The sequence below is a fragment of the Phoenix dactylifera genome, chromosome 12 (genome assembly GCF_009389715.1).
Source record: "Phoenix dactylifera cultivar Barhee BC4 chromosome 12, palm_55x_up_171113_PBpolish2nd_filt_p, whole genome shotgun sequence".
Lineage (NCBI taxonomy): Eukaryota > Viridiplantae > Streptophyta > Magnoliopsida > Arecales > Arecaceae > Phoenix > Phoenix dactylifera.
The window spans coordinates 5257930-5328573 of record NC_052403.1 but is presented as its reverse complement, the minus strand read 5'-3'; the positions used below and the strand labels follow the sequence as shown (position 1 = coordinate 5328573).

Genomic DNA, 70644 nt, shown 5'->3' with positions numbered 1-70644 from the left:
GACTTGACAGGATGATGAAGATGTGTTCTTTGTTTTGATCCCATCAAAAGTTCGCTACTTCTTAATAAACTTAACAGTGGAAAAAATAATATTAGAGATTGAAAAAAAAAAGGATGCAGAGGATGACAAAAATAGTCCAGCAATGTGTCTCCAACAAAAAGCTGTGTTCTACTTATCATTTCCAATGCAAAGAGAATTCCACTTGTTTAGAAGCTCAATGAATTATTTTCACATGGTTTAATCGCCATAGCCTGGCAGACATTTCCACTAACCAAACAGAAAGTAATACAAGTTTTATCTGCCACCACTAGTTGTCATTCCCTTGTAACAAAAGAATGAATATAGAGATGCTAGACATTGTGTGCAAGATCATGGCCACACTATATTGATGGCGTGAAACTTTGTAACTGATATAAGCATCTCGTGACAGCCATCCTACATAAAACTTGTATTGCTTTCAAACCCATTATTGTAACATCAACCATCGGGTCACCAAACTTGTTCAGACAGAAGTCAATATCTAGAAAACAGCAACATTATTTGTTAAAATAATATATGATGGATATGGTTGTACAACCTCAAAACCATTTGGCTGATCGGCTAAGGACTTATCTCTAAATAAGACCCTTCTCTGACATTTATATTCTCCAAAGGCTGAATATATTGCTAGGCATCCTAAAGATCGACCTGTTTATCTAGAGCATTCCATCCATGAATGCCGGGCTATTTAGAGTCTACCTTTAAGCAGCCAGAGCTTAATATCATGTTACCATGCCCAGGCAAAACAATGCAACACCCCTCCTAAGGGTACACTTTCAAGCAAGTTGATTTATAGGTCTTCAGTCGATACGAGACACCCAGTGCAATGCAGAGTCTTGCTATGCTTGCTGAACATAAATTGTTCCAACCACTTAGAAACTCTTTCACAATGTAAGGAAATGTTTCCCATTCTTTTCCAACAGCTCAAATTTTAAAGCCAAAAATGAACACATATAAATAGAAATTTTGCCCAGAATTGCCAAGACAATGTATCATATATTTAGATAGTGTTCATTAAGAGCAACGCGATGATCCAAAACAACATAGTAACACGGATTTGTTTGATGAGTCAAATAAGTGTTCTAAAAATTTAGACATGTTTAGTTTTCATAATTTAGCTAGATGTTTTATGTTATTACATAAATATTTGGTTTCCTTAATTCATCTTCATGTAGTTCAGCATAACTGTTGACAAAATTGTGTTATCATTTTGTGCCTAGATGTTCAGTACAAACCACATGGTATGTTGTGGTTGACATTGGCTAACTCATGGTACTTCAAGTATTAAGTTAGAATATGTAGTTAAGCTCTGTGCATTTATTTTGTACCCAAAAAGGGTAATGCATGTGTTGCCATTCATGGCTGACAACCACTCCCAGTTTGTGCATAAGGTTCACACAAAACAGAAAAAGGCCATTCAGTTTGACAAGTTATATGGATTAGCAAGTTCACCAAGAGGATGATGTTAAGGCAGTACAATCTTCTGTCTCATCAGATCCACAAGCACTTTGCTCATTCAGGAAGCTCAACAAATACTATGATAGATGTAAGCATATATCAATCATCTTAAAATGAATCTAAGATCAATTTCACAGCTTGGTTGAAATGGATGGCTGCACTGTTTTTTAAAAACTATCTTATGTACTATCTAATGAATGTAGAAAAGGGATGAGAAAAAAAAATGATTACTTGAATTTTCCTTTTTGAAAATTCTTCCATTCCATAATATTGCTAAAAATCAGGGTTGTTTTCGAGTGAGCTCCAAGAACTAACCTTAAGCAGCAAATTTTCAGCACCAGATTCTGATGGATCGGGTATAGTTCCTCTCTCAGTTTCCATGTATGACTGGGCAGTATGATCCCTTGCTTGCAGTGGGTTGATTTGTTCAGTTCTCAGCATATCCAGTTGGCAACGAAGCTCTTCATTCTGCTTCAGACAGTCTTTCACCTGTGATTTCCATGATATTAAGAACACGGCATTGTACAGGAACGCATTGTCAAAATAACAGCGAAAAGATTTCCAAGAAAAGATACTACGATAAGAACACACCAAGTCAATTTCTTCCCCATTCTAGGTAATCTAAGTTGCCAAGGGAGGATGAATAAAAGACCATATATGTAAAATTGTCAAAATCTATTGTAAAATTGAAAAAGGATAATGTATGAATCATGAATTAGTGGAATCATAGGAGTTGAAATAATCGTGGCCAACTTGGTGAAGTGAATAAAATGGTACAGGCTCGCACGGCGATAACCTAAAGCAACGTCAATAGTAAGATTGGTATGGATATGTGCCAAAGGCATGACATAAGATAATGTGGAAGAAGGTAGCGCAAAAGGATTTAAAATAAAATAAAAAAAAATGTTACGATGGGATTCAGCCCAGCAGGCATAGAACTCACAGAGCCAATCCACAGCTAGAATAATGGATTCTAAGCTGATAACAATTAAATACTACATGGTCGGCATGGTTGTATAGTATTAGTGTCCAAATTTGATTTAAAATGTAAGAACTGCGTACTATGATGATGATTTTAAAAATCACCATTTATTAAAATAGGACATATAATATACCTGGTTCTCCCACTGCCCTGCAACTCCTAATGCATCTTGATAAGCAGCAGACAAATTAGAGTTCTCTTCAAATAACCTTTCTAACTCTGAAGATTGTGAATCAATCTGCCAAAATATAATAGATACACTAAGCTGCCATATAGGAAAATTATCCTATGTAATCAAAATAACAGAAAAATGGGTACCTCCATTAATAGTTTCTGTCGACTGTTTTCAAGCCTCTCTACCATTATTGCCATATCATGCAGCTGTTTTTCAAGTTTCTCCTTCTCTTTCTGTCAAAGACCATATACCAGTCCATAAAAAAGGCCATCAGATGATAGGGAATATACAACAGCTAAGCAACGAAGTTTTTAACAGATTGCCATTATGCTTTTAAGGAAGGCATAAGTATAATAATAAAAGTCAGCAGAATTATGGGATGTCTCGGTTTTCTTCATGATTTAATGCATAAGTGTTTGCTTTATAGAACCAAGGACTACAACTAAAGCAGCTATACAATGAAAATCCAGTCGGCAAACTGTGAAAGTTTTATGATGATATATAATGGACTTTTGCATGAGTGTGTCACAGAACCAAAGTACTGCACCATAGCCTTACAACAAAAGCAGCATAACAACACAAAATATCCCAGACTACAAAACACAATGAGAAAGACAAAAGCACAACAGGTCAACAGTGAGAAGCTTGTTTCCATGAAAAAAATCAGCCAATCCCGATATTCAAAAATTTCTGGTGCGCCTTCATGGCGCCCAGGATCATTGAAGTTCCTGACAACATATTTTACTTTTATTATAATTATGAGAATCAATCCTACTCCTAGTCCTGTGGTTTCCACACTCGAAGGAATAAACCCAAATAACTGTAAGAAATGTAATGGATCACAAACTTAGCAAGGGGGAATCATGCCTTTGTAATTGGTCACAAGAGTTCCAACAAATGTCACAAAGGCATTGCCTCCATGAAAGGAGTCCTAACAAGGTACTTTCTACAATACACACTTGTATATATATGAACAGAAACAAGCCTTCCTCGTTCCAGTTTCATTCATTTATACCAATGATATCCATGCTAAAGATTCGGGCCCTCTTTCTTTTTCAAATGCATGCATATATACATGCATCCATAAAAGAAATAAGCTATGTCCTTTTCTATTTCTGTGGAGAAATAGGTCATATTCTAATGACATAAATATAAGTAAATCATTCCGAAGCATCAATTACTGCAAGGAGTGAAAATGAATTTCATACTGTATTATGCTGCAGACATGGTAGTGAAAAACGAACCAATGTGCACATGTTAACCACATCACCCATAATCAAGAGCACTAAAAAATAGCAAACGTGAAGTAAGCAATGAAACATGCAATAGAGAAAGATAATTGAAAAACATGGATTTATTACATGCTCTAAAATCTAACTTGGCCAAATAATTCAGTTTGAAATAAAAAATCATGAGGTATCAGATTTTGCAATTTACCACAGAGAATCCCTTGTGAGCAGCTAAATCTGAAGCATCTTCTGCATCACAAAGAAGACAACTACAATGAAATCAATCATCTGGAAGAAAGATATCTGAACATCATAAATTCTCAAAGACATCTAAACTGATGCCTCCTCTCTGTTTTTCTTTTTTTTTCCTGGTGAAATAAAAAAACATAGAAGAAAACAAATTTTGCAGTTTTGTGCACAAGGGGAAGAGACGATATTCAAGACTATATCCAAGTAAGTGAACCAAGTTGCAATTATGCTCTTATATCCTTCATAAATAAACTGCACGAATGAAGTCTATGTAGATTACACCTGAAATCTTTTTGGTCAAAGCTGCAAGTCTATCTTCCAGCTCCTGCTTTTTCAGACATGAGGAAGAAGTTCGAAGCTGCTCTTTAGCTAGTTTTTGTTGCTCTTGTTGCCTCAACAGTGACTCATGCTGTACTTCACATCAACACATGATAGAGATAAAATGAAAAGCCATCAACAACATACCAGAATAGTGTAACAAGAAAAGAATAAAAATACATAACTTTACCTGTAACTCAGACTTCAAATCCATTATTTCCTTTTCCATGCCAAGAGTTTTCTCTGTTGAGTCACTTAAAGGGATGCTACTAAAAGAATTCCCCATTCCTTGTTGCTGTAATGAATTTAATTCTGCTCTTAAAGCTGCAGCATCCTCTTCAGCCTATTGACAATAGCAGCATCAAGATTCCGAAATAACTTAATAACTTAGTCAATGAAATGAGCCACATACTCTGTATTGCTCCTCTTCTGCCTCCTTCAACCGTTTCTTCATGGTCCGAAGTTGGGACAAAGCATCCTCCTATATAATATTATCAGAAGCTCCATAAAATAATGCTTTGTACTGATGAGCATGAAAATTACTATTTGAAAATGGAAGTGAAATTGTTACCCTGGCAACAACTGCTGCATCCTTTTCTATAAAAACATCCTTGAGAGATTTCCTCAAGGAAGGCAAAGTATTTTTTTCCTGCAATGCATTCAAAATAGGAAAGCAAAAAAAAACTAAAAAGAAGAACCTAATTTTTGTTGCCAATAAGAAGGTATGCAAACCCAAAACGTTTATTTTACCAGATCATTTAAACGCTTCATCAGTGAATCATTTTCAACTTCCTCTTCTTCAAGCTGTAAGCAAGATATAGTAGTTTTTCAGAAACAAAATAACCAACATGCGTGATTTTCAATTGGCAGAGCACCTAATGGTGAGATGGCCAACAACATACACATGCAATACCTTTGACAGCAGCCTCCGATTTTCTCTTTCCAATTCTGTATTTTTATTCTCAAGTTCTTTAACTAATGCATAAGAATCTCTCTGCAGAAAAAAAAAAAGCTCTTCTTGTTATAAAATAAAAACTCTTTTTGGCAGGGCATTAAAATATTCCTGAAAATAAATCAACATGAAAGTATTGCAATATACTTATATGCTTATTGAGGTAGCATAAGTTAACTATTTATCCTGCCAACGGGGCTTGGGTCCACCAATTTACATAGCTCTTCCTCAAGAACATGTGCTAGGCAGAGGTTCCGGATTGAACTGGAAGAAGGCATGACCACCATATTTTTGGGTACTTCTAAAGTTAACCATATAGAACAATCAGATGTTTATTAGAAAAGGGAAACGATCCACAGGCAAATTCAAAGAAGATTTTCTTTTCTATCAGCTAATGGCGAGAATCCTTTTAATTACCTCAGTTTGTCATTGGATACTTCTAAATTGAAGATAAGACATTAGAATTTCTGATGAAAATGGTTAAAAAGGAAAAAAAAAATGGTCTTTGGCGCACTTGGCTTTTATCCTGCAGGCCGTACTTGTGCTATTGCATTCTATCTTATGATCATATATATCCCACACCAGGATGCTTAAAATTGTTAAAAAGAAAATCAAGAAAGAAATAAGACTAGTGATGAATTATTAATTCAACTTCTCTATTGATTGTTGGTGAATATTAATTTCATTGATCAATTGTATGAAAAAAATAAATCTTGGCACGTGAAAGAAGAAATAGACACCAAAAGCAATGTGGCGAACGGAGATCCAACAGTCAAGCAGACAAAATAAAAAATTAACTTAATTCGGAAATTCATAAGACCTGAAGCTGCAAATAAGAAGAGATCAGAAGAAACCCTAACCTCTGCTGTCTGATTTCCGCCCTCCGGTCTCCGAGTCCCTGTGAAAAAGGTAAGCCAAAAATTGGGTTAATCAAAGACCAAGAATGGATTGAAAGGGCGAAAGAGCTAAAAAAAACGAACGCACCATATGGATCGGAGGATTCCAAATCGGATCCGGACGAGGCTCTGTGTAATCTTTCGGCAGCTCTCTTTTGGCGGATCTCTTCCAACTGGGAGAAAAAGTAGGGCAAATTACGCAAAACAAAATTAGGCAAGATTGGATCGAGAGGAAGAGGTGGAGACGGGCGTGGAGGGGGCGGAGAAGGGATCTCTACCGTTCGTCGTCCTAGGGACGCGTGGCGAGCGTCCATCGCCGCCGGCGGAGGGCGGCCAGAGGAGAGGCGAGAAGCGGCCACGGTTTTTTAACGGGAGGTGGGCTCGTCGGAAAGGGGTTACAAAATTAAAACTGCCCCCTAAGATATGAATAATGGTTGGACCTAGAAGTAATTTATAGTCCACTGGGGGCATACGGATATAATTTTTCCTGCAGATTCCTTATGGTGACTATAAAGCAATTTCTTTACATGGAAATATGGAATGCCCGAGTAAAGAGTTGTTGAGAGCTCCCTAGTTAGATCTTGTATTATTTCTAGATCCCTTACACATTTTGTTGTCGAGAATGGCTGGACCAAGAAAAGTATTGCTCTAAGTAAGGGACTCCGGATGACTTTTCCTTTCAACAAGAATTCCATATTGAAGAAACAAATTTAGCAGTCCCTGTCAAGAACCGAATACGTTGATAATTTGTGAAGTCCTCAACTTTTACCTCGTGCGTAGATCCTGTTGGGGGGAACAAGATTTTTTCCCCAAATAACGCAAATGCCCCTAAGAAGCTGCACAACCTCCGACCCTAGACGGCCGAAGTCGGCGTCCGACCTCGGAACGCTCCGACCTCAAGACGACCGACCTCGAGACCTCCGATCTGAGAAAAACCCCGATGTTCGAGGTCTACTCTTGTCAACCACCTGCTACGGCCGTGCACCTCTGAGGTCGGCCGAGGACCATATCCTGACGCCCCTCTGGCATTTATTGCGCATGGCCGCTATAACCCTCCAGCTCACTCAACAATTAATGCGGATCTCCGGCTTACTCCACAATTAATGCGGATCTCCGGCTTACTCCACAATAAATGCGGATCTCCGGCTTACTCCACAATAAATGCGGATCTCCGGCTTACTCCACAATTAATGCGCATGGCTCCTGTCATCTACGGACCCTCAGCTCTCCACGGCAAATTAGCCCCAGCAGAGTCTAGTCGACTATGATAAGTCTCTGATCTCGGCCATACCTCCGACATCAATGCAATAATTCGCCTGGTAGCGTGCTAGTTCGGGTTGTACGACGCCCTCACCGCCGACATCAATGCAATAATTCGCCTGGTAGCGTGCTAGTTCGGGTTGTACGACGCCCTCACCGCCGACATCAGTGCAATGATTCGCCTGACCGTGCGCCGACCTGAACGACATGCCGAACCGTACTACGGCTTCGCCCTGTTACATCGCAGGTAAACCGACCCCCGCCTATAAAAGGGAGCCTTGGCCTCTCAGGAGGGGGTTGGAAGATGGATACACTCTACGGACACTGTTTATCTCTCTTTTCACACTATTTGCCCCCTCCCTGACTTTGAGCGTCGGAGGGCCGGCGCCGGAAAACCCGGCCACCAGTTCGGTGCAGGCACCCAGACGGAGGACGCCACCAGCTGACGGATCGCCGCCTCACCACGAGGACCAGCTGCTCCTTCTCTCCGACCACACCAGACGGAGGACGCCGCCCGCCGACCGGTCGCCGCCCCGCCGTGCGTGACTCGCCGCCTCCCTCTCCCTCGACCGAAGATTGCCCCCGGGTCCAATTTCCAGCAACAGTTGGCGCTAGAGGAAGGGCCCGAGTAGCAGTCATGAAGTTGAGAAGTAAGGGAGCCTCTAACATCTCCCGGCGTCCCCCGCAAAGCCCTGGACACTCTGTCCAGAATTCTCCAACTCCGGCTGACCCAGCTCCTCAGATCCAGCCGGAACAGTTCGACGCCCTGGGTACAGCAAGTCCAGGCCCTGGCCGCCGCCGTTCAGGGTCTGCGGCGCAAGGAAGCCATTACCTACGCTCCCCCCACGGGCCCAGGCCCCGCCGGAGTGTCTCTCCCAACGGCCCGGTTTTTCCCAAGCCAAAACTTGCACGGCTCCTCCAGAGCCAACAACGGAGAAACGAGCTTCTCCCTGGAGGGAGTTACCGGGAGAAGGTTCTCGACCGGAGGCCCCAACTTTCTGAGGCGGAGTCAGCCCCAGACCACCGTGAGCCGGCGCAAACCACAGCGACAATCCCACGGATGGGGAGCTCGACCGGAAAGTTGAGTATCTGGAGCGCCAGATTGCGGCGGCTCCACAGCAAGAAGGCAAGACAAGAGGGAGACTTTGAGTTCACTACCAAGTCCCCCTTTTCCCTCCAGATCGAGGATGAGCCGGTTCCCGCGAGGTTCAAAATGCCTCAAGTGGAACCCTACAGCGGGACGACTGACCCTCTCGACCACCTGGAGAGCTATCGGGCCCTCATGGCCCTACAAGGGTCCTCGGAGGCCATACTCTGCAAGGCCTTCCCAGCAACCCTCCGAGGGACCGCTCGGCTTTGGTTTTCGGGACTGAAGCCGAATACGGTGTCCTCTTTTGAGCAACTCGGCAGGCAGTTCGCTACCAACTTCGCTGCCAGCCGGCGCCAGCGACGGACGTCAGACTCCCTCCTCGACATCAAACAGAAAGAGGGGGAGTCCCTCAAGGAGTACCTGGATCGCTTCACCGCCGCTACGTGGAGGTTCGCGAGCTAGACCAGTCGATAGCCATGTCGGCCCTGAAGACTGGGGTTCGCTCCTACCGATTCCTCTTCTCCATAGAGAAGAGCTTCCCGGCCGACTTCACCGAAATGTTGGCGGCCCGAGCCCGGAAGTATGCCAAGGCCGAGGAGGCAGTCGCCTCCAGGCGGGGAGCCAATCGAGCCCGCCTCGAAGAAGCGGAAGACAAGCGCCGCGAGGAGCGCGGCCGGCAAAGGAGCCGGTCTCCCCGCCGAGAGAAGAGTCTCCCCAGACTGAGAAGTCCGCCTCGACAGCAGAGGCGACCTCAGCAGAGGACCCCTCCTCGACTGAGGTCCCCACCACGGCCTCGGGACGTACCCGGGGAAGTACGAGAAACTATACACCCCGTCAACGCTCTCCGGGCTGAAATCCTGGTGGAAATTGAGGGTCGGGACTTCTTCCGACCCCCGCCCCCCATGCGAGACACGGGATTCCCCCGAAATCCCAGGAAGTATTGCCGCTTCCACCGGGATCGCGGGCACGACACGGAGGACTGCTTCCAACTCCGGGACGAGATAGAAGCGCTCATCCGACGGGAAGTACTCAACCGGTTCGTGAGGAACCGACATGAGGAAAGGGAGGCCGGCGGAGAATGTCGCACCAACCGAAAATCCGGGCGACAACAGGCCCATCGCCGGGTACCATCAACATGATTGGGCGGGCCTCGACAGGAACAGCCGCCCAGGGAGCACCCCCGAAGCGCCCACGTACTGATGAAGTCATCTCGTTCTCGGACGAGGACTTAGAAGGAGTCGAAACCCCTCATGATGACGCTGTGGTCATCTCTATGATTGTAAACAGGTTTGATGTAAAGCGTGTCCTAGTTGACAATGGAAGCTCAGCCAACATTTTGTATTATCATGCCTACCAAAAAATGGGAAGTGACAGAAGGGTATTTCCGGAGAGTCAATGCCCCGTTGGTTGGTTTACCGGAGATGCCGGTCCCGGTTGAAGGTGAGGCTAGCTTCCTTGTCACAGTCGGCCTCGCCCCCCGGGAGAAGCACCGTGAGGATGGACTTCCTGGTGGTCCGTCTGCCCTCGGTCTATAACGCCATCCTTCGGCGCCCTGGGCTAAACGCCCTTCGAGCCGTGGTTTCAACTCGCCATTTGCTCGTGCGGTTCTCCACCGGCCAAGGAGTAGGCGAGGTCCGCAGAGACCAGCTGATCGCCAAGCAATGCCTACATGGCAGCCCACACAGCAAAGCAACCGACCGAGGCGCCGGACCACCCGATGGGCCCTTCGCTGCCCATAGAAACCCTCGATGCGAGGGACACCCTCTGGAAGAAGCAAGTAGAGCCCGGTGAGCTCCTTATTCAAATCCCACTACAAGAAAATTTTCTCGAGCTAACCGTGCAGGTCGGCTCCGGCCTCGGTGCCCACGAGAGGGATCGCCTCGTCAGCTTCCTGCGGGACAACGCTGACGTCTTCGCCTGGTCGCCCGCGGACGTGCCAGGAATTGACCCTGAGGTCATGGTCCACCGACTCCAGGTGAGACCAACCAGCAGGCCTGTAAAGCAGAAGAAAAGAGGCTCCGCCCCGGAACGACAACGAGCTGCGGCTGAGGAGGTGGACAAACTCCTCGGGGCCGGCTTCATCCGGGAGGTCTCCTATCCGGATTGGCTCGCCAACGTAGTCCTCGTAAAGAAGGCCAACGGGAAGTGGCGTATGTGCGTGGACTACACCGACCTAAACAAGGCCTGCCCGAAAGACAGCTTCCCCCTCCGAGCATCGACCAGCTCGTCGACTCCACTTCAGGACACCAGCTGCTAACTTTTATGGACGCCTTTTCAGGGTACAATCAAATTCGAATGGTGCCAGAAGACGAGGAAAAGACGGCCTTCATCACCGACAAGGGCACCTACTGCTACAAGGTGATGCCCTTTGGCCTGAAAAATGCTGGGGCCACCTATCAGAGACTGGTCAGCCAAATTTTTAAAAACCAGATCGGCCGGAACATGGAAGTCTATGTGGACGACATGCTGGTGAAGAGCCCGAGCGGCGGAACACCACATAGCCGATCTCAACGAAACATTCGCCAAGCTCAGGAGATACCAAATGAAGCTTAACCCGGCGAAGTGCGCGTTCGGGGTCACCTCGGGCAAGTTCCTGGGTTTCATAGTGACCCAGCGCGGAATTGAAGCCCAACCCGGAGAAAATCCGGGGCACTGCAAGAGATGTCGCCTCCAAAGACAGTTAAGGAGGTGCAACGGCTCGCGGGGCGGGTTGCCGCCCTGGGAAGGTTCGTCTCTCGGTCAGCCGAGCGCTGCCTCCCCTTCTTCAAGAGCCTCAAACGGCCGAAAGACTTCCGGTGGACAGAAGAATGCCAGCAGGCCTTTGAAGAGCTTCGGAGCCTTCTGGCCTCTCCCCCACTGCTCACCAAGCCCCAGAAAGGCGAGATCCTTTACTTATATTTGGCCGTCTCCCCAGCTGCAGTGAGCTCAGTCCTCGTCCGGGAAGAGGACAAGCTCCAAAAGCCGGTCTATTACACCAGCCGGGTTCTCAGGGATGCTGAGACCCGATATTCTAAACTTGAGAAGACATCTTCGCTCTCATCATCTCGGCTCGGAGACTCAGGCCTTACTTCCAAGCCCAACGATAGCTATATTGACCGACCAGCCTATGAAACAAATATTGCAGAGGTCAGATCGTGCGGGAGGATCGCCACATGGGGCGATCGAGCTCGGGGAATTCGACCTCGAATATCGGCCCAGGCCGGCTATCAAAGGCTCAGATACTCGCCGACTTCATCGTGGAGTGCACCCTTCCGGACGACCCCGAGCGGCCACCCGGAATCCGTGGAAGGAGGCCCCAAGGCAGCCATGGGTCCTGCACTCGGACGGGTCTTCGACCTCGGGAGGGCAGCGGGCCGGACTTATCCTCACCAGTCCAGACGGAGGTGGTGGCCGAGCAAGCTTTGCGGCCTCGAATTTCCGGCCTCGAACAATGAGGGCCGAGTAATGAGGCTCTTCATCGCCGGGCTCAAGCTGGCGAAAGAACTAAAAGTGGAAGACCTGACGGGCCTTCAGCGACTCCCAGCTGGTAGTGACCAGATCCAAGGAGATTTCGGAGCTAAAGAGCCATCCATGCAAAAGTATCCTCCAAAAGGTGCGGGAGCTCATATCTGCCCTGAATTCTTTCAATATTCAGTACATTCCCAGAGCGGAGAACCTCAGGGCAGACCCAGCTATCCAAATTGGCAACCTCCCGCATGAGCGAGCTTCCCAAGGGAACAGCGCCTCGAGTATCTTCGGATCCCCAGCACGGGAGGAACCCGAGGCCCACCATGTGCATCGACTCCGAGCCAAGCTGGATCGATGGGCTCGTCTGCTACCATTCAGGACGGGACCCTACCTCACGACGAGACGGAGGCTCGCCGAATCAAGCGCCAGGCCCCCGGTATATCTTATACGAGAATAGACTCTATCGGCGATCATTTACTTCTCCCCCTTTCTCAGATGCCTCCGCCCCTCCGAGGCGGACTATTGCCCTCCGAGAGGTCCATGAAGGGATCTGCGGAAATCACCTGGGGGGTCGGGCATTAGCCCATAAGGTCCTGCCGACAAGGATATTATTGGCCCACACTCCAGAAGGATGCAACGGATTTCGTCCGGAAGTGCGATCGGTGCCAACGAAACGCCAATATTCAGGCGCCGCCCTTCAGCTTTGCTGACCTCCATCATCGCCCCCCTGGCCGTTTGTCCCAATGGGGGGATCGACATCCTGGGGCCCTTTCCCCTGGCCACCGGACCAGAGAAAGTTCCTGGTCGTCTCCATCGATTACTTCACCAAATGGGTCGAGGCCGAATCCGTCGCCCGGATCACCGGTGGCAAAGATGCGGGACTTCGTGTGGAAGTCCATAATCTGCAGGATTCGGACTACCCGTATCCTTATATCTGACAATGGTCGACAATTTGACAAATGTTCATTTCAGGGAATTTTGCTCTGAGCTCGGCATTGATCACCGCTTCACCTCGGTCGCTCACCCCCAGACAAACGGAGAAACTGAGGTGACTAACCGCACTATTTTGCAGGACTCAAGGCTAGGCCTTGATCGGTCCAAAGGACAGTGGGTCGAGGACTTGTACAATGTCCTTTGGGCATATCGGACCACGTTCCGACTGCCCACGGGAGAGACCCCCTTCAACCTAGCATACGGCACTGAGGCCGTCATCCCGTTGGAGATCGGCCTGCCTTCTCCAAGGGTGGAGTATTACAACCCCGACACCAATTCTTCCCAGCTCAGGAGTAACTTGGACCTCGTCGAAAAGACAAGAGAGGTCGCCCGGGTCCGCATGGCGAGGTACCAACAGCGAACAGCCCAATACTATAACTCCAGAGTCAAGCCCAAGCTCTTCAAAGTGGGGGACCTCGTCCTCAGGAGAGCCGAGGCTTCTCGACCGACCGAGCAAGGAAAGCTCGCCCCAAATTGGGAAGGGCCGTATCAGATCGCCCGGGTGCAACGACTAGGGCGTACAAATTGAAGTCCCTAGAGGGGACCCTGATCCCGCGAAGCTGGAACTCCGAGAATCTACGAATGTACTACCAGTGAAACCCCTAGGGGTTCAAAACAATCAGGACAATGGACTCAGTTCCTTTTTTACAAATAATTCTCTCATCTTTGATGGCTGTAACTCTCTTCTAACGTCTAGGTCGTCTGTGATCCTCAGATTCTCCCGGCCAAAATCGGGATGCCTCGAGGCTCGACCGTAGAGTCCCAAACTCCCCCGATCTCGAGAAGTATCGCAGGACGATGAAACATCGGCTTGACGCAAGAATCCCTCGACCAAGGTCGGGATGCCCCGAGGGTCGACCGTAGAGAACCAGACTACCCTCGACCTCGGGAAGAAGCCGTGAGGGGTGGAAAGGGTGGCTCCACCCGGGGCGCCACAAAGTGGACCCCGGGAGCGGTCGACGATCCCCGATCCCCGAAGCGAGCTGTTCCCTCGACTAAGGTCGGGATACCCCGAGGGTGACCGTAAGAGAACCTTAGACTCCCCTCGACCTCGAGAACAAGAAGCAGTGAGGGGTGGGGAAATGGCGCTGGTTCCACCCGGGGCGCCACAAGTGGACCCCCCAGCGGAGCGGTCGGGACGATCCCCGCGATCCCTGACGAACGATTTCCCGACTAAGGTCGGGATGCCCGAGTGTCGACCGTAGAGTCCCAGACTCCCTCGACCTCGGGAAGCGTCGCAGGTCGGTAGAGCGTGCCCAGACCCACCGACCTGACGAATGATCCCTCGACTAAGGTCGGATGCCCGAGGGTCGACCGTAGAGAACCAGACTCCCTCGACCTCGGAAAGAAGCCGTGAGGGGTGGAAGGGTGGTTCCACCCGGGGCGCCACAAAGTGGACCCCCGGAGCGGTCGACGATCTCCGATCCCCTGACGAACGATTCCCCGACTAAGGTCGGGATGCCCCGAGTGTCGACCGTAGAGTCCCAGACTCCCTCGACCTCGGGAAGCGTCGCAGGTCGGTAGAGCGTGCCAGACCACCGACCTGACGAATGATCCCTCACTAAGGTCGGGATGCCCCGAGGGTCGACCGGTAGAGAACCAGACTCCCTCGACCTCGGGAAAGAAGCCGTGAGGGGTGGAAAGGGTGGTTCCACCTGGGGCGCCACAAAGTGGACCCCCGGGAGCGGTCGACGATCCCCGATCCCTGACGAACGATTCCTCGACTAAGGTCGGGATGCCCCGAGTGTCGACCGTAGAGAACCAGACTCCCTCGACCTCGAAAAGCGTCGCAGGTCGATAGAGCGTGCCCAGACCCACCGACCTGACAAATGATCCCTCGATTAAGGTCGGGAGGCCCCGAGAACGACCGAAGAGTCCCAAACTCCCTCGATCTCGGGATGCATCACAGGTCAGCAAAGCGTCTCCAAGCCCGCCGACCTGACACAAGGCTCCTCACCAAGGTTGGGACGCCCCGAGGTCCGACCATAGGTCTCAACCTCCCTTGACCTCGCAAAGAGCTACAAATCAATAAAGCCTCCCCAAATCCTCTCACCTCGACGGGCGCCGTTGGGTCCGTGAGAAGCCCAGCCCCCCCTTAAAGTCAAGAATGACTCCGGAGGTCGACGAGGAAGGGAGGCAACCTACTCCACCATGCGAGCATAACTCGAGAATGCAAGAGGTACATCTAACTAGACGCCCTCTTTGTCAAATTTTATCTACATATGCTGAGCGGAATCTCATCCAACGTGGGAGTCTTATCTCGCCCCAAAGCCGGGCTTCTCCAATAGGTCGGCTTAAAGACCGACCTCCTAACTACATTATGCGTGCTCCGTCCGTCAAGTCTCCACAATTTGTACAAAGTCTCCATAAATTAGGGCCCACTCGCTCCCCTACGTAAGCTCCGATGTCAGTGAGAACTGGTCCCGCCACGAGTCACCAGCCAAACAAATACCAAGGCAACTCTGAAAATCCCAGCCTTGCTTACAGAAATCTCGGCGGAGGTCCGAGAAACGATAACTATGAAACATTCGGCAATAACTTGTTTATTAGCCCGCGCTCCCTACGAGGGGTTCGGAGTTGAGTTCGGAAATCCGACCAAACTCCCCGAATAGCAGCATGCACAGACCTAGTCCGGTCTTATTTGAAGGGCTAAGGCCCGACCTCAATGCCTTGGATTTCTCCGAAGGCCGAACGCGACGACTTTCGCGATTCAAAGATCCGAGTTATGGACTTAGAGAAATTTGCTAGAAACCCAAGCTCGGGCCCCCTCTGGTCGAATGACTGAAATCCGAGAAGGCCAAGGCACAACTCAGAAAGAAGGAGCACCTTCGTTAAACAGCCCGAAAATCAAAAATACGGAGTCAGAGGTCGTCGAGCGATTAGCTAAGGCTCTAGCCACATTCACGACAAGAAAGGGTGGAACGAGCACAGAATGACAAAAGTATTTTTTCATTGACAAAAGGCCGGAAGGCCGATTACAAAATTGGAGGTCGACCATTTAAAAGCCGACCCCGGATACAATGAAAAAGAAAAAAAATACGCTAAGTCCTAAGCGACGGAGGCAGCGTCCGGGGGGTCGTCTGGCACGTTGATGATCTCGGGATCTTCAGCCGGCACAGGCTCGGGGTCGGGGGCGGGGCTCAGGTACCGCTTCCGGGACGGCGTCCGTCCGGCCGCCGGAGCCGCTCCATGACGCCGTCCGCCTCGGCCACCCCCGTCGAAGGCTCGGCGGGGTCTTGTTCGTATATTCCCGCCTCGGATGTCAAAATGGCAGGAAGGCCTTCTGTGTCGGACCCCCAGCCCAGGTCCTCCCTCGGACGGACCGTCGAAAGGTCGTACTGAGGGCAGTACCGGCGCATCTGCAGCCGGAAGTTCTCGAAGCCCCGGAGGAACCCGTCCACCGTCTCCTCCTCCAACATGTCGCGGAACTCTTGCGACTCCTTGAAGAGTTCCACGGCATGTTCAGCTCGCTCGAGTGCCCTCCTCTCTCGGGCCTCAAGTGCTCGATTCGGAGGCGGAAACCCCGTCCTCATATTGAGGGCCGCGACCTCGGCCTGGACCTCCCCCAAGCGCGCCTCCGTACCGCGCATGGCCGACCTGGTCAGGGCGTGAGCAGCCCTTTCCTCTTCAAGCGCCCCCGCCATAGCAAGGCGCTCGGCCTCGGTGGCCGCCCTTTGAGCCTCGGCCCGGCCAACGCCGCCTCCAGCTCGGCGACTCTTTTCTTGGCCGGCTCCAGCTGCTGGCCGAGCTGTCGGACTTCTTCCCGACACCCATGGGCGATGAACGCCAAGGTGTCGAGCTCGTGAATATGCTGAAAAGAAAGAAACGAAGCTATTGTGAGTTGAAAGCACATAAGTTCGCTAGTAACTCAAGGAAATTAAGAAGGAAGCTTACCCGGGCGGTGTTGCAGTAAGCACTGCCAACGACCTCCTCCAGCGAAATGTTCCGGAACTCGGCCCGGTCCGCTGGAAGCATCGCGCGCCGCAACACGGAGCGTGCGACCTCGGCATCATAGATGGCCGAGCTCCCCTCGGGAATAGGGGAGCCGGCTCGGCTGACTCCTCGGAAGACCCGGGAAGGCCCGGCATGCCGAGCCCGAGGTCCCGGAGCCGCTCGCTTCGGGGCCCGAGTCGGCTCGGGCCCTGGGCGCTGCGCCGGATCGCAGACGGCCCCCCCGCTGGGCAAGGGGCGGGACAAGGAGGGGCCGCCGATGGACCCGCCACAATGGCGACCCGCGCCCGCCTCGGGACAGCTGTGGAGGCCCCCGCCTCGGGGCCACTCGTCCCGGCCGACGAAGAAGCGCCGTCCGTCCTCGCCCTCTTCCGAGGCTGGGGCAGGCTCCCCCGGCCTCGGCCTCTCGCCTTCTCAGGCGAGAAAAAAGTGATGTGTTGCTGGTCGGCATATGGGGAATATCTGAAATCGAAAATTTCGTTAAGTGTTAGGCCAGTGGCAATAAAAGCAAAGAACGAGAAAAAGTAACGTAACCACCCTTACCCTCGGGGCGCGCCGAGCTCAGACCCACGCTTGCTAGGGCGTCCTCCCGCAGGAGCTCGGTCAGGTCGTTGCCCCTCCCGAGGGCTCGCACAGAGTCCAGGGTCCTCAGCTCCCTCCTTGAGGGCTCGGAGAGCTTGTTGAGGGCCTTCAACCGAGGGTGCCCCCATCGGGTCAACCCCCAAGGCGCCTCGGACGCCAGGAAGAAAAACTTCCCCTTCCACTCATGAATCGAGGAAGGGGCGCCCTGAAAGAGTGACATACCGCCCCGAAAGGCGAAGTATAGCCACCCTGCGTCCGCCGGGTTCTTCTTTAACAAAAAACACCGGCGGAAAGGCCTACCGAGATCGGGATCCCATGCCCGAGGCACAGGGACAAGAACCCGATTATGGTCCTCCACGAGTTCGGAGCCAACTGCGCCGGGACGAGCTGGTACTCGGCCAGCAGGTCGCTCACAACTCGTGGGCGGAAAACGCAGGCCAGCCCAGAGCGTCTCGCGGTAGACCGCGATCCGACCTGGGGGCGGCTGCGTCACCCTGTCCCCGGCCCCGCAGTTTCAAGGCGAAACCCGGGCTGGAAGAAGAACCGGGAGCGGATCAACTCCAACTCCTCCCCCGACAGGCTCGACCCACTTCCTCGGACCCAAACCCATTCCCACAGAAGAGCAAATAAAAATTAAAAGCAGAGATGAAAACTGGGGAGAAGAAGGAAAAGGAACCCTAGCAATCACAGGTAGGGACCTACTGGACATCGCCGGAAATCGCTCCGGGCACCAACGACGGTTCGGTGAGGAAGAAAGCAAGGGAGGAAGACAACGAAAATGAGAGGCAGCCAAAAGACCTTTAGGGCAGATCATGGGGTTTATATAGACCCCCCTGACGGCCCAGATCAACAGGGTCGGTCCCCATCCCCCGACGGGTTGCGCCACGTGTCGACCTCGGAAGCCGAGGCACCGTATTCACTCCGAATTAATAAATCGGGTACGAAATCGAAGCGTTGTCCCATCGGATCTCGGGGCCTCATCATGGGTCCGCAGAATCAAATCGTCTTGAGGAACGAGCGGCGCCGCCCCGCTCCCCTCATTTAATAAGATCTGGGACACGTGGAGCCCGATGTGGCCTCCACCTCCCGGAATTATGATCCAGTAACACGAAATCGGAAGCGTCCGACCTTGGTCGTGCCGCGTGTCCGCTTTAGACCCTGTAACGGCACACTCATTGATGAGCAAGGGGTCTCGATTACGGGATCGAGACACCGCCTCGACGAGCTCGAGGACCCCCATCATTAATCCGCCGCAAAGCAATCTGGCGATTCAAGAGACGCCACCCCGCTTCAAGAAGCGTAACGATACGAGCTTCATCATAAGCTCGCTGAATAAAGCAACCTCAGGGCGCCAAAGGGCGCAGGTTTCGCCATGAAAACTCCGAGAAGCGCAAGGGCGCGGACGAAATGCGCCCCCCTAACTTTAATAATGACTTTACTTCCTACGTCCGAGCCCACAAGCCGCTCGAACTCGGAAGTCGGGGGTAGTGTTGGGGGGAATAAGATTTTTTCCCAAATGACGCAAATGCCCCTAAGAAGCTGCACAACTCCGACCCTGGACGGCCGAAGTCGGCGTCCGACTCGGAACGCCCGACCTCAAGACGACCGACCTCGAGACCTCCGATCTGAGAAAAACCCCGATGTTCGAGGTCTACTCTTGTCAACCACCTGCTACGGCCGTGCACCTCTGAGGTCCGGCCGAGGACCATATCCTGACGCCCCTCTGGCATTTATTGCGCATGGCCGCTATAACCCTCCGGCTTACTCACAATTAATGCGGATCTCCGGCTTACTCCACAATAAATGCGGATCTCCGGCTTACTCCACAATAATGCGGATCTCCGGCTTACTCCACAATAAATGCGGATCTCCGGCTTACTCCACAATAAATGCGGATCTCCGGCTTACTCCACAATAAATGCGGATCTCCGGCTTACTCCACAATTAATGCGCATGGCTCCTGTCATCTACGGACCCTCAGCTCTCCACGGCAAATTAGCCCAGCAGAGTCTAGTCGACTATGATAAGTCTCTGATCTCGGCCATACCTCCGACACAATGCAATAATTCGCCTGGTAGCGTGCTAGTTCGGGTTGTACGACGCCCTCACCGCCGACATCAATGCAATAATTCGCCTGGTAGCGTGCTAGTTCGGGTTGTACGACGCCCTCACCGCCGACATCAGTGCAATGATTCGCCTGACCGTGCGCCGACCTGAACGACATGCCGAGCCGTACTACGGCTTCGCCCTGTTACATCGCAGGTAAACCGACCCCCGCCTATAAAAGGGAGCCTTGGCCTCTCAGGAGGGGGTTGGAAGATGGATACACTCTACAGACACTGTTTATCTCTCTTTTCACACTATTTGCCCCCTCCCTGACTTGAGCGTCGGAGGGCCGGCGCCGGAAAACCCGGCCACCGGTTCGTGTGCAGGCACCCAGACGGAGGACGCCACCAGCTGACGGATCGCCGCCTCACCACGAGGACCAGCTGCTCCTTCTCTCCGACCACACCAGACGGAGGACGCCGCCCGCCGACCGGTCGCCGCCCCGCCGGGTGACTCGCCGCTCCCTCTCCCTCGACCGAAGATTGCCCCCGGGTCCAATTTCCAGCAACAGATCCATTGCATAGTAGTTGGGTTTCCAAGATAGCGGGATCTGAAAATAATTTAAGGTCCGGTCGGGACCTATAAACATTTTCCTTCCATAGGCTGCAAAAAATATGTAGTCTGCATAGGGAACTCCCCTTAAATCAATTGCATATCAATATATCTTCAACTTTCAAATTTGAACATTGTTACATAAATGAATAAGCATGTGCATTAAATGTCCATGTGAATCACTAGAAATAATTTAATTTAGGCATGATAGTTAAACCGATAATTTTGTATGGTTAATAAATATTTAACATTTTGATGGAACTAGATGATTTTTTATTTATTTTTTAAATTAAGATGAAACAATTATATAACCATCATCCACAGCATTTCTTAACATGGCCAAAGTTTTCTTTTTTTTTAAAAAACGGATTATTCATATAGTTATAGTACGAATACATCCTATAGAATTATAAAATAAGTTTCGAAATAACTGGCACATACGAAGCCACCTAGTCCGCAGTCCCGTTAGCCTCTGTAAATACATACTTGGCCTGAAAGGCCACATCGCTTCTGATCAAGCTAAGTTGCATTACATTAAAAGATAGCAAAACAAAATAAGGTAAATCTCCATCCTCTCCATGGACCCTTCCATGGTCGGCAAGCTAATTTGTTACTATTTTTGCCTCCCAAAAAAAATCAGAACATTATATTCTTCAATAGCTGTTAGAAGTATGAAAATATCCTCAACTAAAATTAAATCATCCAAGAAAATCTATTCTCCTAATTTAAGATAGAAACTAAGTTGAGGTTAGGAATCACTAATAGATGATCGAACATTAAACGTCATGTACAAACAATGCTTACACGACTTCAGACTTCCATGGCAGCTAGCTCAAACATTTGCTATAAAAAAAATTAAAAAAAAAAAGCTGATGCCAGATACTATAGTATTATTGATAATTTATTTTTTTTGGTAATATAGCATTTTTTTTTAATTTTTATTTCTGCATAATATCTTATAAACAAAAAGTTGATGCAATATGCTAGATGTGCCCCCAGTGTCAATAATGTAGCAACATCGGTCTGCTCCCCTTTGAATCTTATCCTACTCTTCATATTTTGTTGTCCCATGCTGGCAATCTCAGTTTCCCCCTAAATTTTATGCAGCCCAATAATCAGGTTTCGTTTAAAATTCAAAGAAGATGCATTGTGCCTGTATGCATAGATTAATATATTGAATATTTGGATGATAAAGCTCAATGCATCCTTAATAAACTTGAACAATTGGTATTACTTCTACAAAAACTAAAACTAAAATTTGTGGAAAGCGAAGAAATATAATGTGTTAGCTCTTTGATTGAAAGGCAAAGTAAGGATGTCTTGTTTAGTTTATCAACATATATATATATATATATATAATATAATATATATATATATATATATATATATATATATATATATATAGTTATTAAAAATATAGTTTTGAAATCAAGAAATATTTCTTCTCGATTTCATTTACCATTTTGCCAAAAAATCTCTCATTTTTAATTAAAAAACAATAATTACTTGCTTGCCTCTCACATGTCAATTATACAGCATGTACTCTCTATCCCTTCATCTAATTAGATTGAAAAGACTTTCCTCTCTAGTCTCTTTACTCTTAAACATGAATTGCCCTTATCCAATTACCACTTTAGATATAGCATCAGGATGTTTAATTAGATATAAAGAGATTAAATATTGCAAAAAGGATTTGGTTGCAATTGATTAATGGGACTATAGTAAAGCACTTTCTTATGCCTGCGGAAGAAAAAGGATCGAAACTATTCGAACAGTTGCTCACGATTTTAATAAGATTTGGCAGAAGGATTTATTAGTTGCAGTACTATGGCATTGTATATGGAATATTTAATGTATCGAAATTAAGATATTCATGATTCCTATGAAGGACCCATGACCCATCCATGAATTATAATGAAGGGAGTCAATTAGAGCTCAAGAACTTTCATGGCCCACTAAGCTATTCCACCTACTGAACATGGAATGGTCTAGGTATGTACATGTGCATGTGACATGACTTGAAATCATGATACATACAATCAAACCCCATAAGGCTCCTCCCTAGACCCTAGGGTAAACCACATATTACAAAGGGCAAGGCTACGGCAGTGCAGAATCACACCCAAAAAGGCCAGATAGGATTTGTACCTTTTCTATTGCACTATCATTGAGATGTAGCATTTTTGTGTTGCCCTCCCGGTTCTCGTTGTACAGTCACACGACTGGGAATAATGCCAAGATAGACCGCTCCATGTGAGTTCTGCGTACCTCAAGCTCAAACAATTATGATAGGCACTATAGTATATTTATGAGGGCGAGACTCTTATTTTATTATTTTTTGGCACGCATTTAAAAAAATCTAAAAATTAAATAAAAATAAAATTTTACTACTAAGTCGTCTTGTTATTTAAAAATAAATAAATATAAAATAATTAATTGATAGGTATATATCATCTAGCAATATAGCATGCACCGATAGATGATATATTCGAAATATTATATATCGATTAGCTGGAAGTGTGCATTGCATCACTGCTAGGTGTGTTTAGATGAGCTTACAGTATATATTAGAAAGTCGACGAGTATGTATCATCGGTTATATAGTATACATTGGTGAATATAATATTTTGAAAACTATATATTAATTTACTTGAAAGTATGTATTGAAATATTAGATAACTAATTTGATAAGTGTATATCATCTGACTGTATAATGTGTACTGATAAATATTATATTTTAGAAATTGGTGTATCGATCTAGCTAAATATATGTATTAAATTGCTAAATAACTAGTGTACTTGTTGTGCATTATTTAGCTATTTAGTTTATACTATATTTTTTTTTAAACTATAAATCTGGTGATACTATCAGTAAAAAAATTATAATTTATATATTTTTTAAGAAGCGCACTAAAAAATAATATGACATAATAGATTTTTTTTTTTTTTGGCGCTAAAGTGAAAGCCCTTTTTATAATATAGTATATATATAATGTATGTATGTATGGATGTATTGTATGTCATGTATGTATTGTGGTCCGCCCCGCATGCGATTTTTGTCTCTCCGTGTTGCCTCCTTTGGTCGTTGAGACGGTTACGAATCATAAGCGATGGGTCCGGGATCCGTGCTGACCATTCCTTCCAGCGGCCACATGGCGCATTAGGAGCCTTCTGGACACAGAGTACAGACAGAGAGAGGAGAGAGAGAGAGGAGAGAGGTCGGATAGAGATGCGATGGTGACCACATGATGGGACGGACATGGTTGTATCTTTCGCGCGAAGGCGTGATTCATCATCCTTCGCGCGAATCGACCGTTGGATCGCGCAATGATTGCTCCAAGGGCTGGTGCCGGCGCATAAACGAAAGATTCGAACCTGCAACAAGATTTGTACGGAGCGAGATTTGATGGATAACGGTGCGAAAGGAGACAAATCATTCTTACGCTCGGAAGATACACCCGAACCCCCACAATCTCTTATCATGGGCAAGGGAACAAGCAATCCACTGGACCGACCGGCCCGGCTGAGTCCGGTTCATCCATTCCCCTTCTTTTTGCCGCCCACGTGCCTGCCCTGGGAAGCCTACCGACCTCATCTTGAAGCCGAGTACGTGCGATGTTGTACTTTCCTATAAGGGCCCTAACAACTTATACAATGGCATATATATCCTTTGGGATTTTAACCCGGCGAAGAAACTACGCGGGGTAGGTACGGCCTTTCACTTCGCGCAGCGCATGGAGATTTGATGAAGCTAAAGGGCATTTCGGGAATGGAGATTTGAACTGAAGCATAAATAATTCAAAATAGTTTAAATACCTGGTTTGATTTGAAAATTTTTATCTGAAATATTTCGCCAAAAAAATTGTTGTCGGGATATATAATACCTGAAAAATAATTTTTATATATTTAATTAATCTTAAAAAAGTGATATAGAGAATATATATACAAGTGATATATGTTTAATTGAATATCTTTTTTTTTTGAGAAACTTATATAACATATTTGCTATGTCCTTGAGAAAATTGTATAAAATATCTATAAAACATTACATATATAAATTTTAATAGTTATCTAAATAGTTTAATATAAAATATTTAAAAATATGTATAAAAAATATTTACTTGGTTGAATTTTAGAGTTTTAATGATTTTTAATAGTTAGACAACTTTTTTATATTATAGTAATTTTTAATAGTATGTTTCTAATAATTTAACGTTAACTATTAAAAATAACTATTAAGAAGATTATGATAGCTTAAAGTCATTTTTAGTAAAAAAAAATATCATAATTTCAACCTGTGAAAAAATGGCTTTTCCATACCCACATATTTTTTTCTAATGAAATGTGGGAAACTTATTTCATATACTATTTTTTCATTTTTTTTTTTGAAACATCCAACCAAATATGAGACTTTTTTTCATTTTTTCCGTGAACTACACTTTTCTCCTTTCTCTTTCTATAAACAAACAAGTCTTTATATGATGTATCGACGGTGTTGCTACATCGCAAGCTATTTTTGTGTTTATTTTAAATAGAAATAGTTGATGTTGAGGACAAAAAATGCTCAACTTACTCTACTTCAATCAATAAGCATTCATGTAAACTAGCGCGAAGAGCGTGTAAACTTAACCACATGTGATGCTTTGGTTAAACTAGTTTCTACTGTTCTTGTGAATGTTTTTTTGGATAATTTAATTTCTATTTCTATACTATGGCTTTTATATATTGCATGAAATATTTGGATCGCCCAATGATCTTCAACACCATTCATCTCAACATCTTAATTCATATTATTGAGGCTGCCCAAAATCATCATGATAACGAAAGTTTAAAAACTTTGATCAGATGAGAAGCTATGCTCTAGGTTGGGCCAATTCAACCTTCTTATGTCTCTTACCATGGTTGGCTTTTAAATACTCAATTTTTACCATGCCATATATATATACACACATAAAAAGGGTTTATGTATTTTATCTCTAATATTTTTTTTTGCTACACGGATGATTTATATTTTATATAAGTCTAGTGTAAATACATCCAAAAAAATCAAAATACAATAAATTGCGAAGTGCTTTAGGCAACTCTCTCTTTCCAACCTATAAAGCCCCCACAGAATGGTTGGCCACAAACGAGGCTACCAATCTACGGCTCATTAGCATCTTTATATACATGCTTAGCCTATAAGGCAACATCTCTATTTATTATGGCATGAATATCCCGAAGCAAAGAGTGGCACCTATCTGCGCTACCAATGTCCCCAGCTCCAGCCGATCATCGTGACCGAGTTGCCCTCGAGCATAATTGCGTTGGCTCACAAAACAAGCTGGGTTTGCTACAAACCAGCCCAAGTCGCCCCATCAGCTTTGTTTCCAAAATAGAGATGTCGATGATCTGGTACCCACTAATAACAACCACCTAAAGTCAGGGCTTTTCACAACGAATCATGCGCCACCTCTCCTGCCACCGTCAGGTACGTATCCATCGAAGTTGATATTAAGGAAGCTCGGAGGTGGGACTTGGGAGCTTTTAAAGTGAAAAATCTTTAATATTTTTTACTTGTAAAACTGAAGTATAGATAGCAGAAGCAACAATATTATCTATCATATAACACGTGCGAGTCCTTAATAAATTGCAAGATCAAACTTACACTACCATCCTCACCTCCACCCTCACTTCCTTGCACTAATAAACTGCAAGACCAAGCTTAAAGTACCGCTTCATGATACCTGAACTGTTCGAATGAGAAAAATGACCTGGCAGAAAGGCCGCTACTAGGTCTCAGCCGCAAGCCTGCAAGCCAAGCCCGGTCACGGTGATTAGAACCATATCATGACACAAGGACAGGATTACCCAAGAAAAGATCCCCCGGGATCAGACCCCATCATTTTCGCAGATGAGTCAGGTGCCCGGAGGGATATGGGAGCCAGAGAGGGAAAAAAAAAAAAAAACTAAGAGAAAACACAGTAGGGGTAGTTTTGTCCTTCTGTAATTTTCAAAGAGGCCTCGGTATCGGAGAGAGCGGGTACTGAAGAGTCAGCGCCGGGGGAGCCACGAGATCGGGAGGCGCGGAAGGGGGCGCAACTCGCGAGGCCAAGGCCAAAAGGCCAGCTTGGCCAGGCGAATAGGTTTTTTTCTCTTTGTTTGTTTTTTTTAATGGTCATGACCGTGCGTGTCTATATGCCCAAGTTTACCCCGACCTCTTCCACGATAATTACCCCATTGCCCTACATCCCTTTGATTATGGATTATTACAGATCAGATTAGCGAATTAACACACTTGTTTTACCTTCCCTGTGTCACGATGTGAATGGCCTATGTGAGATTTTTGGTCACTTATAATGTAATCTTTTAAGTTGTTAAGGAGATCTTCTGTCCATCTACTATCATTAATTAATAAATGCTCTTATTATAATCTTAGTTAATTGCTTTAGCATGTCTAGCAAGAAGTTATTACAAAAGAAGATATATAAAGTATAACCATAATTATTCTAGGTGATAGTATAAAATAATACTTCAAATTTAAAGAGAAGAAGATTCGTGTCTATGTTATGCTATGCTCTCTTAGGCGGTAATCCATTTTATTCAAGCATGTGAATAGTCATGAATGAATTCCGTATATCAGGGTGCAATAGTCAACTAGGATCCATACTCATCTAATTTGCTTGAGTATTTTTTTTTTTTTTGTCTTAAGATAGTTCAAGGTGATGCTTAGAGTGCCAATAGTATGCTAATTAACTGAATGGAATTGTGTTACGATCACGACTCTCAAAAAAGAAATTCTGAGTCAGATGGTTCATATTGGAGCACTTATTATTCATGCATGATAATGAATAGGCTATTAATATTAGTTGGCTGTGAAACTTTATTTCTCCAAGTGCTCGAGTACAGCTCTTCAGTGTGATTCGATGTAAAAAGTCACCAGGTTGTTTGATAGATGTCCCAACCATCAATGACTTGCGTTTTCTTTTGATGGTTTAACCCTGCAGCATCTATCTTTCAAGAGCTCATATTTATTAAGTCCTGGCTCAATATAGTTCCCACTTGACTCATCAGCTATGCATTTTTGGGGATCTTCTCTTACTGGTCCTGAATCACTGGCATGATCATGATGAAGATGATAGCTTGTATATTATGTGGTAAAGGACAAGGCTATCCATATGCTTGGCCACATGAGGTTGCTCCAGTGGCAGATAGCCATTCAAAGAAAACGTCCCATATTTCTAGAAGGCAGCGAACCAGACGTGGCTAGCCAGCACATAGAGTATTAACTCCTAACATTTTATTAATTAGCCTCTGGCCTGGTACTCAAGAAGAAGACATTAATTTGGAGATAGGTTAGGCATCGAGACAATTAAAATAAGAATGAAATAGATATCAATGTGCAACACCTAAGATCCAGTTACCGAAAACAATGACTTTTCCAGTTACCAGAAACTAACTATGACTTTCTCGGTGAGCTCATCACTGTGCTCCTACCGACGTTGACTGGTCAAACAGCTTCTCATGTACAGGCCATAAATCTAGTTTCATCATGATCTGACAAACTCCAGCTGTTCGATCAAATGCCATGCCTTGCTTTTAGATGGCAGTAAAGCAGTCAAGGCCTGAGTCAAAAATCTGCAGAAATGATTGGTGAAACTTAAATTCTACCAAGTCACGTATTCGTAGACTCTGACACCTTTATGCTGAAACCTAATCAAACCACGGTCCTTTGAGGGCATTTAGGTAATCGTGAAGAGATTGGAAAAGGCTGAGAGCTTTTTTCTAATGTTGAGGGTACCTATCGTAGTCGGTAGGACTGCTATCTCATAGGGAGGAGAGGTTGAACGTAGTCGGCAGGACTCCTTCCCCATGCGTAGAAATTTTTGCTTGAGAGAAAAGGAAGGAAAAGGACTTCCTCTCCTCCACCCCCTAGGTCTCTATCTCTCCATATTAAGTCAAGGCATCTCCTGCCCCGAGAGACGTCACCCTTGTCTTTGCCTTCTCACGTCCTCCAAACCACAGCGCCCGCCCATGGACCCTCCTATAAATGCACCCTCCATGGCCCCAACCCGTCATCACCCCCTTCGCCCACCACTTACTTGCTAAGCCTCCCTCATCTCTCGCCCTTGGGAGGTTTGTTCACCTTTTCCATCTCTTCTTCCTCCCGGCCTCCTTCCTCCATATAGTCTCTCAATTTGGTATAGAGAGTTGGGGTTCAAAAGAGGGAGGTGGGAGCATCCACCATCACCTTCATGACTAGAAATAAATGCTACAATTTGATGTATTTTGCAAAAGATTATGAAAAAAAGTATGAAAGAATCCGTAAAGCTCAGGAGGGATAGCGCCATGGATGATAAAAAGGGAACTGTAAGGATGAAGCTCCGAAGGTGCCGTTCATCTATTGCGCTATCTATCCTGAGCATTATGGTTTCTTCCTACTCTCAAGAAGCATCTGAAGGGTTTGTAATCTCTTCTCTTTCTTGTTCTCTTCTTATTTTATGTCTACTTTGAGTGGAAAATGGCAACCAGTATTCGGCTAACTCAAGTGGTAGCCATGGCTCAAGGCTTTTCTTTCTGGTGCACCATGGCTACATACTCTTTTTTTTTGTGGTACAACATGGCTACATACTTTCACTGGTCTGAATTGCTGCAAGTGGAGGTAACTTTATGAAGTAATTAATAGTCTGTATAGAAGTTTTTGGACATAATTTATTGCAGGCATCAAAGCATGTCAGTATTCCTATTCTTGAATTATCTAAAGTTCATTTACCTATAGATATTACCATCAATGGTGTTATTCTCACTTATCTTTTTGATGACAGAGCCTCCTTTCTTGTCTAAAATAAAAGTTCATACAATCTCCGAGCACATCAGATGGAGATGATGACACCAACATGGGGAGTTCATGAATGATCACATGTATTATCTCGATCCTTCATCCTATTTGTCTGGGATCAACTCCGCGAAGTCAAATCTCTCTGACTTGTAACCGATTATCTTATCGTCATTGATGCGACTCCTAAGCTTATAAGGTGTTTGACACCATTATAAATATTTTTTTTTTGGATGAAAACACTGTTAACGATCGTAAACATTAATTATGAAATGGATTCCTGGTGTATCCGACCAGGTGAAATAATCTATCTATAATCTGTCATGTTGTCAAGTGTCCGTTGAAATTGTTCAACTCCAAGGTGATCCTTTTCTCGTGGATCCCATGACTTCATGACCCGTGTATCATGTTTTTGGGTACTTGGATAGTGTCTAAAAGCCCAAACGTTCTGGGGCTCATTCGTCTTTTTCTTTCCTTTTCCTTTGCTTTTTTTGGGTTAAGATTTTTGTGGCACATTTTTTTTTTTCCCTTTCCTGGGCTTGGGGACGATGTTGGTACTTCAACTAAGATTAAACTAAACCAGCAGAAAAGGTTGGCAAAGGAGGAGGAGGAGAGAGATCACCATTTGACCTTTCCCCAACCCCATGCAGGTCACGGCTTTGAGGTAACTTTTCGCCCTCAAATCATGCTGACGCCAAGTCTATGGTCTATACAAACCTTGCTTTCTTTTGACAGTCTCCTATGATTTCTTCGCCTTGGGACGCTGCATAGCCCAAGGCCGTATGCTATTGACTGCGGGGACTGGAACCGAGTTCATGTGAATTACGGTATACCCTTCTGCAGTTCTCAATTCCGTAGAAAACGATGTCGCCGAGTGGTGACCACCTTTTCCTCTCTCGCAAGCACTCAAGAAGTATAATGTTGTTGTTTTATGGAGGCACAAGATTGGCATGTAAGTGTGTAACCTCGTCCCAGGTACAGGGACTGTCCCCGAGCTCAGCTCAAAACGGGAAAGAAGAGTCATGATAAATATTGTTCAGCTGTTGTATAATGAAAATAATATCAATTATTGAGTAAGATACATATGCAGTAGAGCTGAGCAAACGCCCGACTAGGCCAGGCCCGAACCAGGCTCTACAATAGAAATTAGGCCTCATACTTTTGCCCCAAGCACGGCCTATTCTAAATACCGGGCTTACATTTTTGTCCAGATTCGACCCAATCTTGAAGAGCCAATCTCGGTTGGCTCTTCAAATGATAATCTTTCTTTATGGAGGTTCATCGGGAGAGAAAGGATTTCTACTTACTTTGTGTGGCACCCCCTTATCCTTGATACTAAACCGGATCGAGCCGGGGATCTTCTTGAAAATGAGAAGATCTAGTCTTATAGCCTTTTTCCAATGAAGGACTGAAGCCACCTGACTCCTCTTCAACCCGAAGCGAGAAAGAGAATTTGCCTAAGCAGGCTGTCTTTCTTGAACTGATCTTGCCAATAGGCCTGCCCACCAATCTTGATTTTCTCTTTTCCTTCCACTATGATATGCTCAATACAATATAGTATATGATTTTTTATTATAATAAATAAGTAGTTAGTTTAATTAATATATAAAATATATAGTCTCGGCTTAGGCCAGATTATTTTTTAATTTTTCTAGGCTCGACCTAATTTCTAAATCAAGTCTATTTTCTTCCTCAGCCCGTCCCATGGGCCTATTTTTAGCGCTCAATCCCACTAAGTTTTGGGCTATGCAGGGTGGACCACTTGACCCGTAATCGGCTCTAATATGCAACAAACTATGATCTTAGTCAAAAAGACTAGTTAAAAAAAATATTATTTTGGTTTTTTGGTTTTGTATATGTATCTAAAATTTTTCTAATGTATAATCAATGTGGAACTAAACACAACTTTTAAAGAGCTCACGTACTCTCCTATTTAACCACCAATGCTCTTATTAGTCTTGAGATTCGAATTCATTCAAATCCAATCATAAGCAGTATGAGCAGTTCCAAAAAGCTAATGTTGTAGTATCCAATAATCCATATAAGTCATAGTCGGGTCCTTTCCGATACCTTTACAGCAATTAATGTAGCATATCGTCCAAAAAGATTAGCCGGAAAGGTATCTACCTAATACATAACCAATACGACGTACACCATATGTTGATATAGGTCCTCGTTTTATTAAATTAATTATGGGTAGCTTTTTTCGGTAATTCTATCTTGATGCAGGCTGTCTCTTAACAAACAGAAGGATTGCGGTGCTCTTAACTATGACACTAGCAACATCTTTGGCTGCAATGGGAGGGCCAATTCCTATTCCAGATCATATGCTTTCAAGTATGGTTGGCAGTCTCCCTGCTTGATGATTCTCTAGCACTTGCGGGTCAGGTTAGTAATGTCAGAAGCTTATACCAGTTATTCATGATTTACATCTTCATAATCGCATAAATTTCATGTCTGGGGAAATCTGAATGCAGTAACTGTACAGTTCATTCACAGGCTTTCCTTGCAAGTGAATTCATCGGGAGGAAATATAAACAAGCCCACTTTAATTTATATTCAATTTGTATCATAAACTAGGTTCATCTTATGCTTTCCTTTGACATGCTGTTTGGTCTTCTCGGTACTGTTGAAAGCAACAACTGGAGTAGCACTTGGCTATCATATTGTTCTTTGGGTTTGGGAATTTTTCTTTGGCAACAACTGGAATAGGCTCGTTGAAATGTTTTGTAATAAAAATCATTTATTGTATGAATAGTTTGATCGACCAATTTCATGGTGTCAAAGGCTGCAAATTTGCAGTTTGAACATCAACCAAGAGATCACTCCAAAAAAAAGAACATCAACCACGAGATATAGTATGCAACTACAAATACGATGAGAATATAAATTCGAATTCATATAACTCGTATAAGACTTGAGATAAATCTCCAATTTTGTGTATCACCGACTGTTCAAATGGAGGACGTCTTGGTCAGGTTGGGTTAGGCTCGGAGTGGATCATCACCTGAAAACTCAAAACTCAACTTTATTGAATTCGGCCACCATCCAACATACCTTGGCCTGTAAAAAGAAACAAGAATAATTTTAGGTTCACGATCATGATCCGGATCACGATCATCCTGTATGACTTTTAAGACATGGATATTTTCTGATACTAGTTCTTTAATTCCACCGAATAATTTTAGGTAATGGAACAAGCTGAATAAGAAGTGGTTATGGGGTTACGTGTTAGGTCACGTGGGTGGACTGTGGGAAACTCGGGTTAAAATAGTCCCAAAACGATTTCAGATAAAATGCAAGATTTTCCGCGGTTTTGTCGGGTTCGGGTTGTATCTTTCGCGCGAAGGAACCGTGGAACCGTTGGATTACGTAATATTCACTTCGAAATCTGTGCAGGCAAGGTGTTTTGGAATATGCGTAAGATGCGATCCAACGGTTCTTTCGCGCAAAAGAAACAACCCGAATCCGCTGATGTTACGTCTTCTAGTTTCCTTGGCGCCATACCAGAAACAGGAGTGTGGCAAGGAGGAAATTTTACTTATTTTTGCGGTGTAATCAAGTAATTTAACCTGCGCACGCAAGGAGAGAACTACTTCGTCGCCAAGCAAACGAGAGGACGAGAGAGAGAGCGAGCGCCGTTGCCAACTCCGGAAGCTTCCAACGCCGCGTGTTGAACGGTGGCTGCACCACGTAACGGGAACGGTCAGGGCCACGCATCAGAATTCGTGCTAGGTTTTGGAACTGCCCTGAAAGTGCCGCGTACGAAGTCGCGTAGCCTTATCCGCCAAGATCTGTGTAGAAAAAAAGAGTAGGAGAAAAAGCGAGAGCGTTAAACCCATCAAAAACCAAACGGGTAGCCCGAGGTAGAACGAGCAGGGAGGAGTTTTATCATCAAAAAAAAAAAATCTTTTTCTGGAGTTGTTTCCCGTATGGCGGAGCAAGAGAGGTGAGTAAGTTGATAATAGTTGTCTTTTCCTTTTGATTTGGTTCTTTATTTCTACTCTGTTTATTTGATTTTGTTTCGGTTTTACTTTGGTTTCTCTTGTTGCATTCGAGTTCTAATTTTTTTTTTTTTGGTGGTCTTAGAGATTTTCAGTAGTGTGTTTTCGTTGATCCTGAAGGGCGTTGAGTCTAGGGATCGATTTGCTGTGAAAAACTTATACTAGTTGATTGGACATTTATGTGTTGGGTTATGGGCGTATGATCTAGATTTCATTGATCTCTAATCTTGAGAAGAAAAAAGAATAAGATATCTGCTCGTCTATATAGGATTTGAGGCAGCAGAGTGGATCAAATTCCAGCAGTAATATGATTCATTCATTTGGAGAGAGATCGCTTATTGAGTGACGGTTCCAGTTTCTGTAAGAAGAACAGAGTGGCAACTATAGTTTTAGGCTATATCTTTTTTAGTAAAAGATATATATAAATGGATGAAGAACTCTTAAAATCGAATAATCTTATGTGTAGTATGGTATTCCTATGTTGATGTTTGGAGTAGAACAGAGGGAGAAAATAGAGTGTTCTTTGTCGATCATTTTGGTAGGATGGGCAAATCTATGAAATGTTATGAATTAGATGGCTTAAATTTAGGGCTTGTTTGCTATCGTCATTGTTTTTTGGGTTATTGTTTCCCCTACAAATTAGTAGAATACTACATGGAGATCGGCACTGAGGATAGGATTTGCAAAATCTGAAACCAATAAATCTTTAGTACCAAAAGCTGTAAAAATTTTACAAATAATTTGAAATAAAATACATTCAATATAGTCAAATTGTTCTTGCTGGTTTTTTAAAAACAAAAACAATATCAAATAGGCCTTTACCTTTTTATATTCTTTATTTCTTGCAGTTCTATGTATGTAACATGACAATGTTTTGTTTTCTGTACTATTTTCTATTTCTGATGGATCACATGCTTTTCTGATTTTTGTTGCATCTGTGCTATGATTTGTGCGGAATTAGATATAGGAGAGCTGGATGGCATCGTGGGTGAAATGATTGTATCATGTTGCTAGGTATGGATTTTAAAAAACTCAATTCTTTATCTCCATATCAACAGCATTTTGATGAAATATCTTTTACCATTCATTAATAAGGATATAGAACACACAATAATTTTTTGAGAATTATGGTGGGGATGCCATCTCTAGGGTTCGAACCATGGACTCTCCCAAGTGGAAAGGGATGTAAACTAGTCGAGCTCAGGCTGGTTGGCCAGAACAATGTAGATTGGAAAACTCGTAAACAATACCGTTGCCGGCACATTTTCTACTACAATGAAAAATTAATTCTAAGAAACTCAGTTGTAGCAGTTTCTGTTGGAGCTTACTCAATCATCTATAAAATAGATATCACTATAAACATTTATTTGGAGAGTTAGCAATTATCACCAATTTAACACTTTATAGAACAACTGAAAGATTGCTTTTTAGCCAAGTTGAAAGCTTCCAATAGTTCACACTGGACTACCCAGTCTCATGCCACTACTGCCAAACTTCTGTTGCAATATGTTTTTTTGAATGTATTGGAAACATCAAGTTTTGAGTTATGAAACACATATGTTATATAATTAGCTCTTACGAAACAAAAAATGCTGCCAGCATGAAACTAAGACTAGCATTTCTAGTTTGACCATCCTATGCTAAGTTCGTTGGCATTTGAGAGAAGTCTAGTTTTTCGAATTGGTGACAACCCCACCAGAGAGAGAGAGAGAGGTATTTTGCATGTTCTAGGGTAGCCCTTTATAGTAGGACTACAAAGGTTGATAGCATGTCATTGTCTTTTTTGAGTGAAAATGGAGGTAGCCAAAAGCTTCCCCATATTATATTATTAAGAAAAGATAAATTTACACATGGGAAGAGGTGCAAAAGAATGTACAAGGGTAAGAGGGAAGAAAGAAGTAAAAGATACAAAGTTCATGATAGAAAAGCAAGATTACTCCACAGTTGCCGGTGATTCTTCTCTATTTTCATTGAGCATATGCACTCCCAACTATGAAAAGTATATAGTGCCTTTTGAAGGATGAAGTAAATGGATCGATTCCTTTTGAGAAAAATTCTCTCATTCATTGTTTCCAAGTCTCCCGGCAAATAGCTGCAAGAAGTTGATCCCCTGCACTTTTCCCCAACAATATTTTGTTCCTGGCTCTCCATTTGGTCCATAAATCATGAAAATTTGTAGGCCGGCCCTTCAAATTCAATTGTAGTTTGATAGTGGACCAAATGCTTTTAGAGAACGAGCACCTTATAAATAAGTGATTAACCGATTCACTGCTATAACCACATAAAGGGCAGCTAACAATAACATCCCATCCTTTCTTAGTTATAGTCTCTCCTGTATGAGGTTTGTTTCTTAAAGCAAGACAAAGGAAGACTCTAACTTTCTTTGGAATGGCTGCCCTCCATATGATCTTGTGATTTTGGCATCTTAATCCTCCATTATTCAAAAAATTGTAGTAAAAGTCAATGGAATACATACCATTTGGGGTTAACTTCCATACCAGAACATCAACAAGCCTTGAGGGTCTAAGTAGGTCAAGAATCTCATAAAGGGCCTCTAGTTATCTCATCTCTTCCTGCGCCGAAGGACCTCGTAGTCTAATGTGACATGTCAATGTTCTCCAACTCCAATAATTGGTCACAGAGGTGTTGTGCTTAACAACCTTTTCATTTAATCCTGCAAAAAGAGTGCAAATTGGTACTGAATCAATCCACAAATTCTCTCAAAAGCGAATGCTACGTCCATTTCTAAGCTTAAAGGAGATACAATTCTAGGTGGTGCCATCTTGTCTGCAAATATCTCTCCAAATAGGTGTTAGGTTAACGAGACTTTTTGTCGATCTCATTCCAAACTTGCACCTCTTGTAGTAGGCAGTATTTATCTGATTCCACCAATGGTTCTCAGGTCCTTTAAGAAATTTCTAAGCCCATTTGGCGAGAAGGGTTTGGTTCATTTGATCAATGTTTTTTATACCAAATCCTCCCTGGTTTTTTGTTCTACAAACTTTATCCCAATTAACTAGACAATGGAATCCACCGACACTTTCTTCTCCTCTCCATAGAAAGGTCGTCCTCATTTTATCAATTATATTGATGACCCATTTGGGCAACTTGAAAATAGATATGTAGTATGAAGGTAATGCAGTCAAAACATAATTAATTAATGTTAGTCTACCACCCCAAGATAAGAGTCTACCTTTCCAAGAAGCCAATCTTGAATTGATCTTTTGAATGAACAGAAACCAACAATGTTTAGGCAACTTCCTGTCACAGAGGGGTAGACCCAAGTAAGGAAAAGTGAAGGACCTTTTTTTACAATTCATCCAATCAGCATACATCGAAGCCTCCCTGTCTTTCATATTGATACATAGAATAGAGCTCTTATGAAAGTTGATTTTCAGACCGGATGCCTCTTCAAAAGCTAAGCGGATTGCTTTACCCAACAATCACTATATAGTAGACTCCAGGTAATAGAGATTTTAGGAGTGTAGGCATTAGCAAATAAGTTCTTGAAAAAAGAGCGCAATTTGGAATTTATGTCCTCTTGTGATGTGAATCCGGTGTCGTCATCCAATAGAGCTGCAATATAATCTCTCCGCTTCCTACTTGACGCTACTTTGTGGAAATAAGTGTGTTTCTATCCCCTTCCTTAAGCCAAGTAATTTTAACCCTCTATTTCCAATACAATTTCTCCTTATGGTACAAATCCTCTAGAGTTATTCTCAAAATTCTTCTTGTCTCAAGTTCTTTTGGTGAGAGATCAGTACACTCCTCCTTCCTATCAAGAATATCCACATCATGTTGTAGTTTCTCTTTTAATCTCTATTCGAATTTTTTTAGTGGAAGACCACCTCTTAATTGCCAAATGGAGCCTCCTCAAATTATCCACCCAAGCTGCTGCATGGTTGGGACTTCCTCCGATACATCTCCAAGAGTTGGTAACAACATCATCCAAGTCATGCTCCTTAAGCCACCATAATTCAAATCTTTAGATTTTTGTTCATCAAATCTGATATCACACTCAAGCACTATCAGAACATGATCGGATGCGGAGCTAGAAAGATCTTTCTGTATAGAAGCACGGAACAAGTTCTCTCATTTTGGGGAGAGAAGGAATCTATCAAGTCTTGCCGGGGAAGGATAATCTCTTCTGTTACTCTACGTGAAGTTCCTTCCTTTAAGATCAAGATCTATAAGATTTGGAGAGGATATGAAGTCTATAAAGATCAAATTGTCCTTCAAGCTCTGCTGATTACCCCTTCAATCGTCACAAGACTTAGTAATATTGAAATCACCCCCCAAAAACCAAGGGCCTGATAGAGTGCTTCTGACCATCACCAATTCTTGAAAGAAGACATCTCTCTCATCCCTGTCATTCGGACCATATACAGCCGTTATATAAATAATCTTCTTCACTGCCCTGCAATATAGTTCAACTGTGAACGAGAATTCCTTTTTAATGGAGTTGCTATGATCAAATATTCTAGATGCCCATCCTATTAGAATTTCTCCGGCAGAGCCGACAGCATCTAAATGTTCCCAACTGTCCAATATAGAGCTGCCCATGGAGCTTAGGAAGACCGATGTAGGTGCTGCAATTTTCGATTCTTGTATAAGGATGATGTTCTGACATTGTCAAAAGATCACAGGCTTTTCTTCAGAATGGAAGTTCTTAGGTACATCAACAGGCTTACTTGTAGGTGTCCTGCAAAGGCCTGGAGTTAAGGATGTGGGAAGGGAAGTGAGCAGAGAAGGAAGAGAGTAGTAAAAAGAGACAATACGTTTGAAGCCGTACTAATCCCTATATTCTCCTATAGTACAGGCTCTCTAAGCAAAATATCCACCAGGTAAGCTTTCATACTTCTTCCCTAGTGTGCTAAGTGTTGTTGAAGAAGGATTTAATTTCCTCTCAAGCCAATTTCGTACAAACATGCAGGATCCAAAGGATCCCAAACTTTCATCCTTGTAAATACTGCTTGTTCTCTCCAAAGCGAACAAAATGCTTTGAAGGAGGGAAACCTGTTGGTGATACCTAAAAAGCGAAAGATGTACCTCCACAATTTCCTAGGGAATTGGCATACAAGCAAAAAGTGCAGGATGGTTTCATCTTGGATGCTACAAAGTCTTCTTGTAGTGCCCCCATGTATTATCTTGTTGATGAAATGGTCCGCACTTAGAATCCTATTATGTGAGAGGAGCCAAGAGATATCTTGAGTTTAAGCGGGCTGCTTTGATTCATGCTCTTCTGCATTTCAGATGCGATGTGACCCTGAAAGTGATCGTGTACGAAAATATTCTTATGAATCATATATACAATCAAGAGGCTAGTTTTGGAAAATTCAGTCCGATTAGCTCACAATAAACCATTTATTTTTGACATAGATGGTTTGCCTGAAGTACTCCATAGAATGTCTGCTTCTAACGTCTCTGTGGATGTTTGTGCTTACAGAGCTAAGGGAATGTTTGCGAGGCTAGATATCTTTTGTTGAATCTGAAATTGGAGCAATTGTTTCGCTGTGCAAAATAATATGAAGGCTCAAATGGCTTTGCGCGCTAATGAATTTGGACAGAATTTTGGTACAGAGAAATTTTGTCATATGCTTTTGACTTTTCTTGATTTTCTCTAACACTCTCCCTCAAGTTGGTGCAGGAAAAGATGCCCAACTTGCTAGCAAGGCGACGAAATTGATCACGACCCGAAGTTATAGTAAAGATATCGGCTAATTAACTGGCAGATGGTGCATACTTTGTTTGAAGAACCCCTTCTTGAATTTTTTCATGGACCAAGTAGCAGTCTATTTCAATATGTTTGGTTCTTCCGTGAAAAATAGGATTTGCAGCAATATCAAGTGGATGGTTGAGGATGATCAACTTTCAAATCATTCAACAAGTAATGTAACTAAGTCAGCTCACATATAGTAGTCGTCGTAGAACGGTATTTAGCCTCAGCAGAGAATTGTGAAACTACATGTTGCTTCTTTGTTTTCCATGAGAGTAGACTATCACTCAAAAAGATACTATAGCTTGAGGTTAAACAGGTGCCTCGAAGGATGGCAAAACTTCACTCCCTTCCCCACATCTAGATCACTCCCTCACCCCTTCCCACATCCTCCCCAACATCACCTAATGCCTCAATCTTCCTGTCCATCACCTCAAACTTTGATGCCACCATTTGATTTCCTTTAATTATGACTGGGGCTAGTGATAGTGTCTCTCCCATGGCTAATGCCATCACTGTCAGAACCATGAGTGACTTCATGATAGAGTTAAGCTGGCAAGCTCTCTGCCCATAAGGACTGAACCATTCCACAAGGCCAAGGCATGTGAAGCAGAGAGAAAGAACTGAGAGAGGCCATAGAAACCTCCTGCACTTTGGTCAGACCGGAAAGAGCACCTGGAGGGTTCCTCAAGCTCATTGGCATAGAGATCAATAACCTTCTCTTATGAGCAAAAGGCATCAACCATGCAGATGTTACTTACAGCCTCAGCAGCAAGTGTGTTCGCTTTTAGGTACGCCTAACTCAAGTTGGCCCTATAACCTTGCGTGACTAATTTCTCACGGATTTGGCCCACTGACCATCAATGGGTATGTGGCTAAGACGACCAGAGTTTAACGCCAATTCAGGATGAAGGCGATGATGAATGAGGTTACAATCATTCCAATATTCTGCAGGAGGATCGTCAAGTTTCCAGGCGAGACGGCAATCTTTACCACCCAATCTTGTTTCTTAAGTTGGCTCCAAACATCTTCTCTCTCACTCTAAGTGTCAATCTTTCGCCCATAATACGAAAATTGAGGTGTTTAATGACATGGAATATTACAGCGAGAACAGCCCCACCATAGAGGAGGAAGCCATTGGTGGGAGGAGGAGGATCAGGTTAAGGCTTTCATACCATGTAAAAATAATATGAAGGCTCAAATGGCTCTTCGTGCTCTAATGAATCTGGACAGATTTTTGGTACAGATATTTTGTCGTGCGCCTTTGACTTTTCTTGATTTTCTCAAACACACTGATACTAGTACAATCTGTTCAGTCTTTGTGCTAAGTTTGGTTAAATCTGTCAATTGATTTCTGCCCAGGTTCTCTGAACTTGGTGCCGAGTTCTTTTCCTACTTCTGCTGTTCATGTACCTCATGATTTTTTTGTCCCCTGCTTAACAGCTTGCTCGTCCTTGAATACTTTCTTGCATTACTTCCAGGACGAAGAGGGTGCGCAATCTGCATGGCGGCACACACCCTGTAGCAGAGGCAGTGGCCAAGTGGAGGAAGCTAAAGTGGCAGCCGGACTGTTCCAATGATGGCGAGAAATATATCCAGAGGGTGCCTGCAAAGGGTTCTAGGAAAGGCTGCATGCGAGGGAAAGGAGGCCCAGAAAATTCCCACTGTAATTACCGTGGCGTGAGGCAGCGGACTTGGGGCAAGTGGGTTGCAGAGATCCGGAAGCCCAACGGGGGCAGTCGCCTATGGCTTGGAACCTTCAACACTGCATTAGAGGCTGCTCTCGCCTATGATGAAGCGGCAAGGGCAATGTATGGCCCCCGTGCTCGCCTCAATCTGCCTGAATGCGGCACTGCGGCTAAGGACACAACCTTGGCAGCTTCAGAATGCTACGAGTCTGCACCAACCACATCGCAGCATTCCGGTGTTTCTGGTGTCGAGGAATCAGAAGTTAAAGCTCCAAAACTGGAAGCAGGAGCTGAAACAAGGAGTGCCAACCCTCCAGAGTCTGCTGTCGAAGCTGTTGCATGCATGGTGAAGGCCGAGGCTGATGAGGAGCTCTTTAATCACCTTGATCGCTTACAGGATCTACACCAGGACATGTTTGGCATTGGAGAGATGATGGGGAATGCGGATGCTGATCCATCTAATAGCACCAGCACCCCCCAGAGTAGGAAGAGCCAGAAAGATCAGCTTGGAGGGGTGGATGTGATTACCGACTGGCATTTTGGAGAGACTCCTTCAGCTCTCTCATTCCAGATTCAGAGTCCGGATGTGAAGAGGCTGGGAACCTGGTGTCATGTGGAGCAATGCCCGGCTGACATGGACTATGGCTATGGTTTTGCCGGACCTAGGAGGCAAGATTTGGAAATCGGGGTTGCCGGCGACCAGGGCATGCCTGAGTTGGAATTTCCTGACTTGAGCTTGCTCCCAGAATCGCCGAGGTTGTAGAGTTGAAATCAGAACTGCCATACTTTTCTCCGTTTTTGTGGCTCTTGCTGCAAATAATATTTTCTTTGGAATAATATTATTTGCAGTTTTCTTTGGAATAATATTATTTGCAGTAACTGATAGGGTTTAGCTGGTTCTCTCAAGGTTTTTGAGAATGGGAACTTGGCCCAGAGCAATGAGATTGTTAATTTCTATTAGCATTTCTCAGTTTTGGCATACAGTCGGGTGTAAATCCTATGAGCAGAGATTGCTTGTACAGTGTACTCTAAATAAAGCAGCGGCAAGATTTCTATTATTCCCATTCTGGTGAGTTTTGCAGCAGCTTTAAGAAAATGTTTTTTGTCAGAACGGGATAAATGCCTTCGGAGTTGCAAAGATGGAGGCCCTTAGGTATTATCGTTTGGAGTTTTCTCCAATGGAGTGTTTCATAAGTGGTATCAGCTTGCGTTTTCTAGGTGGCTGAAATAAGGCCAACCTTATGTTGTTCATCATGTGAAACCTGTGTGAGATTACAAATGGATGTATCTTATCTTCTTGCTAACTTTTATGGAAGATCTAAACATTTCATGCGGTATCATGTTTTCAATCCAAAATAAATTCCTGTATCTAACAATGAGAAATAAAAATGGTCAAAAGTCTTTACTACCTAGTAAATTGCATGCAAATATCTTGTAGGCAAGAAATGATAAAAAGATCAACTTTTCTGGAACTAGTAACAGAATTAGCCATTTTTGTTTCTGAAGTTGGAAACACGCAGAAACAAGCAACTGAGACTTGAGATTGAAAAGTTTGTTTTTCCCCAGCATAAGATAAATATTTCTATAATACTTATACTCTATTAATATGGTTATACGGTAAATTTTGTGCTGATGGTTGAGATCAACTAAAATAAAAGGAATTGCCACATGGTTGGGCATCATATCTTCATATCTTCTAGTATTATATAATGTGAATTTTGACAAATACTGAACTCGTCAAAGGTATCCTATCTTCTCCAACTTTTAGCCCATGTTTTTGTAAATCGTGTATATCGTACCTCTTCAAAACTCTCCTCCTTGCCTCCCTTGTGAAGAGACCTAAGAAAGTATAGTGAAATAATAATAATAAAGCTAACAGACTAACAGTTATAATTAACAATAAAAAAATTAGTACATTAGCAAAAAAATACGAATTTAATAAAAAAATAAGATTTTTTTAGCGTGAATATCCTTTTAAAAATTCAAACTTGCGTGAATACTATCTTAAAATTTATATTTATTTCTGTACCTTCATAAAACACTATTTTTGCACAAATGCCTCTAATATAATGGTTCTTCTAACACCGTTAATGAAAACCATATTTATTTTAATTAAAAACATCAAATTTTGAAATTACTTTTTTATTTTCCATAACGATCATTTTATAAATATTTCTTTTTGCACATCCATCCATTAAGGATATTTTAATTATTTTAATTATTTTAATTTGAAACTGTTAATTTTTTAATAGCGTTAGATGATATAAGTACATATGCAAAAACAAAGATAAAAAATGGTATGTAGAATAGCAAAACAAATGTTTTATGGAGATATACATGCATAAATCAATTTTAAAAATATATTCATATAAAATTTGATATTTAGAAAAATATACAATGGAAAAAACCAAAAAAATAATCATAAGATCGCAACCATCCATTGGAGCATACGGGCTCAGTTCCCGTCTCCCACTCTCATGGACTCGTCCTCCCATCCCCTTCTCCCATCCACACAAACCTCCACAACCATCGGCCCACACTCCGTAGCACCTCTCGCCATTAACGAACCAACGATCCCCTCAACGGGTCAACGGTCAAATTCTGGACCCAAGTCCAGTTTCCTTTGTTGAATCTGTGTCCTCGCACCTCCTCGGTAATCTTTACGACATGGAGAGCCTTGTCGTGAAACGTTTCCTTTCTTTCTTCTCTTCTTCTACCTCCTAGTTCTTCCTTGGCTTGAGAGAGGAGGGCGTCCCTTAACACCATGAACGTGTACTGTTATAAAACATCGGCGACCCGTAACGCTGTCTCCTCCAATGGCATTTGGGAAGGCGGCAATCCTTTAGAGTTCTCGTTGCCTCTGTTATCGGTGCAGCTCTTGCTGGTCGTTGCCATCACTCGCATACTCCACTTTCTCCTCAAGCCTCTCAAACAGCCCAGGATTGTTTCCGAGATCATGGTACCCTTTCTTGATCGTAATTCTTTTGGTTAGATTCTTACATACATGCAGTTATGTTGCTTAGATTGTTCCTGTTCTTCCAAGTATGAATTCCCCAATACCTTGGTTGAAATTAAAACAAATGTAATCAATTGCTAATAATTCAAGAATTAAAAGAAAGGTGACCTCCAATACCTTGGCCAAGACCTCAAGTGTTTCCGATCATGTCCATTTGCAGGGAGGAATAATCCTGGGCCCGTCGGTCTTGTGCCGTAACAAAACATTCAAGAATACCATCTTTCCTTCGAGAGGGCAGCCCGTGCTCGACACCATTGCGACGTTCGGCCTCATGTACGTGATCTTCGTCATCGGCGTCAAGATGGATCCTGCTTTGGTCGTCAGGTCCGGTCGGAAGTCGTTGGTCCTCGGCCTCTCCGGCCTTGTGCTCCCCTTCGCCATCACAACCCCCGTATGCATGCACGCCGTGCGATCCCTGACCAAGGAAGTCGGCGATAGGTTCGCGTTCACCTTCGCCCTCACCACCACCTTCTCCATGTCCTCGTTCGCCGTCCTCGTCCCCATACTCTCCGAACTCCACCTGCTCAACTCCGAGCTGGGGCGGATCGCCATGTCGGCGTCCATGACGAATGACCTCATCGGCTGGGTCATCATGTTGATCTATATCGTCGAAGATGCCGGCCGCGTCTCTCCGGCAGCGCCCGCCTGGGCCTTCTTCTCCATCGCCGCCTTGTTCGTCTTCATCGTATTTGTGGTCAGGCCAATTGCGATATGGGTCGTCGACCACACGCCGCCAGGGAAGCCGGTCGACGAGGTCTACATCTTTGTGTTCCTCTTGATCGTGTTGGTGGTGGGGTTCTACAGTGACATCATCGGCACCAATTCCTTCCATGGGGCTCTCATGCTCGGGCTTGTGATACCGGACGGGCCGCCTCTGGGGGCGGCGCTGGTGGAGAAGGTAGAAGCTATCGTGGAAGCGGTGCTGCTGCCGCTCTACTATGCATTGACGGGGCTGAACACGGATTTCTCGACCTTCGGCGGCGATGCGAGGGGTTTGGCAAAGCTGCAGCCGGTCGTATTCTTCGCGTGCTTGGGGAAGCTGGTGGGAATTCTACTGCCTTCCCTCTACTTCGGGATCCCCTTCCAGGATGCCCTTTCGCTTAGCCTCTTCATGAATGCCAAGGGGATAGTCGAGGTGGTCACGTACCATATGTGGAAGGTTAATAAGGTACCCATCACGTTTGCTTTACTCGTTCTCTTGGGTTCATGATACATGGCAACCATCATTAATTTGTGCGTTAATTGTTTAAGCTGACTTTTCGGAACCTATCTATCTGGTTAATCATGCACGGACCTTATGTCTCTGATTGTGTAAAACATGCTAATTATCTAGAAACGACTGAATAGAAAATAATAAACAGTGTGAGGACTGCTCTCTCGGATGATGGTCATCCCCTCATCCGTGAGACCTGCAGACTGGCTCAGAAAATGGGCGATTTTCAGGCAGCACATGTGTTCAGGAGGCGAATAGGCCAGCAGACTAGGTCGCCTTTTTTGTTGTCCAGCATGCCGGGGAGATACTTTGGACTTGAGCAGCAGATGTTCCCTCCTCTTTGTGTTATTTACTTTCTCGTTATTTAGAAGGATGTACTCACATTGGAGCTTTATAAATTGTCGTTTTTATCAAAAAAAAATAAAACATAAAAGTTGATGTTAAACATGCTGAGCTTGGCTTTTACTTCTTGCTATTATTTATTTATTTTTAAATAAATGCAAAAAAAGTTCTTTCAATATTTTAAATTAAAATATTGAAAATAAAATAAAATATTTAATTTATTAGTAAAAATAGAAAAATGAAAGTTATGCCAATGACACCTAAGTTGTTGGAGCTAAAAATAGGATTGAAATTCAAGTGACGTTGACTTGTTTTGATTTGATTAATGTTAGACGATAGCCTTGTTTCGATTCTATATTTGGCTAGCCTTCATAAAGTTTGCTCTACAAAGTTAGGTCACTTTCTGTACCCAATTATGTTTATTTTGCACTCTCATAGACACAGCAAGAATTAAACATAAAATGACACTTGGAAGCTAAGAGCTAGCTGGGTATTAAAGTTTCAGCTAGCAAAGATTTACAGTAAAATGGCAGTCAGGAAACGCCGGAGCTCAGCTATTCCAATGTTAAACGGCCATGAAAGATCAAGATCAAAGGCCTTAATCCACAGATCGACATCAGTGTTTCATGCATTCACGATGTAATGTTACAAGAACTAGTCCATGAATCTGACTAACCGTGGCGTTATGTTTCAAAGTGCAGCTCGTCGATGAAGAAATCTACAGCTATCTGATGCTCTCCACCGTCATCATCACCGCCGTCGTCATCCCCATCGCCACCTATCTCTACCAGCCCTCTCGCCGCTACTCCGTGTACAAGCGCCGAACCATTCAGCACCACAAGCAAGAGTCCGAGCTCCGCCTCCTTGCCTGCGTCCAAGACCAGTCCCACGTTCCCACCACCATCAATCTCCTCGAGGCCTCCTACGCCAGCCCGACCGCCCCCATCGCCATCTATGTCCTGCACCTCGTCGAGCTCGTCGGCCGGGCCGCCCCTCTCTTCATCCCCCACAAGCTCCCCCGCTCCAACTCCTCCGTCTCCACCACCACCTCCGCCACCTCCGCCTCTACTTCCACTCTCACCTCCACTGCCGCCGCCGCCGCCGCCGCCGCCGCTTCCATCCCCGAGTCTGACCATATCATCAATGCCTTCCTCCTCCACGAGCAGCGCCACCACCATACTGTCTCCGTCCACCCCTTCACCACCATCTCCCCCTACTCCTCCATGCATGACGAGGTCTGCCGCCTCGCCGTCGAGAAGCGCACCTCCCTCATCATCCTCCCCTTCCACAAGCGCCGCATCATTCGCAGCCACGTCGAAGTAAACAGCAGCCTCCGAACCGTCAACCGGAAAGTATTATCCACCGCGCCGTGCTCGGTCGGAATTCTCATCGACGGTGTGACGGCCGGAGGGGGCAAGGGCACCCTTTCCGGTGACTTCTTGCATAACGTCATCGTGTTTTTCTTCGGCGGCGAGGACGACCGGGAGGCGCTGGCCTACGGAGCCCGCATGGCGAACCACCCCGGTGTTACACTGACCATAATCCGATTCCTGCCGAGCCGGAGCATTAGAGATGATCAGGCCGAGAGGCGGCTCGACAACCGGCTTCTCGACGAGGTGAAGCTAATGAGTGCCAGGAACAAGAGGGTGGTGTACAGGGAGGCGCTGGTGGGGGATATGGAGGAGATAGTTGAAGAAATGAAGGCGTTGGATGAGAGTTGTTATGACTTGGTGATGGTGGGGATGAGGCATCGGTCGAACTCGGTGCTGTCGGACGGGCTGTCGTCGTGGGGCGACTGCCCGGAGCTCGGGGTGGTGGGGGAATTCCTCGCATCGTTAGACTTCGAGTCGAAGTTTTCGGTGCTCGTGGTCAAGCAGCAGGACCAGGCCTGGTTGCACCAGGATGCCGGAGAGGTCAAGGCTTTCCTGGTTGAGGAAGAAGGGTTTTACCCAGCTGGCTGAGTCGATGGTACCCGGCTGCTATTCTGCAACATTTGTTAAGAGTTTTGCTCTTGTTCTTCTCTTGCTATCATTAACTAGTTTTGCCCTTTTCTTCTTTTTTTTCTGGGGGTAAGAAGGTTTGCAATGAGAATACACCACACCAGCTGATCGAGTGACATTTTTGAGTTACTCGACCATTTTTGTGCTTTTCCTAGAGTTAAGGTGTTGGTGTTCTGTTTCCATCAGTAATTCTGACTACATTTAATATCATAACAAGTATAAAGAGTAGAATGAAATTGGATCAGAAATTAGAGGCATGGGATCCAATTCTGCTATTGTCAAATATTTTTTCTTATTTCCTAGATGGCTATTATTTTACATTTAATATGGATAGTCATTGTATGCTTAGTTCATGGTTCGGGGACAAAATAGAAATAAATGTATATAAAAATAGATCTAATTGTATATAAAAAACTCTAAATTTATACAAAGACTAAAAGAAAATACCAATCATGCTAAACATAAAATAGGAGCAGCCAAACACAGGAGATATGTGAAGTCACCCAAAATAGTTTCCCACCAACAGGCTTTGTATAGACACGATGAGTCTTGATTTTAGGTGATATTTTTTACTAGGAGTATGCACGGTTCGGACTGTCATTCTTGAAACCGAATAAATTAAGGCCCCATTTGGCAAAAGGTGTTGGTAGTAAAGTAGAACTTTTTGAAATAGAGCTTTTATAAAAAGCTATTTACTGTTTGGTAACTATATCTCAAAAATGCTGTGGAACTCTAATATGTGCTTGGCAAACAAACTGAAAAAGTATTTTGGTATATAAAATGACAAAAAAGAACATTGCATGATATTATACAACAAAGCATAATAAAATATGATATATATTAATATATAAATATATGATATAAGAAAATATTAATGTAATGTAATATACTTTATTATAATATAGTAATATAATATTGTATACTATAGTATAATAATATAACATAATTTAATATTAACATAACATATAATATAATATAATATCCATAAAATCAATAGCATCCAAGACATAACACAGATACATATAGTTCACCATAATTCTGCAATAGAAGTTCATAATTAAAACTACAAAACATATCACCATAATAATACATAAACAACTACTTCCGTAGCTTTGACATTCGCTTAAGCCATTCAATCTGAAGATAAGTATCTTTGAGGGCTACAAACATCTCTCGATGTTCTCTTTTAAGGAGCACCTCAGCAGCAATCAGAATCAGTTCAGGTTGTTCTACCATCTCAGGCATAGAATGCACCAAGCCCATCACCTCATCGATACTACATCCAGATTTATCAATCATCTTGGATGACATTGTACTGCTCTTCTCCACTGCATCAATAAGACGACTCAATTGCTGAGATAGTTGTGCAGCACCCCCTACCTTCTTGCATTTCTTGGATTGGTGTAGACACCTCTCATTTGCTCCAACTGTGCTCTCAACATTCTCTTGCACCGCTAAAGCTGGTGCCCAGGCCCCCTCCCCAGTAGCACTAGTATCTTTAAATAACCTATCCAACTTCATAGCATATTGCAGACCACATTCTTGGAACTTAGCTGCATCAGGAATCTCCTGCAAGTTAAGAATATATAGTTGTAGTTTATAAGTTTGTGTCAAACATCTTACAAACATCAAACTAGCGTCACATATACCTGCAATTTTTTTTCCACTATGCATCCGATGCATCAATTGTATTTCTAATAGGATCCCATCCAAGCCTTGTTTCCTTTTCTGCTAATTTCATCCAAATGCTCAAATTTGATTTCATGTTATCCCACTTATTTTTAAATTTTTTTGTAGTTATATTGATTTTCAATCTTCTTGTTGAATTTTTTAATTATATTGGCCCAACCTATCCTATTGAAATGTATTCCTAGGCAATTATTAGCTTCAACTTCACTAATATATAGATTGATAAACTTCTCTATCAATCTGTCATTCCAAATGGCCTTCTTATTCTTCTCATCTTGGGTTGATGGATCAGCAAGGGTATGTTGGCTCTTATTAGACATTTGTTCTTCTTACAATGCAACAACAAAGACACAAACATTTTATTAATCATAAGTCATGATTTCATGCATAATCATAAAGTACCTTATAAAGCATATCTAAATATATACAATTTACATACATATAAATTACGTACATATATAACTTACTTACATATCCATTTCTTACACATAAATAAAATTACTTATGCATTCAAAAATATAATCAATAGGTAAACTTATTGCATAGATTCTATAGTGACTACTAAAAATAATAATTTACTAGAAAATTCTAAAGATGTTAATTAAATTAATATTATATACATGAACTATCAACTTTACTAAATTTTTTTTAAAAAATAAAGTTTTATAAGAATCTATACATATTGAGCAATGACTTTGTAGACATAATGATCAGTGCTGGAACTAAAATATTAAATGGACACACAAGATCTTCATCATCCAAAAAAATATTTTAAAAATAGTTTTAGAATACTCTAAAGCAAGACATGATTTTGTAAAGAAATAGCTTCTAAACTAATGGTAAAGACAGTGTAAGACATAACTTTCTAAGATAGATAGAGAGAGCGAGAGAGAAAGTGGGTGGACCGCAATGTTGCTGTCGTCCATCACCCTCTCTATCCTTTCTCCATTTCTTTAATGCTGACCACATTGAGAGGTGGACCACGATGCCGCGGGCCATGCTGAGAGGTGGACCGCGATACCACAGTCCATGTTGAGAGGTCGACATTTAGAGAAATAGAAAGAGGGATAGAGTGGGAGAGAGAATGGGTGATGGAGGATGAGGAGAAAGAGGGGAAAAAGAAGATGAAGAGCTTTGGAAGAAGAAAATGAGAGATCGATGGAAGAGAGGGACAACTCCATCACGAATTGTTCTAGAGGAAATGGAGAACAAATCTAAATTTTTTTTTCTCAACAAAAATCAAAACGATGGATAAATAAACAGAACAAAAGGAATAACTTGATCACTGGAAAGCTAAAGTTGATTAGGGTTCTTGTTTTCTTTATTAGAACTCCTGCAGCTTTTTATAATATAAAGAAACATTTTTTTTGTAATTATAATATTTTATCATAGATATTTTGGTCCAAAAAAGAAGAATTATATAATTCAAAATAGTTTTCCAACGTATGCTAAAAATGCTTTTTAATTGAGCTTCTCCCAAAAAAACTACTTTCAAATTTTTTTCTCAAACCCTCTATTCCATCCAAAAGTACATTTGGTGGGTCGAAAGTGGTTTTTTTGCTTTCTGACCTACTAAAAGCTTTGCCAAATAAATCTAAATCGGTTTGCCAAAATTGAAACAGAAACCGAACCGATCATATGGGAAAACCGGTTCAAACCGATCGAACCTCGGATCGGTTTATATAGAGCTGGGGTACACGGGCTTCCCTTGTTGGACTAAATGGACTTCCAGAACTATGCTCCACCCAAAAAGGAAAACAATCGAGGAAATTCAACCTGATCAAGTTCTCAAAGAAGATATTTTTGGGGAACAAATTCATCCCAAGCATCTACAAATGTGGAGCATTCTTGATGCAATTTTTCAAATTCAGAAATCAAATTACAACAAGAAACTAAGATAAAGAAATCATATCATATCGGATAACCGAATCATTTCATCTCAATGAAAGTGAAGAAATCATTAGCAGAGAGAAAAGTGATAAAACCATTGCTGATAGAGCGCGTAAAGCAAGAGGGCAACATCATTCCAGACATTGGAGATCGTACCATTGGAGGAGAAGTTGGAGATCCACCGAATCCGGTGTAGGCGGTGGCGGCCTAGAACCTCCCGAGATATATGGGGCCGAAGCTCACCCTCGCCATCGCCATCCCTCCTACAAGGAGATCGAGAGCCATTGTGAAGAGCTCGTACGAAACCAAGAGCCCGAGAAGGAAAAGTCGAAGACGAGAACAAGTATTTATAGAACCAGATCCCAAGCGAAGGCTTCTCTCTTGTTTGGTAAAGGGGTATGAAAGAAAAATGCTTGGGTCTCTACCTCTTTAAGGTATCTCACCTGTGCCGTCGAGCGAGGGGTTGGAGGACGAGGGAGGCGGGGGAGAGTGGTGGTTCCCGGGATGCAGATGCGTGGAGTGGGAGGAGACTCAGGAGAGGCGAGAGATTGGAGGCGGCCAGGGCTCTGCCGAACTGAACCGCTGAAACCAAATGAATCACTTAGTACGTATACATACAGCGGCTCGGCTTAAGTTGGTTTTTTTAATACTGAAATCGAACCAAATTTGTTCGGTTCCAAATATTAACAAGCAGAAACCAGATAGAATGCGAAAAATACTCCACCCGAACCAAAGCAAAATATCCGGTTTGATTCGATTTTACTATTTTCTCGATTTTCTTGCATATCTCTAAGGACCCATTTAATACGCAGAAATTTTTTTTGCTTACTAAAATATTTTTTTTTCAAAAAATATTTTTTAAATATATTTTAAAAATAGTTTTGACATATTTAATTAATAATGAAAAAAATGGCGGCCCGATTGAACATCTATGTTTTTTAGAAAAAAATTATGAAATATTTATTATATTATTAATAAAAAAATTACCAAATTTTTTTAAAGGGCTGTTAAGTATTGAAGGAGAAGGTCATGGCGAGGAGAGAGCGGCAGCCAATGAGACTTGACTCGATGAGCATTTAAGGAGATAACAGCTGAGGCCATTGCCAGAGGAGACCGGGATGCAGAAGGGAAGGCTATGAACATGAGAACATCCCTTACCAGGGGCCAGTAGCCCAGAGATTGAGAATTACTCAACCAAAAAGGGGATCGATCAAAGCTAAGAACAGCCATACCTCAAGCAACACTAACAAATTCAACAACCAAGACAACATCATCATCATGCTTCTCGCTCGTTCGGTTCTCATGCAACACAGTCCAGGAGCGCTGATGCGGTAATTTCGGATGCACCAAACTCCTCATGTTTTCCACCAACTGCAAACTGCCACATAGGATAGTCGCAGTATTTTTAGTAGATGTGAAAAAATTAAGCCTATAAAGTAGCTACGACTTCTAAGTGGTTGAATGAGGCAAAGAATAATCTCACCCAAAAAAGAGCAAAGAAGAATCCCAGCTGTTCATGGGGTGGCGTTCTTAGAAAGAATGTAGTCGGCACAAAATCAGTCGGTTTCAACGAGAATCGATGACTAACATAAAATAGATGACGAACGTATTTCACAGTTAGTATCTCTTTGGGCATTCCACCCCTAATATACACACAACAACTACAATCCAATCGCTCCAATTCAAATTAACTACAAACATCACAACCATTTCACACAAAATTACGTCCTAAAAATACCCAAAGCCCTATATTTTATCTAATTCCTCTACGATCTCTTCCCCGTCCCCTCGAACAACTCCCCAATCCTCGCCTCCACGTCCTCCGCGCTATACTTGGCGTACTTCTTCGTGTGCTTCCCTGCCTCCGCCAAGTTCCGGTACCGCCCCAAGAAATTCCGATACGCCGGCAGTACCAGCTCCGACCCCGATATCCTCAGCTCCGCCCTCAGCTGCTCGTCCGGCACCACCCACCCGGTCTGCGCCCGGCATATTTCGTCGAAGTACGCGTTAAAAACCCGAAGCCGCTCCCGCATCGCCTGCGCCGCCACCGACGCCGACCCGGAAGCGCCGTCCGTCCGCAGCACCGCGATCACCTTGCTCCACGTAGCCCTCTGGTACTCACTTCCCCATAGCCGGATCCTCGCCACCTGCCGTCTGATCCAGTCCTCCCCGAGGAGTACACCCAGCTCACTGTACCGCACCTTCTGGATGATGTACCGGCCGTTGTTCATCAGAAAGATGCAGCGCAGCGATGGCTCCCGATAGATATTGGACTTCTCCTCGAGATTCCCATGGAGGACGTCCATGATCCACGCGATCTGGAGCGCCAGGGAGGAGGACGGACGGTCCGGATCGGGCGGGACGGAGGTCCCGGCGTCCTCCTCCATGGCCTCCTCGACTGTTCGCCGGAAGGAGCACGCCGCCCGGAGGTAGTTCATCACGTAGCGGGTGATCGGGTGGAGGCCGCCGCCGGGCACTGCGGCGCGCGCCTGATCTCTCCGGATTAGATTCTCCAACTCCACGAAGATACCCCGGATCGCCACCGCCAGGGACTTAAAGACGGCGGCGGCCTCCGTCCGGAGGATGGTGGAGTACTGGTCGGAGAAGAGAGGGTCGAGGTCGGGGATGAGGTCCCGGACGGCCTCGAACATGTCGACCACGCGGAAAAGGCGTTCCGGTGCCCGGCTACTGATCGCGACGACATCGGCGAAGGAGAGGAGCTGGATCGCTGGAGCGCGGGAGACCGCGGCAAAGGCGAGGTCCGCGAATGGGGGGAGGCCGGCGAAGATCCGGTCACAGAGGCGGCGCTCGCTAGGGATGAGGATGCGGAAGACCATGTTGAGGGCTTTGATCCAGCGGGCAATCTCGTACTCAAGGTCCGTCCAGGGCGTGCTCCGAACCTCCTCGGTGGTCCTGGTGTGGAGCCCGAGCCGGGCGACGCTCTCCTCGACGAAGTCCCGGCGGGCGAGGGCGTAGACCTCGGCGCATTCCTGGCCAAAGCCGGCGGCGGCCATCCGCCGCGCGATCTCGTGGAGGTCGGAGATGGTGCCCGGAGGGAGCGCGTCGATGACGAGGTCGTAGTCCGTTACTGGGTGGGCCACCGGGACCCGGCCGTCGTCGCCATCGCTGTCGTCCCCCTCGGAATCGAACGGCGCCGACCCCGTCGCCGCCGCATCCAACGGCAGTCCCCCGTTGGACCGATTAATCAGCGAGCGGAACTCGTCCTCAAGCCGGAGCATGCATTTCTGGAGGAGATGATCCGCCCGTTCGAGCAGTGGCTTGTTCCCCGGAGCCGGCGTGTCGAGGTCATGGATCGTGGCCAAAAGATCGTCCACAGCCTCAAGAAACGCCGACGCGTCAGCGGAGTCGGACCAGATCGGGCGTTCCGAACACGCGAACAGGGAGATCTGGCGGTCTAGAGACCGGAGCGTCCGGTCGATTGACGAGAGCGACAGGCGGTCATCCCAGGCGACGCCGTCGCTGGCGAGGCTGCCATCGTCGAGCTGTTTCTCGGAGAGCTTCTCGCGGGATAAGCGGCCGTCGAAGGTGGAGAAGATCTGGAGGATGTCGTCGGCCATGGTCTCCGTCCGGCCCAGCGTCTTGGCGATGTGGCGGACGGCGGCGAGCAGCTTCTCCTCCCCGTTCTCCGCGGCCATTCCAGTCCGAAACCTCTTCGTCCCTCCCTTCCCAATTCCACCACCTTCGCTCCGGCGTCACTTTTCGTCGTCCTCCGCCATGGCGAGCGAGCGAGGATTAAGCTTTTTGGAGCTAGGTTTAGGGTTAGGATGAGAGTTAGGATGGGCTTTGCAGAGAGTACGTGGAAAGAGAAAAGAACGGGTCTTTCTGAGGAGTAAAGGTGGTCGGCAGATGAGAGCGGAGAAGGAGATAAAGAGGGAGGACAGAGGATGCGACTTGCGAGGAAGAAAGAAGAAATGGCGGAAACCAAATCGAGTCGAGACGGCATGGCATTCTTGTAATTTTCCGCTAGAGTTTTACTCACTCGGTGTTACGCTACTCCTCGTCTTAGGTTTAGTATAGAGTACTCCACCCTCTACTGTGTGCTCGAACCGTCGGATTGGTCGCATAATCGTTCGATGGGCGGGGTGCCAGTGCAGGCGGATTTGAGGTTCATGGTTTGTCGGCGGAGTAGGTTACCGCTAGAGGTGCGGTGAGGGTCCCACGCCAGCCGCGCCCCTTGCTTCGCTCCCTTTTCCAGGGAATTTCCTAATGGCTTATAAAAAAAAAAAAAAAACGGGGGCCGAGAAAACAACGGGAATCGGGGTCATTGAGATGGACGGTTGGGATTTGAACTGGAGATCAAAATCCAGGAAGTTCTGCTTCGGGGCTCCACGCGATATGACACGAGATCTTGGTGCTATTCACGGGATTGGTGATAGAACCAATATATTAACGACACGCGGCCAAAGGGGCTTGATTTGGTTGGAGGGAGTCCACCTCGGGAGAAGAGAAAGACGGAAGGAAAAGATGGGGGGCACGATAAGGTGGAGGGGAAGGACGGTCGGGATTTCATGAGAAGGCGGACGCCGTGATTGACGGATCAGCCAGGGGATGTCTGCTTACCGTTCGTTTATTAGAATTGGAATCTTGTTCTCTTTTCACCTTCAAAGTTCAAACCTTTTCAACCTTTCCACTTTAAACTCGAGTCCCGGGTCCTGATAGGCCCACAAGCAAGTCGGATGCTGTCCTTTGACCACATAATAGTAGACCAAGTGGTTCGAGACCATGGTTTTCATAACGGCTAAACCACCCTATTTGGGTATTTCAGGTGGACATCTCTTTGGTAAGACTAAACTGGACAATTTTACACAAATTGGCCGACATGGTGAGGGGTGGGTCTTCTTTGTAAAATTGTAATTCTATTTGGATGGCTTCAGTTGGAAATTTATGTCAGGCTAAGACCATTTATGATCAAAGTATTAGTTTTGTAATTGTCAAATATTATAGTCAACAAGTTAGAATGGTTAGATTGGAAGAAAGAAATTTTTTTTTGAGCCCACTAAACTGAAATCTATTTAAAAAAATAAAAATTATAACAAATTATAAAAATATATTTCCAACTTAATGGCCACATTAATATATATAACTTTTCTTTATAATAGTTGTGCGGTTCTTACATAATTTGGATCAAATTTATTTTTTTAAGTTGGAATATAACTAGGTTTCTAAAAGTGGATATGATTATTATAAATAATTATCTAAAAATAAAATTTTACAAATTTTTTAACGGAATAGAATAGACAGTTGGTCAAAATTTTCTCGGAATAGAAAACCTTCAATTTAAACGGCGTATTTCAATATCCAAATAGTGAAATTTCCTCTCATTTCAATCCTTCTCAGAAGTTGGCTTTAAATGGTAGATCTCGCTGGCGCTGCGATGATGGCCTCCACCCCGGCCCCGTTCCCGCTCTCTCCAACCCCCAGTCCGGCGGCGCTGCCCCCTCCTCCGGCGCCAACGGCGGCGCCTCTCCGATCGCACCTTGGCCTTCCGTCTCTTCCTCTCCCGCCTTTCCGACTCCGTGCGCCGCTCCCTCTCCAATCGTCGCCCCTGGTCGGTGCTCCTCGACCGCTCCGCCTTCTCCCGCTCGGACTCCCTCTCCAAAGCCGCCTCCCGCATCTGCAAGAACCTCACCTACTTCCGCGTCAACTACATCGCCATGCTCGCCCACTCCCTCTTCTCCCACCCCTTCTCCCTCGTCGTCCTCCTCGCCGCCTGGTGCTTCCTCTACCTATTCCGCCCCGCCGATCCCCCCCTCGTCCTCTTCGGCCGCACCTTCTCCGACCGCGAAACCCTCGGAGGCCTTGTCCTCCTCTCCATCTTCGTCATTTTCCTCACCTCCGTGGGATCCCTCCTCATCTCCGCCCTCCTGGTTGGCGCCGCCATCGTCTGCGCCCACGGAGCCTTCCGCGTGCTCTAGGGCCCCTTTCTCGACGACCAGGATCCCGGCTGGCGGCGCCGCGGCGTTCCTCTCGTTCCTCGGCGGCGCCGCCTCCTCCGCTGCCTCGTCTGATGATGTTGTCGGTCTGACGGTGAGGCTATGGGATTTTCCTTGTTCCCTAGTTACCTTTCTTTCTTTGCATGGGAAGGAAAAAGCATTATTATGATGCTCTTTTTATAGTCGTACTGCTGTAGGTTTGGTGGGAAAAGAGTGCATTCTGCTGCTTTAGCTCACCTCTCTAATCATGGGATGGGAAGAACATTCAGGTGTGTCATCTTATATTCAATCCGACCCGAATAAAGGATTAACTTTGGCATTATCATAATTGTTGGTTCTGTGTTGACCTTCTGATCTTACTATGCTCTTATGCTCTAATATTTTAACTAAACTTCTCGCGGCTGCTCTGCTAGGTTGGTTTTTCAAATATTTAAGCGACTATATTCAAATATTATATATATAATATATTTGTTTATTTATCACAACATATATCCATCTATATAATTATATAGAAAGAGCGAGGTCTACTAGCATCCAATCGAAATAAATTTCCACTCAAATCTGATTAGATCTAGATTGAAGAATAAAAATTTTATATTAATAATTTGAGTTATTGAATGTGATTTACTCAATATAAATTATTTTTATATAAAAAAGGTATATGATTTTGAGATTTCTAATCTGTGCATTAAGTGGTAATGCATATTATTTTGACTTAAGTTAAACAGTGCCAAGCCTAATTCAAGATAGATTGTGTTCAATATAAGAGCTTGGTCCTGCACCCATCTCAAATTATTTCTGGACCACGATTTAACCTGCCAAAACCAATCCTTATACCTGCAGAGCTCTAAAGCTAATCAAACCCAAAGTTACTATAAATTCATAAAATCACACATCCAGTCTGACGTAACTTAAAAGTTTGTTTTAGCTAATGAGATCCAGCCAGAACTTGAACCGAGTCAAATTGTGCTTGTGCTGAATATTGTATAGCAGGGCTGGACATGGGCTCAGGTGACTGGGTTTGGTCCTTGTCTTTAACTGGTCTGGGTTGTTCATACTATTTCAATTTTTTTGTTTGATAGGAAGTTGGGCATCTTTGTTTAGTTGAACTGGGCTTGGGCTCCCCCGCAAACACAACCCAACCGATCCTGGACGCACCACTAACCAAAACTGGATTTGATATTTATCAGACCCGGCCAGTATTCAAAGCTGGATTTATCGCTTCAAGAGTCGTGACAGATATCGGATGATCACGAAAAGCCGGACCACTTTAATGACAACGATGCTCCGCCGACCACTTACCCCCTGTCTTCTTCGCACCATCCATCGGCGGTCCACCCCAGCGAACCCTTTATAGCGAAGCAAAGAATAGAGAATACCCCGACCTCCTCTATTTTTGTTATAATTTTACCCCTCTCGGCTCTCGAGTCTCTCCACCACCGAATCCAACCCCCCTATAAATTATAAAAACCCCCTCCTTCCCAAGAACTTTCGCCAAAATCCTCCCCTTCCGCTCGCTGTCGCTGCGATGATGGCCTCCTCCCCGTCCCCGCCCTTGCTCCCCATCTCCAATCCCCAGGCCGGCGGCGCCGCCCCCTCCTCCGGCGCCAACGGCGCCGCCGCTCCGATCGCCACCCCGGCCTTCCGCCTCTTCCTCGCCCGGCTTTCCGACTCCGTGCGCCGCTCCCTCTCCAATCGTCGCCCCTGGTCGGAGCTCCTCGACCGCTCCGCCTTCTCCCGCCCGGACTCCCTCTCCGATGCCGCCTCCCGCATCCGCAAGAACCTCGGCTACTTCCGCGTCAACTACATCGCCCTCCTCGCCGCGGTCCTTGCCCTCTCCCTCCTTTCTCACCCCTTCTCCCTCCTCGTCCTCCTCGGCCTCTTCGCCGCCTGGTGCTTCCTCTACTTATTCCGCCCTGCCGATCCCCCCCTCGTCCTCTTCGGCCGCACCTTCTCCGACCGCGAGACCCTCGGAGGTCTTGTCCTCCTCTCCATCTTCGTCATCTTCCTCACCTCCGTCGGTTCCCTCCTCATCTCCGCCCTCCTGGTTGGCGCCGCCATCGTCTGCGCCCACGGAGCCTTCCGCATGCCCGAGGACCTCTTCCTTGACGACCAGGATCCGGGTGGCGCCGCCGCGGGGTTCCTCTCCTTCCTCGGCGGCGCCGCCTCCTCCGCTGCGTCTGCCACCGGCCCCGTCGTCGCCGCCCGCGTCTGATGATGATGTCGGTCTGATGGTGAGGCTATGGGGTTTTCCCTTTTCCCCTTATTTCCTTTCTTTCCTTGTAGGGGAAGGAAAGATTCGTTGATCTAGGGTTTGGTTGGTTCTTATTCTTTTACTACTATATATTTATATATACAGATCGGAATATAGAATACTATTCTGGCTTCTTGTAAGTTTTTTGTTGATGAGTGCTTACAATTCGATGTCTCCTCTCCTAGATCTATCTATCTGTTGGAAGGATAAAGTTGACATGTTCTTTAATATTTATACACACATGTACATTTTGAATGATTCCCCTGCCATAATGTAGTGATATGATGCGGTTGTTCTTGTTCAAGGTTAGACTGCACCTGGGTGTTATTTCGCTTCTGTTTTTCTTATCTCTCCATGAGGGTATGATCAGATCTGGTGATATTGTGAAGTGATGGATGCTTATCTGCTCATTCGTAGTTACAGGTTTCAGATCTGGAATAGATTGCTATAAATTCGTGGTTTGCAACAGTTTTCTTTAGGAATTGGATGAATTGCTGCACTTCTAAGAACCTATTCTAACCATGGGCATTGATTCAAATTTCAGGCATGGTGCTAATTACTGCATCAAATTTGAGCAATGGAGAACAAATAGTACTTGTTTCCCATCATGTTCTGTTATGTATGTGAAGTCATATTGAGAGGCTTAATTCTTCTGGCACTTGTCCATTTGACCGCATTCCATGTTTCACCTGCTAATTATATAATTCTTGCTTAAAATTTTTGTCCTTTATAATGTTGTGCCTACATATCAATTTTTAGTAATTCATCAAGTAGGCATGGCAACCAATCCATAATTTCCATAGCTAGAGATTTATAGAATTTACAAAGTGTCAGATACCACTATTCTAATTACTGGTGGCTCGATGTTGAAACCAGTTTCTCAGATTACAAGTTGACGAGGCCAACAAATAATCTCCATTGGCGGGGCCAGATCATAGTCGTGCTGAGACTACATATATATAAAACAAATTTTATAATTTATCCGGTCATATATTTTATATTTTATCTTACAAGCATAACAAAACACATAATATATTTTAAAATAATTATTATTGTAATAATAATATCATGTCTAACTTATTTAATCAAGTAAACAGAGATCACATTCAAAGTTAATAAACTAATTATAACTTTACCAAAGGTCAGAAAATACACTTTGAAGTATTAGGTCACTTATCTCTTATCGTTTTAAAATTTCACTCTAGTTAGATGGGTCTGGTTCACCTGCTTTAATATCATTAAAATACAATTAATTTTATTGTCATCTTAGAAGCTAAGAAAAGTCAAAAATTAAAATACTATTGGGGATACGACCTCATGCCCTCAAATCAGATTGGTCAGGTGGCGGTGCCCGACTGTTCGAGCCGATTTGAATAAGGTGAACTAAACTGATTAAGTTGAGCTATGTTTTAGATTGCTCTATAAAGATTAATAGTCATCAAATTCTAAGAGTACTTGACAAGGCTGGAGTACTGGGTAGGTTTGTTGTCCAGATATTAGGGTGGTGCAGGGCCTCCACCTTGGGGTCAACTTGGATTCGAGCAAAAGGGAGTCATGACTTTGAACTAAGATCTTCGGGTCTTGCTTAGAGAAAGAAAGATAGAGAAGAGAGAGAATGCTAGTCCGGGTTCAATCAGGGGCATGGGTTTGGTTGTCAGGGGCATGGATCATTATTGCATTTGGTCCATAGGCCAAAGAAGAGGAAATAACTACTAGAAAAGTAAATTAGTTTTTCTTTTAGAAATTAATAAATAAATCAGGATAAAATGGGAAGAAAAAGAAGAAATAAGAAAAAGAAGAAAATGGGGAGGAAGAGTGGGAAGAGGAGAGGAAAGAGGCTGGGGTGCTGCCAGAAATCCAGTAGCATGACACTAGAGGGTCGGCAACAGCGGCCACTGCGGCGGCGACAGGTAGAGGTGGCAAGACTGAGAAGGTCTCAGTTTGGCTCAAAAGCAAGAGAATGGAGGCTCAAATCCGGGTTCACTCATCTGGTAATCACATGGAGGAGGTGAGGGGGTTACTAAGGAGGGCCGTAGCAATGGAGCTCGGTCGGAGATGGTGGTTTTCAGTGAGCTTTGCAGTGGCATGACTCGAAACATGGGAAACAGGATAGTGGAGGGCTTCTAGAGAGGGAAGATGGTGTTTTGGGCGGTGATGCTCGACCGAGATGGCACGTCGGCCACCGGAGAAGGAGAAGAAAAGCAAAGAAAGCTCGGCAGTGATTAATCACAGTAGATTAAGAAGATTTAAATGGTTTTGGGAGAGATAAACTCTTCTTTATAAGAAGATAAGCATGGTGGTTTCACTTCCCACCGCATTTTCCCACTCTCTCATCTGTCTCATAGATCAGTAAGGCTAGTGAAAGCACCAAAAAAATAGTAAGTAAGAGAGCGCCACCAGGATAAAGATAAAAAGGATCAACAAATTATCGAGCCATGAATCTGGTGGTACTTAGGAGGGGCCCGAACGGCCGAGCAATCGCTTCGTGTCGGACTTTTGGAGTCCCCGCTGGCCACGGTTATCGTGGCGTTATCGACTCAATGGAAGGGGGAAATAGAGGATCGCGATCGCGTCCAAAATGGCTTAATTGGGCCGCGTCTCACATTGTAGACATGCTTTTCCTCCAAAATAGAATGGTAGCTCTGTTCCAATTAATAAAGGCCCTTGTCGTGGATCAAATGGTAGAATATCTTTGGAATTCTAGGCTTTTTTAACTATAAAAGGTATCTGATTGCATGCCACTCGTGTTTTCTTAACTTGAAGATCAACAATGCCATTGCTATCCCACTTTTTTTTCTTTATAGGTTTGTATAGCTATAACAATAACTATAGTTTATTCGGTGTTGATTGAACTTTTACTGCAGCATGCAATTTCATGTGATCCCTCCCACAAAATGGCATGATCATGGTAGTAGGTTTTGTGTGCACGCATGCATGCTTGTATGCATGTCTGTATGCGTGTGTATTCTTTTTGTTTTTTGTTATTTTTCTTTTTCTTTCTTTCTCTTTTTTTTTTTTTTTTGGGGGGGGGGGGGGGGGGTGTTGTTGTGGGCTAGGGGGTGTAATCCTTTTTTTGCCACTCCTACATAACCACTATAACTGCCTTTAACTACCTTTTATTGGCTTCGTATTTCCACTTTGACAATTATTTATCCAAGAATGTCTTTTGTACTGCACTGAATCATTTGGCACCACTTTCATCCACAAAAACTTGGTCTACGCCATATTAGGTCCTTCATACTTGATGAAGGACCTAATATGTTTTATTAGGCCGCATGCTATTTCATACTTGATGACCAAAGCACTTCCATCTGTTGTTCTGTTTTGTGCCGGTGTTTTATTTGCTCTGGCTTCCTCATTTTGGTCTCCATATTTAGTAGTTCTTGTACACATTTATCTTAGCTGTATTCCAGAAGACCAGTAAACAACATGTCTGGATAGCTAACCGTTACTTTGGTTTAATGCACATTCAATGAAAAAATTAAGAGCAGAGAAGAATTTGAACATGGTTTATATCAAAAAAATGCCAAAGGTGCACATTTGGTTGATGAAGAGGTGGTGCTCATTCTATCAAGGACTTAACTATTGCGTGCTGTTCCTGTGCTATATAAGTGGCAGCATGATATGGTACTGTATTGTGCCTGTCACATTCTAGGGGACCTGTTTCAGAAAATATGGTTTAGCATTGAGTCTTTCTAGTAGGCATGAATGGATGCAATTTGGCTTGCATGATACAGTGGTACAAGCCATTATACTATGGCTATATCTGATTGGTCAGGTGCTTGAATATGTTTCCCTATTTTTTTCTAATCAATCCTTTCGTTGCTAAAATCCAAGTGGATGGTGCCAATTATTTGCAAATAATTTGTTGTTGATGAGACTAGGGAATGTGTGAAAGTTATTGTGATGTATCTGCAGAAATCCTTGAGGACAAGTTTGAAAAATTATCTTATCAAAACATGAGGTGTATCTTTATGGGGAATATTGATTTTAAAAAACAGGGTTTTGCTGCCCAAATTGATATAAAGAAAAAAAGCCCCAGCTATTTAGATGTTCCTTGTCAAAAATTATATAATTTTGGTGATAATTATTTGATCCTCTAGAAAATGGAGTCCCAATCTCATATGTCTTCTTTACTTTGACATTTATCTATGTACATGTAATTTAACTAGATAAAAATAGAAATTTAATCATGAAGATTGCATTGTTGTATTTTGGCGATTAGTCTTCTAAGGATAAGATCATGGTGATTTTGGTGTAGAATTCTAAATCATGCTTATGAAGCATTAAAGCTAGAGGCTTTTAGAAAGATGGATTTAGGAGTGTATGCAACCTGTACTTTGTTAGTTAGGTGTTTCAACAGTTCTGTTTATGATTGGGAGGAAGCATGCTGTGCAAAGCTCCCTCTTGCCACCATCTTTGCGGAGCTATACGTTTTTTTCTCCCCTAGAAAATGTTGAGGTTGTTGGGCATCTTGTTCATCAAAGGTGGTTTCAGTTGGTTTCAAATTCCAAAGCATTTTGTGCAGTTGATTATTTGGAACTACTGAGCAGAACTATTCGATGGAGGAAGCGTTCCAGAATTTGGATACATCATCTCGATGGGTTTGCCTACTTTCCAGTCTTTTGTAGGCTTCCTTTCTTATATAAAAGTTCATCTGATTGTTGACTGAGGCATTTCTTAAGTAATTACCCTCCTTATTGTCAATGACTTTTTTGGTCTATTTTCCATAGACCCATTGCACTTGCTCAAGAAGAATTTTTTAGATTGCATATTTTGAGCCATTTCTCAGATGCTAATTTCACATTGGACCTGTGTTTTCTTTTTCCTCCCTCCTCCACTCACCTTAATGGTAATCTTACTCTGTGACCTGTGTCTTCTTTCTTTTCCTTCTCCTCCCCTCCTCCTTCACCCACCTTAATGGTAATCTTAGACTCTCCTTTTGCTCAAGCTTGAACTCTGCACACTTCTGGGGGGAGTGTTTTGTTGTGTATCTTGGAATTGGATATCTTACTACTATCTGTAGTTTATGTCAGGTTGGTGCATTTCCTATATTTGTGTTAGAATTCTGTCTTCTATTTATTTGTGTCATTTCCTAAGTTGATTTTTTTTATAAAGCCAACATTCATCCAAAAGTTGAAATGTTTTTCTGGGCTGAACCCTTGTAGTGCCATGGGCCCCAATAGAAAATGAACTATGAAGTATGTCACTTCTGATTTTAAGAAGCAGGCTTTTGGTGGATGTGGATGTATTTTTGATTCCCTTTTTCTGGAGGGTTTGTGGGGTTATGTGGGCACATACAGTCATATTTGCATACACAATCACGTGTGCTTGCGCATGGAACTAATATGGCCTCTATGTAATAAAGATGACTAGAAAAGCTTGATGTTGTCCCAGGAGGATGAAACTTGAGAACTTTTTCTATATTAGGGTGGTTGCATGCAACTGTAGAAGAATGGAGATAAGTAAATCAAGTTAGATATGTATGGTTATGTATTTAACAAAATTTGGTTGAAGATCCTTGTTAGTAGAATGCAGACTATTGTTATAGAAAGTTTAGTTTGTCAAATGTGATCTCAGAAATCATAGAAGTTTTGCCGAATTAGTTTAGCTAGAAGCTACTTAGTATTTTGTTGTCGAACATGCTTGATAAGGATGCCTGTTTGGTGGAAAGGGGATCATTTTCACTGTCAAATCTGTCCAAGTCAAATTGCCAGATCCTGCTGGCTGTTGAAACACAATGTTGCAAGACTGCCTGAACTTTTACCAAGTGATATTTGGAGGAGATTGGTGTAAATTACAAGGAAATCTGAGTGTATTTTTTATCTGGATGACTATTTAGTTGATAGTGCTTGACAGTCTGCAAATATCTTGCTTGCTGGTTAAGTCTAGTTTGTTCAAATATTACGATATAAATTCAAAGACAGGCATGTGATATATCACTGCGAGCAGTTTTGATTATGTTCTGTGGGTCTATTGAGTGTGTTATGTAACTATTATCAATTGTTATTTGAGCTTATATTTACCAATTGTGAGGGAAGTCTTCAACAAGAATTGACCTGGAAATTGTTAACCATGTCAAGAGGGTTTGTGAATAAATAACACAAACGACGGTGCAGCCTTCAACTCAATAATCTGAATAATGTGCGCAAAGAATTTTTGTATCTTCTACAACGCTTTCAATTTACAAAACCAATTTTTTTTAGTTTCAACTATCACAGGAGTTTGGTGATGTCCTTTTCACATTTTCTGTATATATAAATAGTATACCATTTAAACATCTCATTTTCTCTACGAGAAAAAAAGAAAATTGAGGCAAAACAACAAGTATTGTTAACCCTGTTTTGCAATTTACTTGTGGGTCGTTCAAAGTATTTGGTTGCTGAATTACATTGTTATCTCTTTATATTTAGCACCAGAATTCTGAAGGATATTTGTACAAAAATGTCAAGAACTTATTTGATAACCTAGGCAGGAATCGAAATTCTAGTGTACAGCGGGAAACTTTGTATATTTTGTGGGTGGTTGGCGTCAAATTATTTTTACTTTGATGGTGCAGAAGTGACTCTATATTTGATTGGATAAAGCGTTGTGATTGGTGTTGGGTCCCTGACACAGAATAAGCGACTCTGTTCCGAGAGGGCCTTAGGGGAATGTATCTGTTGGGAAAAAAGCTGAAGACCACAGGTCTTGTTACTATTCAGTTTCCTGGTGCCATGTGGCAGTTGGTTCTTGGCAGCACCTCACTCGGGGCCCTACTAGACGCCTATCTTGATGTACTGCCATGGAGGACTGGTAATCTTGGTGGCAGTAGCAAATAGTCTCAAGTTGGCTAGTCGTTGCCTGCTTGAAATGACATCTCATCTAATGGAGAACCTAGGGTTTACATAAAGGCCGTCATGATGTGGTGGTGCGTTTTAGGTACAATAGGAGCACTGTCACTAACCTGAGATGCGAGTTTTGAAGTTGATCTGATAGAAGATGACTGCAGCCATGGCACGCATAGTTGCTTGCACCCAAGCTCCTTCCAAAGTGCAACTTACATAGGACTCCTATTAAAGAGTTTCATGATGGAGAGGATCACATTGGTTCGGTCAGTTCTTTCTTCAATTCCCATCTACTTATTGTCCAATTCCTTTATTCCGGTGTCTCTTGTGAGGACCTTGGAGCGGACTTTTAGAAACTTTATCTGGGGTGGGAATAGGGGCAGAGATGGTGTTCATCTGGTGGCATGGGAGGTGGTGTGTCAGCCGATCAGGTTCGGTGGGTTGGGGGTGTTGTCTTTGATGGATAGGAGAGAGGCTTTAGCGGCTCGACATGCAGTGAGGTTTGTGCTAGAGCCTGATCGCATGTGGTCCTCGTTGATGAGGGCCAAATATGGAGCTCTGATACCTGGAGTGCGCGGAGGCCGATTATATTCGCCGGTGTGGAGGGAGATGTGTGCTAGGGCCGCGCTGGTGCTTCCGGAGATGAGATGGGCCATTGGTGATGGGCGGTCTATAGATGTTTTGGAGGACAGGTGGGTGACTGAGCAGCCGATCAGCCGTATTCCGACCTTGGTGGATTCGGCGAGGATCGCTGGATTTAGGGTTAGTGATTTGATTTACCGAGAGGGGGGCTGCTGGAGGGAGGGATTGATTCGGGAGGTGTTTGGGGAGGAGTTGGCAGTGACGATCATGGACCTTCCGATTCCTTTGCAGGAGATGCCAGATAGATTAGTCTGGTGGCCGACGGGTCGAGCGCAGGTGCGAGCCAGGGATCTCCACACTTTGATGAGCAGGGTGTCAGACAGGCAGATTGAGGGCAGATGGATATGGCGGCTACGATGTCACCCGCGGGTAGCGCTCTTCTTCTGGAAGGTGGCATGGGGATGCTTACCGACCAGGGGTATGCTAGCCGGACGGGGCATGCAGATTTCTCAGTGCTGTGAGCGGTGTTCAGGTATCAAGGAGACCATTGACCATGTTTTGCTGCAGTGCCCCAGGGCTAGAGAGATATGGAGTAGGTCTCCTGTTATGTTACCCCTTTCAGTGGAGTCGGCTCAGGACCTGATGCATGTGTTGAGAGCCTCTATGCGGAGGCCTTGTTCTGTTGAGGCGGGTATTATGATGGCACACTTGACTTATCATATATGGTTGGATAGGAACGCTGGTCTATTTGAGGGCAGGAGGTGGTCTGCGAGGATGGTGGTGGATCGAGCTATGCTACATGCAGGGGAGATGGTTGCGACTACTGCGTGGTTCACTTCTGGAATGGCTAGGGACATCTGGGGTATCCTTCCCGCTGCTACAGCGCCCAGGTTCGCTCTTGTTTCTTGGGTACCCCCACCCCTTGGTCATTTCAAGGTGAATTTTGATGGTAGTTGCTCGGTGGATGGTGTCTCTGGAGGTGTGGGTTTTGTGATCAGAGACGAGAGGGGCAGACTGATAGCCGCCGGTGGTCGTCGCATCCCAGGGCTTACTATTGTTGGAGCAGAGCTGAGAGCTGCTTGGGAGGGCTTATCTTATGCGAGGAGGATCCTCGGCGCCGCCCGGGTGCATCTAGAGGGTGATTCTTCGGTGGTGATCGATTGGATCCAGGGTGTGGATAGGTTCGGTGATGGTCATCCACTCATTCGTGAGACTAGGAGGTTGGCTCAGGAGATGGGTGATTTTCATGTTACACATGTGTATCGGGAGGCGAACAGAGCTGCTGACTGGGTCGCCTCTTACGTAGCTAGGCATTTCGGAGAGTTTCTTTGGACTTCAGCAGCTGATAGTCCCACTCCGTTGTTATCTTTACTTTCTTTTGATATGGCTGGATGTACTCAAGTTAGAGTAATATGAACTGCCGTTTTTATCGGAAAAAAAAAAAAAAAAGTTTCATGTGATAATCTACCCTGCCAATCAGCTACTTTTCCGGGTCTTCTTCCGAAATTAAATATAAATCAACGTTAGCTCACTAGAACATATGCACAGAGCCAGAGGACAAAGAGGAGACGACAGACAACGGTTGCATCTCCCTTTTATCGAGAAACTCCACTGAATTGTGCTTACCATCAAGTCACTGCTTCCTGCAGCTTAGAATACAAGCATTTATATGATCGGGACCCGGGGTAATTTACATATGCTCGGAATTCATTCTCTCCCCTTGGAATATCTTCTTGTTTCTTCTGCTTCCTTTGCCCGCACATCCGCATTCTTCTCTGCATACCCAACCAGCAGGATATGCGACATGGGTTTGTCTTATCAGCTGGCACTGAGCAGGGGAAAGAATAGCTGACAGACGATAAAAAGTTTTTACTTATGAGGATAAATAAATAGATTTGTCTATAAGCCGAAGGGAGACCTAGACGACAGGACAGTGGGTGGTTTCCATAGGATCGCAAATTGACAACTGGCAGCATATGCAAAAGAATGTGTGATGCTCCATTGCTTAGGCTGGTGCTATATGGTGTTACATTGAGAACACTCCCCAAGTATTATAACAGAAGGGCATAAAGACAGATTGCCTTGTTCTTGCAAGGTATTACATTGAAAACACTCCCCAAGTATCATAACAGAAGGGCATGACTTCTTGATTCCCTGGAATTAGAAAATGTGAGTCACTTGGTTGCAATTTCTATTAAGCTAAAAGTTGGTGCTAATGACAGGTGCAAAAAATACCATCCTTTCATCTGGCAGATTTCCATGGCAGATTACAAGACATTTAGAAAAAAGAAGAAACACCTGGTTTAGAATAATAGCATCTGAGTGGATCAGGAAATCATTACATTCCAGGCAAGAAAACCTTATGGCCTACAATCAGTTTCTAAAATATTACGCATCTAGACATTTTATTGTAACAGAAATTATGTTCTATAAATGTCATCTTCTATCTTCTGATGATGTATTGTTTAAAGTGCATCAAGGCCCGAGAAAGAGCAAATTTAACACTACAGTCAGCATATAAGCATCTTCTATCCCTGCCTTCTGATTCTACTGTTTTCTCAAGGAACCCAAACCCCCAAAAGAGCGCACCACCAAGCACCCTACTATGCCAAGTGAAAGTGAAAGGTACTCCATACTTCCATGAGATCAAAAGAGGTAACCACACTGCAGCCCTGGCAGATTTAAGAAGCATAACACCATGATGCTACTTTGCACATTATCAACCATCTCGACCACTGAAAAATTTCCTTCCTTTTACCACGAAAACACCCAAAAGCAGGTTACCAGTTGTGTTCCACAGAATTCCTAAGTTTATTCTTTCATGGAAGTTTGTGGGTGCATGGAATTTTATCCTATCACCTGCAGTCACTAACTGCAAGAGTGAATCACGGTTCTTTAGCATCTTTTCCTTTACCTTTTCTTTTCTCTTCTTTAGCAATAGAAATGTTTTTATGCAGTCATTTATATACGCAATTTAGGAGCTTTAATCATTTCAATGAGATGAATACGAAACTATCAATTTGCTTGGCTGTCTTTAAATCCAACTGATTCATTTGCAACCTTTGACAAAGATAAGTTAATTCAGCTTGCCCAGCTTTATTCCAATGATATTTTAAAGGCACAGCTGATGGCTCTTGACAACCAGCTTGACATATACATTTTCATTTGGGGTGGTCCATTAAATAATTTTCGAATTTGGAGGAGATAAGAGTACTTGCTCCATAGTGGAGACAAAAGGAAATAACTTGTATCTGTTGGTTTATTTATCAATGAGACTAGCATTGATTTTACCAATAGCTACGTTTGAGAGGACCTTTACTGCAATAAAAATTATGAAAATTCGACTAAATAATCGGATGGGAGATCAGTGGGTGAATAACATTGGCGATGCATATTGAGGAAGATATATTTAAGAGCATTGATAATGAGATGATCACGCAAAGATCCAAAGACTCGTTAAGGACAAATGAAATAATATAAGTAAACTTGTACTTTCCCATCAAAAAATAATATTTTTCCAGTTTAATTTATCTCGTTAAACATATAAGTAAACTTTTTTTTTCTTCCATGCATGGTGCTTAAAACTTAGTTATTTGGGAAGTAATTTTTGCTGTAACTCTATTTTGTTTCATTGATTAGTCATTAAATGACTTGGAGCCAATACATGAAAAGCAGAACATGCATGGTGTTACGAGGAGTAACATGTACAGTTCCAGTTTTGATTTTCTTGTCGAGTATTTAGTATTATTATGTTTCTTGTTTCTAGCATAAGCATCAAAGTTAGAAGAAGGTTGGCAATCTGAAGCAAGAAACTGAGAGGAAATCCATTCTTCCCATGCAATTCGATTTGTTGATCTAGATGAGTTCGTCTTCCTTGAGGATTTTGTCAAGCCTCATGGTTTGGTAGCTAATACAAATAGCAGCTAAGAACTATAGTGCCTGCTGGAAAGATATGCAAATAAAAGGCCTTCTTTCTGCTTTTAATGATGGAATGAAGGTGAATGTTGGAATACTAGAAGCCTGTTTAAGTATGAATTATTTGAATAATGAATACATTTTGCTGCTAAACTGGGGTTTTTCCTGACCATCATGTACACCTTTCATTGCAATAATGGGCTTGGTTGCAAAAAGGGATTTGCCTTTCGTTGTTGACTTCTTCTTTATTATGCTTTGCAACAGAATTATTGACCTGAGGACCTTATTTCTCTCTGTTACGAATAGAACTATTTTCACATCACCAAAAAAAAAAAAGAACTGCTTTTAGACTTATAGAGGAATGCTTGCTGTGTCCATTCTTTGATTCCGACATTCTGGAAACTGTTAAAGACAGCATTTTTTAAGAATATACGATTTTGCATTTACTTATTCGAACTGG

At 44.1% G+C, this 70644-nt stretch overlaps 5 protein-coding genes and 1 pseudogene across 13 annotated transcripts in view; 4 read left to right on the top strand and 2 right to left on the bottom strand.

Annotated features, from left to right (window-relative positions):
- Positions 1-6708, bottom strand: part of LOC103708859 (plectin) — a 7677-nt gene extending 969 nt beyond the window's left edge. The window contains exons 1-13 of the mRNA XM_008793955.3: positions 6577-6708; positions 6387-6471; positions 6263-6300; positions 5364-5444; positions 5201-5254; positions 5022-5099; positions 4863-4931; positions 4641-4793; positions 4415-4541; positions 4092-4132; positions 2798-2887; positions 2613-2717; positions 1813-1986 (exon numbers count right to left, since the gene is read on the bottom strand). Of these exons, the coding sequence (XP_008792177.2) occupies positions 1813-1986; positions 2613-2717; positions 2798-2887; positions 4092-4132; positions 4415-4541; positions 4641-4793; positions 4863-4931; positions 5022-5099; positions 5201-5254; positions 5364-5444; positions 6263-6300; positions 6387-6471; positions 6577-6612 (1131 nt within the window). The 5' untranslated portion in view covers positions 6613-6708. The remainder of the gene's footprint in view (positions 1-1812; positions 1987-2612; positions 2718-2797; positions 2888-4091; positions 4133-4414; positions 4542-4640; positions 4794-4862; positions 4932-5021; positions 5100-5200; positions 5255-5363; positions 5445-6262; positions 6301-6386; positions 6472-6576) is intronic.
- Positions 6709-32748: 26040 nt separating this feature from the next.
- LOC103708860 (dehydration-responsive element-binding protein 2B-like) lies at positions 32749-41566 on the top strand. 9 transcript variants are annotated; one of them, XM_026805323.2, is made up of 4 exons: positions 32749-33043; positions 34060-34112; positions 38545-38672; positions 40296-41566. In XM_026805323.2, exon 4 carries the CDS (start codon positions 40447-40449, stop codon positions 41263-41265), a length of 819 nt encoding a protein of 272 aa, XP_026661124.1. In that variant the 5' UTR covers positions 32749-33043; positions 34060-34112; positions 38545-38672; positions 40296-40446; the 3' UTR covers positions 41266-41566. The 9 variants fall into 9 exon arrangements, with proteins under 9 accessions (XP_026661124.1, XP_026661123.1, XP_038988332.1 ...); XM_026805322.2 differs by having other exon boundaries at positions 38746-41566; XM_039132404.1 differs by having other exon boundaries at positions 38545-38833.
- Positions 41567-42952: 1386 nt separating this feature from the next.
- LOC103708921 (cation/H(+) antiporter 15) lies at positions 42953-47356 on the top strand. Its single transcript, XM_008794033.4, has 3 exons — positions 42953-43461; positions 43679-44686; positions 45775-47356. The coding sequence occupies exons 1-3, from the start codon at positions 43267-43269 to the stop codon at positions 47032-47034; spliced, it is 2463 nt and encodes an 820-aa protein (XP_008792255.1). The 5' UTR covers positions 42953-43266; the 3' UTR covers positions 47035-47356.
- Positions 47357-48039: 683 nt separating this feature from the next.
- On the bottom strand, positions 48040-55566 carry LOC103708861 (exocyst complex component EXO70B1-like). Its single transcript, XM_039132402.1, has 5 exons — positions 52136-55566; positions 51885-52030; positions 51096-51234; positions 50809-50915; positions 48040-48642 (listed from the first exon to the last, which is right to left on the bottom strand). Exon 1 carries the CDS (start codon positions 54306-54308, stop codon positions 52419-52421), a length of 1890 nt encoding a protein of 629 aa, XP_038988330.1. The 5' UTR covers positions 54309-55566; the 3' UTR covers positions 48040-48642; positions 50809-50915; positions 51096-51234; positions 51885-52030; positions 52136-52418.
- Positions 55567-56047: 481 nt separating this feature from the next.
- Positions 56048-57038, top strand: LOC103699927 (annotated as a pseudogene).
- Positions 57039-57976: 938 nt separating this feature from the next.
- LOC103708863 (PRA1 family protein B3-like) lies at positions 57977-59169 on the top strand. Its single transcript, XM_017843272.3, has one exon. The coding sequence runs from the start codon at positions 58135-58137 to the stop codon at positions 58819-58821; it is 687 nt and encodes a 228-aa protein (XP_017698761.1). The 5' UTR covers positions 57977-58134; the 3' UTR covers positions 58822-59169.
- The last annotated feature ends 11475 nt before the right edge of the window (positions 59170-70644 follow it).

Excerpts from the sequence above, each read along its gene's own strand:
- LOC103708921 (XM_008794033.4), top strand. The coding sequence starts at position 43,267 with ATGAACGTGTACTGTTATAAAACATCGGCGACCCGTAACGCTGTCTCC. Across the intron at positions 43,462-43,678 it reads GGATTGTTTCCGAGATCATG|GGAGGAATAATCCTGGGCCC; the intron begins GTACCCTTTCTT and ends GTCCATTTGCAG. Across the intron at positions 44,687-45,774 it reads ATATGTGGAAGGTTAATAAG|CTCGTCGATGAAGAAATCTA; the intron begins GTACCCATCACG and ends TTCAAAGTGCAG.
- LOC103708861 (XM_039132402.1), bottom strand. The coding sequence starts at position 54,308 with ATGGCCGCGGAGAACGGGGAGGAGAAGCTGCTCGCCGCCGTCCGCCAC.
- LOC103708863 (XM_017843272.3), top strand. The coding sequence starts at position 58,135 with ATGATGGCCTCCTCCCCGTCCCCGCCCTTGCTCCCCATCTCCAATCCC.